Source organism: Ochotona princeps, chromosome 2, assembly GCF_030435755.1.
Source record: "Ochotona princeps isolate mOchPri1 chromosome 2, mOchPri1.hap1, whole genome shotgun sequence".
NCBI classification, from domain to species: Eukaryota; Metazoa; Chordata; class Mammalia; order Lagomorpha; family Ochotonidae; genus Ochotona; species Ochotona princeps.
The window spans coordinates 111,424,719-111,496,807 of record NC_080833.1 but is presented as its reverse complement, the minus strand read 5'-3'; the positions used below and the strand labels follow the sequence as shown (position 1 = coordinate 111,496,807).

At 42.3% G+C, this 72,089-nt stretch overlaps 1 protein-coding gene and 2 long non-coding RNA genes across 3 annotated transcripts; 2 read left to right on the top strand and 1 right to left on the bottom strand.

The window, feature by feature from the left end:
* Nucleotides 1–17,931: 17,931 nt before the first annotated feature.
* Nucleotides 17,932–21,472, bottom strand: LOC131479519 (uncharacterized). Its single transcript, XR_009244923.1, has 2 exons — nt 21,234–21,472; nt 17,932–18,605 (listed from the first exon to the last, which is right to left on the bottom strand). It is a non-coding gene; the product is annotated as an uncharacterized LOC131479519 (long non-coding RNA).
* A 17,814-nt stretch (nt 21,473–39,286) lies between these two features.
* On the top strand, nt 39,287–61,576 carry CD5L (CD5 molecule like). The gene is made up of 7 exons (XM_058655952.1): nt 39,287–39,411; nt 41,609–41,635; nt 45,850–46,173; nt 48,199–48,540; nt 49,052–49,372; nt 51,439–51,563; nt 61,367–61,576. The coding sequence occupies exons 1-7, from the start codon at nt 39,387–39,389 to the stop codon at nt 61,574–61,576; spliced, it is 1,374 nt and encodes a 457-aa protein (XP_058511935.1). The 5' UTR covers nt 39,287–39,386.
* Nucleotides 61,577–64,730: 3,154 nt separating this feature from the next.
* On the top strand, nt 64,731–68,028 carry LOC131479606 (uncharacterized). Its single transcript, XR_009245005.1, has 4 exons — nt 64,731–64,850; nt 65,360–65,574; nt 67,121–67,176; nt 67,861–68,028. It is a non-coding gene; the product is annotated as an uncharacterized LOC131479606 (long non-coding RNA).
* Nucleotides 68,029–72,089: the final 4,061 nt, after the last annotated feature.

The window sequence follows — 72,089 nt, the reverse complement described above, 5'->3', positions numbered from 1 at the left end:
ATGATTCAAAATGAACAAAGATCTAGCTGATTCACATACGATGGAGAGGAGATGAACCGACACCCCATATTTCAGTAGAATATGGAAAGCAAAAAACAACTCATAAAAATCATGTAGGCACATAGCTTACACACAGCCCAGCAACCTGGTTGGTGTCAAGGCAATGGCACAAGAGCGTGACATGTAAAACTCAGTAGGTCCTGACCCCATAAGGAGAATCAGAGATGAAGGAATTTCACCCAACAAGGGAGGACTTGGGACCTGCACTTTTGAATAGCCGGAAAGCATTGATATGCTTAATCATAGATCTAACATAAGCCAAGTTGGAAGCAGGCAGGAAAAACAGCATGCAAGGTATTGATCAGGTTACAATAAGACCATGAACAATTATAGCCAATGGGGGGGGGAGAAAGTAGGAAAATGAAGGCCATTGATCATCATAGGCACTAAATTTGAATTTCAAAGATACCACTTAAAATTATAAACTCGGGCCCTGTGGCGTGGCCTAGCGGCTAAAATCCTCGCCTTGCACGCACTGGGATCCCATATGGGCGCTGGTTCTAGTCCCGGCAGCTCCACTTCCCATCCAGCTCCCTGCTTGTGGTCTGGGAAAGCAGTCGAGGACGGCCGAAGGCCTTGGGACCCTGCACCCGCGTGGGAGACCCAGAAGAGGTTCCAGGTTCCCGGGTTCGGATCGGCGCAGCACCGGCCGTTGCGGCTCCCTTGGGGAGAGAATCATCGGACGGAAGATCTTCCTCTCTGTCTCTTCTCTCTGTATATCTGACTTTGTAATAAAATAAATAAATCTTTAAAAAAAATTATAAACTCTTGGGCAAGTGCTGTGGCACAGGGGGCTAAGTCATCACCCCTGCCAGCTGACATTTGATGCCCTGGTACCTGCTTTAATCCTGGATGCTTGCATCTGATCCCGCAGTCCCTTCATGACCCGAGGCCACAGGAGACGGCCTAAGCCATTGGACCCCGCTGTTTCCATAGGAGACGTCAGCCTGATGCAGCCTTGGTTGTTGGAGGCTTTTGGGAAGTGAATCAGCAGCGGACGCATCCTGTCCTCGCTCTCTGCCTTCCCCCCCTCTGCCTTTCAAATAAATAATTAAAATAAATTGATACACCCAATGCTAGATCTTTGATAAGTTTTGTTATAATGGCTCATAACACTGAAACAAAAAAACTGTTAAAAATTTAATGGTGGTGTGGATTAATACTAAACGTGGACTAAAATTATTATTATAATACTACAAGGGAAAACAGGAGGGAGGATTGGGAAGGGTGGAAGGCTGTAAGCCTATGGAACTCTATCATGAAAATAAAAATAAAAATTAAATTGACACAAAAGATTACCCTTTGGGGGCTGGCATCGTGGTGGGTGTGGGATTTAAGCCTCTGTGATGCAGGCATCCCATATGGGTCCTTTTGAGTCCTGAGTGCTCTGCTTGTGATCCAACTTCCTACTGATGTGTGTAGGAAAGCAGTGGAGGATAACCCACGTCTTTGGTGAGTGCATCCGCAGGAGATGATTGATAAGGGGTGGATCAGAAGGGGAAACCCAAAGGGCCTCTCTGGGACAGACAAGCACCTACCCACATGCACAGGAGTGAACAGGGCCATTCTCGGTCATAGCACCCACTGCTGCTCCCGAGAGCTGTGCTTGAAGGTGGGGCTGATTGGGGATCTTTGGGGTCATTGTGACTAGGCAACAGCAGCCACAGGTGAGTGTCGGGACTTAGGGCCACAGCAGCTGCCTGTGAATAGGAGAGCTGGGTCTGGGGGATAACCTGGAAGAGGACCTCAGAGTTCTCCTTGACTAGAGCACAGCAGCTGCTGATACAGGAAAGTGCTGGGTCTGAAGGTGGGCCAGGCCAGGCAACAACAGCTGCTGGTGAGAACTGGTCTTGGGGAGGTGGATCAGGTCACAGCACTTTCTGACTCTTGCTGTGCCACTCACTGTGAGATTAGTTTTTTTTTTAATTTATTCTTTTTGAAAATGGAGATTATCTTATCTAGCAGCATGTTATTTGACTTCACGGCATTGTAAATTTCAATTTTTCCTCCTGCTGTTGATTTTGTATTGCGATTTTTCATATAAGGGGATGTGCAGTAACTGTGTAATGGAGACGATCATATCCAGGTGTGAGGATACAATGCAGTGTGCATCTCTACTCCCAGACAAAGATGGACTCCCAATGAGACTGTTTACTGTATCTTGACAATAGGATGCTGGACTCTGTGGCATTGTCCATGCACAAAATATTGGACATATGACTGTGCATGAAGAACTAAGCTTAGCTCAGCGGCAAGTGCAGAAACCAGGGTGGAGCACAGATCATGCAGGATAAGCTGTCACACCTATGAGTTGGCATAGGCCTGGGATCGGAGCAGATTGAGCAGGGCCAGGTTCCAACATCTGCCAGTGATAATTAGGACAGGAAGCAGGCCAGATCAGGCCAGGCTATAGAATCCAAAAGCAAAGGCCAAGATAGGTGAGGGACTATGCCAAGCTGTGTCAGAGCAACCACTGGCACACGCAAGGACTTCCCTGCCTGCTCCTCAGGGCTTGAGGGACCCTGGGCTGCAGGTGAGTGCCCCAGCCCCTCAGTCTGCGTTCATCTATGTGATCTTGTTTCCTGCATTTCACACACAAAGCACTCACAATCCTGGCAGGAACCTGCATGCTCTGAGCAGCCTGGGGTGCAGAAAAGTCTCCTGAAGCCCAGAAGTTGCTGCATGATCTGGGTGTTCCTGCCATGTGCTTACAGCTGCACCCAAAGCTGGCAGCTGAGGTCCCAGTCTGGCAGGCCCAGGGCCACACAACCAAGCAGCTCCGTCAACATCTCAGGGTAATCTATCTGCAAGAAAGGGTGCGGTCTCCAGCCTCCACCTGAGATCATTCCCTAGGGCCTCTTTTCTGGGACCTACCTGGATCCTCTGGGCAGCAGGCCACACCAGCCACAAAGGCGATGCTCAGTGTGTATATATTTCCAGCCATGCATACCTGGCATCTGCTTCCTGCACAGAAGGTTCCATGCGACAGAGAACCAATGTCCAAACCATCGAACCACTGATTCTGTCTCCCAGGAGAGTGTCCAGATGTCCCCTTCCACCGTGATCCTGGGATCACCCCTTGGACAGCCAGGCTGGCCCAACACCAGCCCACCAGACAGGAGAGAGCAGTGCCCTGGACAAGGGTAAAACCAGGAGGTTCTCCCTGCCCTGGTGGTGCCCAGGCCCAGGCTGGGGCAAACACTGCAATTCTCTTTTGCTCTACGGGAAAATGTGTTTCCTGTTGTATTGTTCTCAGTATCACTCTCAGAAATAACCAAGCTGTAAAACACACCCATTAATCCCTGTTCTGGCTCCCCATTCCAGAGCAAGGAGGCTGAGAGAGGCAGGATGGGGCGGGAGAGGACTTGGGGGTGCAGACATGACCTGAAACCCTGAGTAGGCAAGATGGCTCAACTAGGCCAAGGCTGTTCAAACATCCTGGGTCCCTGACAGGTCTGAATCGCTCTGTGGCTCAGACATTTGATCCACAGGAAGCCCTTCCTTCCTGTCCAGCTCCTCTACTTAGGGTGTTTCTTTCCCTCTTTGATAAGTCACAATGGGAGGTAAAGTTTGCAGAGACTGGGGACCAGGTGAGGACCTCCCTAGCTGAATCCTCAGGGACAGCTGACAAGTAGCTCCCTTGTCTCCTCTGTCCCATGCAGGACAGCTCTTGGAGAAGACCAGGAAGGACCCAGGGCACTCATCCTGGCCCCTGGCATGGGGACTGACACAAGTGCATGGGCTCTTGGGAGAAAGGATGCTAAGGGGGTCAGGAGGCTGAGCAGCACCAGCCCAGGGAACCACAGGCTGGGTCAGCGCTGCACCCACCCTCCCTTGAGCTCCAAACACCCAAACCAGAACTTCTCCCTCCTCTCCTTAAGGACCTAGTATTATTCATGGATGACTCTTCATGCAACTGTGACTTACGCAGACGTCGGTATCCATGTGTGTCACCCATTTTCAGCAGCCAATGTCATGGGGTGCAGCCAGTTGATAGCTAGGACCTGCTTGCCAGGTTAATCTGCAGCACAGGCAGCCCCCTCCAATTTATTGACAGCGCAGAAGTGACACCTGAGCCTCCGCACATGGTCCTTCCTGTTCCCTACACCACACTATGTTAGGTTAATTAATTATAGGGAAACTTTGAGCTCCAGTAGCTCCTTTCTGCCTCCTGCCACTTAATGGTTTTGTACTGCTTGGAAATATTGTAATGTGCTGCTCTCCATTTCACTGGAGGATGAGAGCTTTAAGCCCTTGATTTGGCCTGGATGCACAGTGCTTCTGGCAGTGTAGTAGGAGCTGCTCTTGTCAAAGTTAGCCAATTAAAAACAAACACAAAAACAAACAAGCAAACAACCCCAAACTCCTCCTCACACCCTACACGAGTGTGTGATGTGATCTCTCTCACACTCTACAACATTGATGGCCAGGGTAGTTCACCCCTGTCACCACCTGAGCTCTAGGCTGTCCTGTGCCTCAAGGAGAAGATGCCCCTCCCAGCTGTTCCCAGCAGCACAGCCCTAGCTGCCCAAAGACTGGCCCTCCCTCCCCAGCTTTCCCTGCAGATCCCTGCAGCCCCAGGCTCCTCCTGACAGGCCCTAACAGCCATGTCTGCTTCTCAAAATTGATCATGTAATGTTGATAAAAATCAATGAATGAAAAACAGTGCAATCTGGGGCCCATGGCAATAGCATAGCTGTTAAAGTTCTTGCCTTGAACGTGCCGGGATCCCATATGAGCACAGGTTCTTATCCTAGTGGCCCTGCTTCCCATCCAGCTCCCTGCCTGTGACCTGGGAAAGCAGTCAAGGACAGCCCAAAGCCTTGAGACCATGCACCATGTCGGAGATCGGGAAGGAGCTCCTGGCTCCTGGCTCCTGGCTTTGGATTGGTTCAGCTTCAGCCATTGTGACTGCTTGGGGAGTGACCCATTGGATGGAAGATCTTCCTCTCTTTTTCTCTTCCTCTCTCTATATAGCTACCTTTCCAGTAAAAATAAACAAATCTTTAACAGAAAAAACACTACAAGTCCAATGTCATTGGCAACAAATTTTAATGGTAAAATCCAATGGTTAACAGCATTACAATTCTGGAAATGAGAGATATTTTCATAGCAGAAGAAATGTTTAGTGAATGTCAATTTCTACAAAGAGTTGGGTGGTTTTTGTTGTTTTATGGCTGAAGAAAATTTTGGAAAACATAAAATTTTGAGAAACCAGAATTATTTTCTTGGATCACAAGAAAACTTTGCTTACCATTAAATTTTCAAGAAAAAAAAAGACTTCTGTCATAATCGAAGAAAAGTTCCATGAAAGTTAAAACTAGGAAGAGTAGTTTCCATGTTTGAAACATTTTGATTAAGGTTAATTTTCTGGAACAGAAATCTCTATGTTTTATGTGGGTTTTTTTTTTTTTTTTGCTTGTTTCTTTTTTTTGTTTTTTTTTTTTTTTAAGCAGATGAAATTGGTTGACATTAACATTCTGAAAAAAAGTGTTTGTCACAGCCAAGGAACTGTTTGATTAGAGTTACAATTCTGGCGAGATGGTCTCAGACGTGGAGAAATTTCAGTAAAAGCAGACACGTATGCAGAGTTGTAGAAAGCTTTAGTAAAGTTTGAAATTCTAGAATGGAGAGTTGTTTTTGTCACACAATATGATTTTAATTCATGGTTAAATGCAGGGAGGGTGGGTCCTGTTGATGGCTGTAGAACATTCTGTCAAGGTTAAATTGCTGCAAAGGAGAGCTGTTGTCAGGCAGAAGATCATTTTCATGAACATTGAAATGAGGGGATGCAGAGTTTTCATGGGTGTAGGAAGTTTTGGTTTTAGTTGACATTCTAGAAAGGAATGTTAGTTTGTGTGGCAGAAGATAATGTAGCTTGACATTAAAAGTTTTCCAATGAGCCTTTGTTTTTTCATAGGTAAGGGATATTTTGATTAAGGTTAAACTTGCAGAGAGCAGTGTTCCTTTGACAGCAGAATAAATTGTTGATTAAGATGAAAAATCTGGAGAGAAATGTCCTCTTTCATAGCTCAAGAAAATTTGGATTACATTTAAAATACTGGTAAGGAGAGTTGTTCCTTTGTGGCAAAATAAAAGACGTTGGTTAGCATTAGCATTCATTTTGATGTGTGTTACAATTCTGGAGAGATGCTCTCAGAGCTGAAGAAATTTCAGTCAGCGTCAAAGTCTAGAAAGGAAAGTAGCTTTCAGTAGTATGACAATACTCGGTTAACATTGACAATCTGGGAAAGATAGTTGTGTTCCTAAAGCAGAAGAAAATTTTGACTGATGTTAATATTCTTGAAACAAGTGTCCCTTTTCAGGCTAAAGAAACTTCCAGAAAGGGGACTTGTTTTGTGAGCAAACAAAAAGTTTGATTCACCTTAAATTCTGGAAAGCAGTGTCCTTTGTTTTCTCATTGCAGAAGAACATGTTGCTTAAGAGTAAACTTATTACAAATAGAGAAAATTGGAAGGTTGTAGTAAAACTGGGGTTATGGTTGAAATTCTAGAAAGGGGAGTTATTTTTTGTCACACAATAAATTTTGATGAACATTAAAATGCTAGGAACGAGTGTCCTTTTCCATAGCTGAGGAGCCTTTTTTGTTAAGGTTAAACATTTTCATGGCAGAAGATACTTTGGATTAAGACCAAATTTCTGAAAAACAGGAGTTTTCATAACTGTGAGAAACTGGTTAAGGTTGCAAATCTAGAAAGCAGAATTGTTTTTCATGGGAGAAGACAATTATGATGAACATGAAAACTTTGTGAAGAGTGTCCTTTTTCAAAGATGAAGAACAGTAGAGTCAAGGTTAACCGTTGAGAAAGGAGAGTTATATTCTTGAAGACAATTTGGAGTCATTAAAATTCTGGAAAGCAGTTTTCATAGCTATAAGAAATTGGTAAAGATTGAAATTCTAGAATGGAGAGTTGTTTTTTTGGTCGCACAATATGATTTTAGTTCATGTTTAAATGCAGGGAGGGAGGGTCCTGTTGATGGCTGTAGAATATTCTGTCAAGGTTAAATTGCTGCAAAGGAGAGCTGTTGTCAGGCAGAAGATCATTTTCATGAACACTGAAATGAGGGGATGCAGAGTTTTCATAGGTGTAGGAAGTTTTGGTTTTAGTTGACATTCTAGAAAGGAATGTTAGTTTGTGTGGCAGAAGATAATGTAGATTGACATTAAAAATTTTCCAATGAGCTTTTGTTTTTTCATAGGTAAGAGATACTTTGATTAAGGTTAAACTTGCAGAGAGCAGTGTTCCTTTGACAGCAGAATAAATTGTTGATTAAGATGAAAAATCTGGAGAGAAATGTCCTCTTTCATAGCTCAAGAAAATTTGGATTACATTTAAAACACTGGTAAGGAGAGTTGTTCCTTTGTAGCAAAATAAAAGACATCGGTTAGCAATAGCATTCATTTTGATGTGTGTTACAATTCTGGAGAGATGCTCTCAGAGCTGAAGAAATTTCAGTCAACGTCAAAGTCTAGAAAGGAAAGTAGCTTTCAGTAGTAGACTATACTCGGTTAACATTGACAATCTGGGAAAGATAGTTGTGTTCCTAAAGCAGAAGAAAATTTTGACTGATGTTAATATTCTTGAAACAAGTGTCCCTTTTCAGGCTAAAGAAACTTCCAGAAAGGGGACTTGTTTTGTGAGCAAACAAAAAGTTTGATTCACCTTAAATTCTGGAAAGCAGTGTCCTTTGTTTTCTCATTGCAGATGAACATGTTGCTTAAGAGTAAACTTATTACAAATAGAGAAAATTGGAAGGTTGTAGTAAAACTGGGGTTATGGTTGAAATTGTAGAAAGGGGAGTTATTCTTTGTCACACAATAAATTTTGATGAACATTAAAATGCTAGGAACGAGTGTCCTTTTCCATAGCTGAGGAGCCTTTTTTGTTAAGGTTAAACATTTTCATGGCAGAAGATACTTTGGATTAAGACCAAATTTCTGAAAAACAGGAGTTTTCATAACTGTGAGAAACTGTGGTTAAGGTTGCAAATCTAGAAAGCAGAATTGTTTTTCATGGGAGAAGACAATTATGATGAACATGAAAACTTTGTGAAGAGTGTCCTTTTTCAAAGATGAAGAACAGTAGAGTCAAGGTTAATCGTTGAGAAAGGAGAGTTATATTCTTGAAGACAATTTGGAGTCATTAAAATTCTGGAAAGCAGTTTTCATAGCTATAAGAAATTGGTAAAGATTGAAATTCTAGAATGGAGAGTTGTTTTTTTTGGTCGCACAATAAGTTTTCATTAGGATTCAAGCATTGGACAGCAGTGTTGTTTCTGGAAGCTGAAGATCATTTTGGTGAGGTGAGACAGCTAGAAAGGAGAGTTGTTTTTACAGCAGAAGACAAACTGGATCATCATGAAGTTACTGCAAGGCAGACACGTTTGCAGAGCTGTAGAAAGGTTTAGTAAAGTTTGAAGTTCTAGAATGGAGAGTTGTTTTTGTCACACAATATGATTTTAGTTCATGTTTAAATGCAGGGAGGGAGGGTCCTGTTGATGGCTGTAGAACATTCTGTCAAGGTTACATTGCTGCAAAGGAGAGCTGTTGTCAGGCAGAAGATCATTTTCATGAACACTGAAATGAGGGGATGCAGAGTTTTCATGGGTGTAGGAAGTTTTGGTTTTAGTTGACATTCTAGAAAGGAATGTTAGTTTGTGTGGCAGAAGATAATGTAGCTTGACATTAAAAGTTTTCCAATGAGCCTTTGTTTTTTCATAGGTAAGGGATATTTTGATTAAGGTTAAACTTGCAGAGAGCAGTGTTCCTTTGACAGCAGAATAAATTGTTGATTAAGATGAAAAATCTGGAGAGAAATGTCCTCTTTCATAGCTCAAGAAAATTTGGATTACATTTAAAATACTGGTAAGGAGAGTTGTTCCCTTGTGGCAAAATGAAAGACGTTGGTTAGCATTAACATTCTGACAGCAGCTATTCTTTTCCAAGCACATTACCAGCAAATCCAAGTCTTAAGCTCAAATGGAATCAAAACATATCCAAGAAATGAACACAAAATATGAATAATCACAGGCATGGATGTCTGGTGGATTCTAAATTTGTCAGAGGAAGACAAATGCAGAATGAGAAGCTGGATATTCTCAGCTGGACACTTTCCAGGTTTCTGAATGACAGACCCGGTGATGTGACTCTCCAAAGGACAGATCTGTTGGTCTCCTGCCTAATTAACTGACAACAGAGGTGGACATACTGAATTTGTTGTCTACACACGGGATGTGATAGGAAGCACCAGGACTGTGTCTGTGCAATGTTCTTGGGTAGATGTTTCACCTGAAAGGAATCATGAAGAGCTACTCAACCACTGCAGAAAGCAGACCATGGAGTGAGAAAACTGACCTGTCATGGCCATCAATGGCACCAAAACAATAAGGAGGTGCATTTGTTTCAACAGGACTAAAGAAATGCATACTCCTCTAAGTCCAACATGGCTCTTCTCCTCTTTGTTTTGTTACCCTTGAAGAAGACATGCCAGGTCAGTTGTCCCTTTCAATGGTCTATCTTCTCCTGTTTTCAGGTAAGTTCCTCATGATTCCATCCAGGGTAAACATCTTCAACAAGAACACTGCCTGCTGCATCCTGGCTGCTCCTGGAGCATCCCATGTGGAGACAGTGCATATTCAGTTGGGCTGTTGTCACGTGGCAGCTGGTCTTGATGCTGCTTCTTTGCAGGATGGGGATGAGAGTAAGGACTCCCAACAGTCTGATCTCTGGGCCTTGGTCTGCTGAGGTGTTTATCCCAAGTGGAGGCTGATGGACTCTGATGTCTTTCCTCCAACCTGCCTGTGGGAATGGAAGTTACCAAGTATGGAAGGTGATATTGAAATTCATTCCTCAGTGTAGGATTTTTCCATTGTTCTGTGTTGCTGTTTTGTGAGTTTTTCTTCAAGTGTCAAAGCTCATTTGGACATACAAATCTGCAATATCCTTTCATCACTTCAGCGATCTTTGGTATCTGAGAGGGAGAAAGAGAAATGAAATGAGAATCTTGTTGCAGGTAGTACTGATAGATGAGCCTGGAGGCCTTGCTCAGTGGTGACAGAGGCCATGGGAGGAAGTGAGCTCTAGGGGAGAGGCTGACCTAAGGGACAGGGCCTCAAGCCTGCTGAAGGAGCTTGTGACACAGTTAGAGCAGACCCTCCCTGAATGTATACCTGAGTCTGGGTTAAGGAATGTACAGGTCTTACACACCTTCAACCTGCTAGTTGTGGGATTACCTACTCTCCTGCTGATTTGCTCTATGTGACACAAAGGGATGGTGATTCCTAATTCTCTCTGAGGGGTGTTGTTAACATTCATCTAGCACAATCACAAACCAACTGTTTCAGGAGAGAGGAGCCTTTGCAGAAACACAGCTGCATGGGCAAGCCATGGCTGAGAACCAAGATGTGGGAGTCAGCAGGGACTTTAGAGCCATCCAAGCTCCTATGCATCCTTTGAAACAAGGCGATGGGGCTGATATTAATCAGGGCCACATGCTGTGTTAATGGCAGCCCACTAATCGCACACAGACTGCAGTTCAGTTCCATAAACATTGGAGAAAGGATCTAATCTGAAGACCAAACCATGTTGTAGACAATATTGGGACACCCTCGCAAGGATGTTTGTGTGACTTTTACAGTAAAGTTTTAGGTTTCTTCCAAAGGTGCACAAGAAAAACAAACAAAAAACCCAAACAACACAAACTCAAATTGAATGAAGAGAGTAGCAATGGTAACCATGGCCCAGCAGAATCCCCTAAACCCTTGCAGATGATGCCACACCAGCCTGTGCATTGAGGCACTTCTAGGAATATTCTTTTTTTTTTTTTTTTTAAAGATTTATTTTATTTTTATTACAAAGTCAGATATACTGAGAGGAGGAGAGATAGAGAGGAAGCGGAGCTGCCGGGATTAGAACCAGCGGCCATATGGGATCAAGGCGAGGACCTCAGCCACTAGGCCACACTGCCGAGCCCCTAGGAATATTCTTAATAGCCAGAGCAAGGAATCTCTGAGGACAAATGGATTAATTGTGTTGTAATAGATTTAACCTACTCCATTTTGGCTTCTCTAAAATTTCCTTTGGGAGAGATGCCTGTAAAGGATTCACAAAAGTGACTCCAGTCTAAAGAAAGGAATAAAGAAATAACCACATTCAGGTACATCCTGAGTGTGAGTTTCAGTTTGTGATAATGTTTCACATCTCAGGGTGCTACGTAGATGAGAATGAGCACTAAGGTGCTGGGTGAGTCGTGGAGGTGCAACAGTGGGAGGAGGGCAGAGCTCAAAGTGCCAATAGGAGATGCAAACAAACAGGGCCTGGCACAGGGGCAGCCTCTGGGACACTGAGGTCAGACCAGACATAGGTCGCATCAGCTGTTGGAGGCAGCAGAGAGAAGAAAGAGTAATCTCAAGTAGAGAGTACTAAAGGTATTACTACCAGTGAATCTAAGAACAGATGTGATTACCTCTGCATCCTAGATTGGAATGACTGGTATCTGCGTGATGGTTTCCACTTCCTTGTTTGCAGCTCTCCTTTCATTAGCAGGTGGTCAGTGACTCAACACTCCTGGTTGCTGGTGTGTGAGCATTTATGAGCATCACCCTTAGGTTCAGTAGAAAGGGAGTGTACAACCACAACTCTGAAAAGAAAAACACAGCTCTCAGACCTAACAGTGTGCATGTCCTTTCTGAAGTGAGATTGTCCCACACCAGTCGGACAAAGGAGAAGGAAATCAGCCTTAGACGAGAAGGTGCAAAGGTGTGATGAAGTCAATGGGGAAACAGACATTTGTGTTGATTTTATCCATATTCATTCTAAGCATTGCTTTTCCTGTGATGCCTTTTTTAATTCTTATTATTCTTGTTTTATGTGTTAATATACTAAGGTTCTAATGGAGTATAATTATACACTGATCATATTAGAATGATTAACATTTTTGTCTCCTCTTTATTACTGTATGTGTATAGCCTTGAGCTGTAACAATGCCACCATATTTCCTCCATGCAAAGTGTTTGGATTCTCAATCATCAGTCATGTGACACCTTCCCCCTGGAATTCATGATGAGAGTAGGCTAAAGTGGAAAATGTCTAAAATTAACCAAACTAGTGGTCAAAGGTTGGTCACATCCATGCCTCCCACATCACACACTCATCAGAGATCCTGGCAGGGACAGGCCCCCTAGACTCTGAGGAATATTGATTGCATCCTCATAAAGAACATGTGACTTGAGGATTATCAGGCTGATGATGCAGAGAAGAATTCTCAATTCAGACACATGAGGTCATCATGAGGAGGGAAAAACCTTTTACCTGATGAATCCGATAGGACTTCACCTGGTGCTCACTGCTGACACTACAGAAATAAAGAAGAGCAAAATACAAAATCACAATTTGCTAGGTGGCACACCATAAATTTCCAGAGTGCAACAGGAGTAATGACCGGTGATTCTGAGAGCATCCACAGAACCCTTCAAGGTGTGATTGTGGCTGAAAATTTTGGAGCTCTGTCGTTTGTATCTCTTAAAGCATCTGAGTGACAGAGAGGGGCCGAGTGTCAACAGGCTCCTGTGTGGGTACAGATCCCAGAGGCACAGTGACTTCCTCTCCCCACATGAGGAGCAGGTGGCCATTTTATTTTGCCTGGTGACTTTCCCAGCAATGAAACACCTGCCAACAAGCCAAGGTGAACCATACAGAAGAAAACCATGCACCTCACTCAGCTCTTCACCTTCAGAGAAGGCAGTGACAGTGCGGGGCATGCCTAGGCCTGGTTAGGTCACTTAGGGCAAGATAGATGGAAACAACTCCAGACAGCACAGAGGATGTAGCTGGTGGAGGGAATGAAGCTGCTTTGGCCAGCAGTTTCTCTGTATCCTTCTGAAAGAATGTGATTGCTTCTGAACTCTCATGAGTTCTTCCCAGAACCTCTCACTTTTCACCCTCCCATGACTGCTCCTGTTCCCTGTTTGTTACCTGAGGGCCAGAAATTTCAGGGATCTTTGTTCTTGGTCTTTCTGATGTTATGAAAATCTAGAAACAAATCCAGAAAAAGTCACTCACACACCTGACAGTTCCAGTTCACCCTAGAGGAACACAGTGGCTGTGATCTGTGACCAGAGAGGACTCAACTCCTGTCTTTGAAGAAACTTACTCCTTGGCCATGTGGTCCTTCAGCACAATTGCCTGATGTGATAGATGACCACAGCTCCCTGCAGGGAGAGCTGGGCCAAGTGTTTCAAATGTGCACGAGCGTGCCAGGGGCAGCAATATTTCTCTAGCCACCCTCTCGGTTGCTGCTGCATCCTTTCTCCCTGCACAAGCCTGGTTTCTAGGCTCAGAACTCTAGGCCCCAACATGGCTAAGGGGAAGTCTATGCTGTTCCTGAGGAGATGAACAGCCCTGTCCCATGATGTCTCTGTCGAACTCTTCATTTCCCTCTGTTAATGTCCAAAGCCTGTGTCTGCTCAACCAGGGAGAATTATCTCCATGTATGAAGCTTAATGCAGAGTTCCGTGGCATCCAACATCTCACCCCAAGTGGACCTGATCTGTCCCTCCCGCAACCCCACTTGGAGTTAAAGTAAATTCACAAGTGCTTCTGGGTCGATTGCTATAGCTGCCATGCAGCACACTTTCAACGTTTGTAGAGATGACAGAACAGAAATCCAGGAAGGGAAAATGACTGAATGCCTTCTCTGAAGTCAATGTGAGCACAAATCTCAGCACCCTCATGGTTAGCCCAGGCTCCTTCCCTGCTAGGAAGCTCCTCCTGTCACAGCCTCCTGGGGAGACACTGGAGACTGTCATTAGGCAAACACTGCCTGGCCTAGCAAAGATGGAGTGGTTGATGTTCCACAGCCTCTGTCCTAGCAGGGTTTCCCTGCTTTAGTCTCACTGTACCTTGGCTGAGCTTGTGGGCACGGTGCTCTTCCAGATTATGTCCTTGAGACAGTGGATCCCGGAGGCCCTGGTTCTGGCAGCTCTCAGGGCTGTCCCATGTGAGCAGATCCTTGAGATGCTGGTGGAATAAGACAGAGGCATCTCTCCTTTCCTGTGGCTTCTGCTTTAATTGGCTCAGTTCTTTTACATGAGCTTGTATGAAAATATCGAATTCCCTAAGGTGGGATAGAAGGAGAGAGTCACAATTTGAAGTCAGTAGAGGACTGATTTCTAGGCCTTTGAGAGAATATAAGAACAATTCCTTGAAGTGTTTGAAACATGACTGTGTTTTACTGTTGACAAGGACACATCAAAATACTTGAATGTAGTATTACTACCATCAGCCTGTAGTCTCTGGTGATTCTGTAGTTTCTGGTGCATTTGACCTAATGCTATGCTAGGAACTCATGTCTGGGTCTTGTTACGTTCCCTCTGTGTCTCCATTGAAAAGAGAATCAGATAGAGTCACCAGATGTCTAACCACACAGGACAGAAGTCTAGGTGTCAGAAAAGAGGACATCCTGAAGGACAGGTTCAGACTAACTCTGTCAGGACCAGAGGACACAGGGCCTTGCAGAGAGGCCTTTGCCATGCCTGGTGGAATGAATGAGATAACCAGCACTTGTGTTTGTCCTTGCACCGCAAATGGGCTTCACTGCCCTTGAAGGTCTCAGCTGTGTCTTACCTGTCCAGGTCATTCGTGTGATGAGGTTTTACTCTCTCCTTCACTGTGCTCATCACCATCATTATCTGTGGGGTACATATAATCAGTCAGACAGGGAGTAGTTCTGCTCACTGATGACAAGCATGGCCGCCTCTCTGGGCACAGAGGGTGTTATTGTGGATGTGTATATTGAGGGAATCTCTGAGGAAGTCATCTCAGTGATTTCAATTTTTACCATTATATCCTGAATGAGTTTATGACCCTCCAGAGAAAGTGTCTTTGGCCTCCAGTGTCTCCGTCAGACTTTTCTTCTGAAAATAAGGGAAACGCTCACAAATGTCTGTAGTTCTCTTGATCACCAGATGCTGTCCAGTGTTCTGCTGGATGTCTGCATCTGCTCCTCCTCCAGCCACAGTGCTGGTGCCCAGGACCAGGCTCTGTATCCCAGCACAGCTCTGTCATGCAGCCACTCCCTTTCTCTCAGACAAATGGAGCCATCACCCAGTACACAAGCCTAGGCACCTTGTGGAGATCACAGGTCAGCCTCTAAGTCATAAATGGGAACCTTCTCTGCAGGGAACAGATTTCAGTGTGACCCTCTCGATAATGCTCCCGATTCCACTCCACACTGAGAGAGGCATCGTCCTTTGGAACGGACTGCAAAATATCCTGGTTTATAGTGCTGTAGCTACTAAGACTGATATTGCAAAACCCTTGTGATAGATCATAGATGAATAATCAGTAATGAGGGAAGAATAAATCTGACATTGACCAGTCTCAGTAAAGGCAGCATCAAGGACAGGACCTGCAAACTGTCACTGTTCATCCAGGGTTTCTATCACTCTAATCCACACATTCTTCATTTAAACTTTGACCTCTACTCCAGTGTGGCTGTCCTCAATCCTTCCATTCAGACAGTCTTGAACCAAATAGATGAGAGGGAAAAATGAGATCAAGTGTTCTTAGTGGAGGTGTGGAGTGTTCTGAAGGCTAGGAACCTTAGAACAGCTCACTGTCATCAAGTGCTGTGTCCAGCGTAACTGGACTATACTTACTGGAAAGCTGTCCTTTGGGCTTCTGCCCCTTGTCCAGTTGCTCCTGAAGACTGTGTCCTTGACCTCTATGAGCATCATCCTGAATAAGGATGTCCATGAGATGGTGATTGTGTGTGCAGGATGCACTTCTGCTTTCCTGGAACTCTTGGTGTTTCTGGATGAGATCTTGTTCCAGCTCATACACTAGAGCACCAGACTCCCTAAGATAGATGGAACATAGAACATTAGAGTGGAAATCTGGAAAACTGAGTGATAAGAAGGAGAGAGATTCTATGAACATGCTCTCAGGGAAGCCTCCAGATGGAAGTCTGGCATGTGTAGATTGATCTCTGTATACATTATATACAGACTCCTGCTACAAATAAAGCTAGTGGAGTCGTTAGCCTGTGGACACCTAGATACTAATTCTTCCTGAAATATTTTTGTCTATATTTTTTCCTAGGCTGTAGGTAAGTGCAGGCCCCAGTCTCCCAAGGATTAACTCCACAGCTTAGCTTGTTTCTCAGAGGGTAACAGGATGAGCAATTTTGGCCTGATACATCTAGCCACTGGCTTAACCGCAAGTTCCTGCTACCTATTTGTCAAGTTATCTGCCAAGGGATTGGATAAACACTGGGAGGAACTCAAGGGATTTAGGGTGGCCACTACTGGGAGGACCTCGAAGGATTTAGGTTGGCAACTTGACGACTGGATAAACACTGGGAGGAGCTAGGCAGAGTATAAAAGAAACCCTGGAGTTTCAATAAAGATCAATGTATCATCGATCGGCATTCGGTGTACTGCGTGTTGTCTTGTGTTGTCTCACTGCGTTGTCTTTTTTGTAACCCTAGTCCCTCCACTCAGCTCAGGGTACTTGGCGACGAGGGCGTTGCCAACAGGTAAGGCTAAGAGTGAAAAGATCAAGTTACTACTCTCCCTGATGTTAATGGCATGAGGGAGAAAACACAGCATGTGAAGGTCAAGAAACATAAACCATTAAACTTCATCAGTTCAGGGGTCTCTAAAAGTTTAAGCAAAACAGAGGTATCAATGACAACAAACGATTGTTGTTTCAAGCATTCCTTTGTGGGAGGCTGACAGTGCAAAGACATACTCCACATATCTGCTATTCCCTGCTGGACAGATGAGATTTACAAGTATGGCTTCAGTTGGCATTAACCGTCCATGAGGACCAGAGTTACCTCCGGAGCAGGGGCTCTGGCAATTCTTCATTCTCACAAAGTGTTTTTTTTTTTCTTTTTTCATTTTTCTGTAAATAACATCAAATAAAGCCAGTCACATTATAGAGAATTTGCATTGCTTATAATGAACACTAAGATACAATTATTCTGTGGTAACCCAAAGACATCATTGTGTCAGGATGTGTCCTGTGAGTGGTGAGTGGCATTGCTATCCTGAGCCACCCTGTTTATAGTCACTACTGGGAAACAGCAGCACATGCCCAGTGCATTGAATGAACTGGGGTCAACTTGCATTTTTTCCTGGCTTTTATAGAGAACTGGCCTACTGTTTATCACAGAGGTTGCTTTACCCTGAAACAGTAGATGGAGTGCTTTTTGTTGGTTAAATGTAAACTGATACTCAGACTAGACTGATGGGTGCCATGTATAAAAACACTCACATACACGAAACTTCAAAGACGACAAGTACACGTGATTGGAACCTTCTAGAACTTAATGTAGCCTTCCTCACTTTACATAGGCACTAAGAGTGTTGAGATCTGATACTCTTAGGACTATTAGCTGAGGCCATGTCAGTGTAGGCATAGTACCTGGACCTCAAACAAGGGATCTCAGGAACCAGATCCTTGACGTTTGTGACAGGAGTGGCACCTAACAGAACAGACACAGATTTTCAAAATACCATGTTTGGGACTCTCAGCAGGATAAGTTGAGGGGAGACAAGAAGAGCCATTGCACTTGGGTGAAGCAAGTGGCAGAATTTGCCAGGACTTTTCCTACCATGACCTACACTGGAGCCAACAGTGTGAGTGCAGGCAATACTGAAAACCAGCTTCATGCCTTTAATCCTCTCACTGGCTCTGCTGAAAACCTGAAACTCCATCTTAGAATTCCTTCAAACCAGGGTCTACCTGCAGACAGAGAGGCCATTAAAGAAGAGTGAGCATAAAGAATTCTGAGGCTGCCTAGGAGACTACTGGGAACCTTGTTTACTACATAGTGCCATACTCACTGGTCACAACAAAGTAACAATGTAGAGGTTGCAGATGTGACAAATCCACAAAGTGTTTGATGTTTTAGTCCAGGAATCTTAGGAACCTCTCACTCACAATGATGACATGCTCACTCCTGCACGGATTTGAAATTGGCACTTGTGCTGGAAGCTGGGAGCTTGGTGTTTAGCCCAGGGATGTTTTCACTCCAACAACCATCTTCCGGCCCTCCTGTTGTATATTCACACTGGATGGGTGCTGGCTGCTCCCACAGCTGGCCCTGCTCCTCCTGGGGGATAGAGGAAGTTGCACACAGTGACCTCCTTCTTGTGCATTCTCTCCTCTCTTCCCACCCTATATTGCCCTCATGTGACTGGAAACTGCAGCAACAGATGACAAGTCCCCTTTGGAGTGAGGTGTTCTATGATCTTGGCATCTGGGCACAGTTCAGTGTACACAGGGCCTGTGGTCATGTTACCTGGGCTCAGCTGCTGGTACAAGGCACTCTGACATCCTGCACATCTCGGCCAGTTGGTGTTGAAGGCTCTGGTCCTGGCAGTTGTTGCAGCCATGATGGGTGAGGAGGTTGGTGAGATGCTGTTGGAGGTGGTGGGCAGCGTGTCTCCCCTCTTGTGAGTTCTGCCTCAGCTGACTCAACTGTAGGTCCTGATCTTGTATGAGGATTTTGTATTCCCTAATGTGAAAGAGAGAGAGGGGGAGTTTATGTAAAACTAGATGAGACACAACCATAGATCACATGGCTTTGATTTTCGTATAAGACGATCACTAAGGTGCCCCACATGAATGTTAGTCTCAGTGTGTTGCCCTGCCTGTGGAAAACAGAAAAGGGAAGGTGAAACATAACCCCAACCTGGGGTCAGACTCTGCTGCAGTAAGATTCATGGGTGCTTTCTCATGTCTTTTATCTGTCACCGGAGCCAGGAGTCTTCTGACAGTTGCTTTAGTAGAAGTCCCTCCAGTTCTAACTTTAGCCATGGGCATGTCAATGTGAAAATACACATAGTGCTTTGTGCAGTAATGGGGCATTAAACCACAGCAGAAATGTGGCTTGACACAGCTGGTGCTTGTGATAAAAAAAAAAAAAAGGAAAGAAAGAAAAAAATAATAATATCGGACTCAAGATTGGGAATGTGAGAGGACGAGAGGTGTTGTTTTCCCTGGAAAGATGACAAATCTTGCTCAGCCGGATCATTAAGAGAGAAGGAGAGGATGACTCAACAATATTGTCAGAATCATTCCCACCCTCCTAACGAGTATTCACAATGCATGGACGCTGTCTTCTCCCCCAACAGTCCCTGTTCCTACTGCAGAAAGGAGGGAGTTGTCCACAGTGACCTCCTTCCTGTCATTCTCTCTTGTCTTCACACCCTCTGTGGCCCTAAGGTAACTGGTACTGGAGTCGTTGGAGAGAAGTCACTTTGGGAGTGGAGCATCTTATGACAATTGACCCTGAGTTGTTCCTTTCATTTGGGTACTCCATTGCATGAATATCCATTCACCATATCTTTAGAAGGGAAATGAGACTTGCAACAATTGTGTCCATCATGCTCTATGTCTTTGTATTTACTTGATAAATACTTGTGAGACATACGTGCCATGTAAACATCCACCCTTCTCTGGCCCAAATGAATTCTCAGCTCTGCCAGTTGCACTGCCCACCAGAGACATTCAGGCAGCTTGACCTGCTGCCTGCCCTTAGCTCAGCTTCTTGGTGATGGGTGGGCTTTCTGGCAGCTGCTCCTCCTTGCACTCTGGCTTCTGCCCTGGCACAGGCTCCATGATAACTTTGTACGGCTCCCATTCCGAGGAAACACAGACCATTCTGCCTCAGTAGACAGCTGCACAGGCCACTGAGATGGTTGTCTTCAGCAGAAGAGACCTGTCATCCATCCTGGGATGAACCTGGGTGTCCCCTCTGTGAGCAGACTTCCCTATCTAGTTCTCAGTTGCTCAGATATGTACAATTATGATGCTGACCATAGAGTAGATCAGCAAAGGAAAAGTTAGTCACATCATGAAGCCTGACAGGATGATAGAAATGGTGTTGGGCAGAGACAATCCATACCCAGTGGTGTGTCTTTGAGTCCTGAGTGACTTTACCAACCTTGTGGTCTGCCAGGCCAAACACCAAGCTTGGGCAGGAGTCTCCAGTTTATGTGGAAAACACCACGGGATGGCATAGGAGAAGGTTCTTGTGTGCTGGGATTGCAAAAGGAGTGCACCAAAGTCTCAGCAGTGAAGCATGAATCATTGTATACCAATGCAGAGTATAAATCTTAGACCACAAATACCGGAAACAAACAACTCTTTCACTAATATATTGCTTCATCACCTAAGAAAGTCCACTGTGAGTCTAATGCCATTCAAACACATGCACAGGAATTACATGTTGCTTCTGTATGACTTACTGGATTTACTCTGGGTCAGAGAGGTGGGTACTGCTCTATAGGATATTAAAAAAACAGTACACTGAGATTCAGAGAAGAATGAAACCTGGCCAGAGTTCTGGAGACCAGCCTAGCAGCCCTGCTCTCTATACACTGTATCATCACAATGAAGTCTTCGGTCATATATATTCTCTAAAATTTAATTCCTCATTTCTTGTGATTCTCCTGAGATGTGGAAAACTTTCCACTCCAGCATAGCTTATGTTTTCTCAGAACGCAACTCTTTCTTGCCCTTTTTCACCTGCTTCAATCTTTTCTATGAGACACATTTCTCCAGTTTACTTTTAAGAGAAAGCTGCATGAATGACACAAGCCTGCTCCTAGATAGAGATGCCACAATCTCCCTGTTGTTCAAGCCCTTGTTTCCTAGGACTCCTTTGTCCCCACTCTCAGGCTGGCTGATAGAGAAGGCAATCCGGCCTGAAACATGGCCTGAATAAAAGAAGCAAAGTTTCCTCGAGTAGGACTTCCCTCTCGAAGACTCAATGCCCACTCTTCTACTGTGTCCTCCAGGGTTAGTAACAGTGTCAGAGCAGAGCAGATGCTTTTGTGCTTTTACCCCTGAGGTCCTGTACAGATCATCACATTTCCATCAGTTTCACCAGCTCACTGATGTGCCAGATGAACCTCTGTAGACACAAACAAGATGGCCATGATGATATTATATGTCTGCAGGCTTTCCTGCAGCCCATGGAGGATCCCAGCACAAGACTCTTCCAACCTTTCACAAAATAAAATAAGCCATCCTGTACCGATACCAGGAATCAGTCACAGGGATTATAATCCAAGTCCCAATTCACACCTCATCTCATTCCTCAGAAGCAAAACAATCATCCATCCTCTCCAGAACTTACGGTATTTTTGTAGCTGTTTGGCCAGGGCATAGGCAGTAGCCTCAGATGTTAGAAACGTCTCTCTGAGATAGATCCTCCACCTGGTGTTGAGTGTTGGCCAGCTGGGAAAGACAAGTGCTGCTTTTCTAGGAGGTTCCTTTGGACCCTTGATCTGATGGAGTACTGGATGATCCTGCCATGCTGATGGTTGTGGCAGTCAGTAGATTCAGGGTCTGGACAGTAGAAAAACAAACACGTGATTGGTTAAAGCAGATGAAGTAAAGAACTGCCTCATTAAGTAATGTCATTCTTAACATGCTGTAGTATGCCTTGACCAGTATCCAACACTTAGGAGTTCTTAAACACACACAAACCAGGATAAAGTTGACAGAGCCCTGAGCTGATGGACCTACCATAAGAATGACTCCAGCAGAGTGAGGCAGCAGGGAGGTTCCAGGACCAGTAACTGTCTGGAGTTGCCATAACAGTATTAGAATGTGAAGGGTGTCATAGTCTCCGCTTTTCAGTTGGCTAAGGCTGGCTGATGCCTGTGATTTCCTGGTCCTGTCTGAAGTTCACTGCTGACACAGGGCATCCTGTTATCCTCCATTCTCACTAGTTGTGGACACTTGTGCTAATTCACTAACCCAATCCTTTCCTCAAACTTCATTGACATTCTGTGTGTGGCAGGATGAGTTTCTGAAAAAGCTTTTACTTTCTTCTCTCACTTTATCATTTATTGAATGCTAATCCATATCCTAATTCCTTTTCCCTTGTGTGAAAACATTTTTTTTTCCAAAAAAAATAGGTAGGGTGTTTGCATAGCAGTGAATCTATTTCCTAAGACACTTGTATCTGAAATCCAGTGCCAAGGATCAGGTCTCAACTTTATTCACAATTCCTGTTTTCTGCTGAGGCACACCAGAGACAGTTGTTGGTGATGACGTAATTTCCCTCCAATTGAGCTAGCTGTGTGGACCATATCACTTGAGTTTCTACTTCCTGTTTGGTCTTATCCGGAGTCATTTTGGGCCTTTGTGGAATATCATGTGGGTGATCAATGTGTCTTTCTGATTGTCTTTAAACCAAAAAAAAACACATAAAGCAATTTGAACTATTTTTATTTATGGAAAAGGCAGTTTTCTCTTGGGAGTTCCTGTCAGCAGTACCCCATGACCACCAAGTGTATGAGTTGGGCAGTGTTCCTCAGAAGCAGGAAAAACTACTGGAGACAGTCTGGTCAACTATATGTGTTTTTTGTAAGCAAGCAGAATCCTACATAGACTAAGCATAGGGGTCTGAAGGCAAGATGGAGATATAGGGTACGAACACGTTTAAACTGCTGGAGAATCATTAGTCAGGTTGCAGCACAGAGGGCTGACTCCAGGAAGTAATAGAGGACATTCTGACAGCAGAGGGGTACCTGGAGTCCTTTGCACTTGGGGAAGCAGCATAGAGAGAGAGCAGAGTTGCAGTGACCAGATAATGCAATAAGAGTCGGTAAGTGGCAATTGGAGCTCCAGTGGCAGCCACAGCTCCAGTGGCAGCCAGGTGGGAAAGGAGTTCACTGGGAGTTCAGGAGGTGAACACAGGTAAAGAAATGCTTGTCCCGCTGATTTGGTTGATCCGGCCATGAGCAAAGACAGAGCAGGAGGCTCCAATGTTTTTTGCAGGAACAGGGTGGATTTCACAACCCAGACACCCAGACGTGAACAATTGCTCAGGCCCCCTAGATAGTATTAGAAGCATACAAATAAAAACCACATTGAGGTTCCATCTAACTCCAGTGAGACTGGCATTCTCAGAACTCTACTAACAGCACCTGCTGATGTGGATGTGTGGTGAATGGCACCCTCCTTCACTGTTGGTGGGAGCATAGGTAGCACAACCAATATGAATTCAGAATGGCAAATGCTAATAACTCTGCAAATTGACCTGCTGTTTAACCTTGCTAATCCACTTTTGGTAATAAATCCAAAGAAATTGAAACCTATATTTATAGCAGCAGCATCCACAATATCAAAGATGTAGAGACAACTCAGATGCCTGTCAAAAGAGGAGTGGATAAAGATACTATGGCACATCTACTCTATGGAATACTACTCAGCCATTAAAAATAATGATTATCTACCATTCCAACCATATGTTTCCACCTATTTCAGGGAAATAAGTCAATTCCAAAAGGACAAATATCATATGTTCTCTATGATATTAGGCAAACTCCTTGCAACATATAAGATCAAGACCCCTTTTAATACTTTTGTGCTCTCAGGAGTTTTAATATCTTTTTTAATATTTTCATTTGTTCTAAAAAGTTCTTTTTTTCTCTGATTAAAATCTTCATTGTGTCATACGACGGCATCATTTTTCCCAAGAGACATCTGTGTTTCCTTTTACTTAAGCATGTGTTGGTTACTCAGTGGTGCATTATTTTTATCAGGGTGCTATAATTTGTTGTTGAATTTGTTGTTGCTGCTGTGATTGATGTGGCTGTTGTGAAATGATGTCAATCTGGAAAACAGTAATATTATTTCAACCCCAAACAGCCTGAATGTCATGCAATAAGATATTGTGAAGTAACCAATGAACCAACAATCAATATGAGTCAGATTGCTTATGATCTACATCAAAGAATTGTAAAACCTAATATACTTGTAAGGCCCTATGATACTTGGAAAGGGGGAGGGAGAGCAGAGAAATCTTACATCACCCTAGAAGGTGTGAGGAAGACGGGAAGTATAACCTATCAGGATCATAACTGGTAACTCATCAGCAACAGACTCGAATCAGCATTAGGCAATAGCAAAACTACAAAGGCATATAGGGGAATCAGGAGCGATCCTAACAACCTCTTAACAGGAGGTCATATGCACAGAGCAGGGGGGACCCCAGAGTGGAGCAGGCGGACAGGAGGAGGCTTGTATCCCAACCCTGACGACTCCCAGATCCTCACCAAGGACTATCAGTACGAGCACCGAGGACTACATCCCTACTGCCAAGGAGACCACGGGGAAATGGAGTGCCTTCGGAGGCCAAGAACTCTGAGGTCACCCACCCCCATTTGGATCTACCACATGGGATGGAAGAAGCCCAAGTCCTTCCTTACAGGATCCAAGGTCATCGGAACGACAACCAGGATCCCTGAGTGGTCCACAGAAACAGAAGAACAGTAAACTTCCTTTGGGACTAGGGAGAGGAGCTTTCTCTGGTCCTTGCCTGCTTCCAACTTTGGGTCCCCACCCTCTCCCGTAATGACCATCAGGATCGCTCCAGAAACCCTTCAAAACAAACAAACAAACAAACAAATAAACAAACTAGAATAGATAGCAGAGAATAGCAAGGAAAGCTTAGAAACAGACAGGAAACAGTCAGCGGGGACGCACTTATAACTCACTGAGTGGGACACAAAGATTAGTTACGCCTCACTGGGGTATGGAAGATTTCTCTGCACACCCCTCCTATAACTGTTCACCTAAACTGTCTTGTTATAGAGATAGACTACCCAAAAAAACAGCCAGGTTCAGAGAAACCATGCTATAACTGCTATATAAACTGCTAAATACTAAAACTAGAATAGACATGAGACAGCTGAATGGCAATCTATAGCCATTTTGAGGTGTATGGAACAGGGTTGAATATAAAACAAAATGGAAATGTCTATGAAGAGGTCACAGGTTGTGGTTAAGAACCTGCATTTTCCTATTAAAGTATTGGTTAATCAATACCATGTCAATTAATGCCATAATGTTGTAATTGGTTGTAAATATTATGTTGGGGCTTTTAATTGATTGGAATGATACTCTGCTGGCCCTACCTTCAGACTAGAGATGGTCTCACCAAGAAACCATTGAACTTACCAGGACAATAGGGTGCTGGACTGTATGCTTGGTAAATACCTCCAATGAAAGAATGTCAACTGAATTTGAACTGTGGAAATGCAATAAGGTGGAGCAATCCACCGTGGGGGGAGGGTTTGGGGTGGGGTGGGGGGATTCCCAGTGCATATAAAAATGTGCCACATAATGCAATGTAATTAATAAAAAATAAAAAATAAAAAAATCTTCATTGTGTCATAAGTTATATAGTAACATCATTTCCTTTGGAAAGGTCCTTGATTTTTTTTTTTCATTTCTTCAACAACACTTTAGTCATTCAGTTGTATGTTCTTTAACTTAATGGTATTGTAAATTTGTAATTTTCTTCCTGTTATTGATTTTGGTTTATGGCTTTTTATTTAAGTGAATTTATAGTAATTGTGTAATAGCAACTATCATATCCAGATATGAAGATACAATGCAGTATGCATCTCTACTCCCAAAGCAAAGATGGATTCCCAATGAAACTGTTAAATCTATCTTGAGAATAGGGTCCTGGACTCCCTGACATTGTCCATACCAACAATGTATGTCTACACGTACCAGAGTGATAGACTTTTGGCTGTTTAAGAAAAACTTTACTATTGTAATAATATAGTATATACATTACCTGAGCAGAGATTTGGAAAGAATAAGGGAAATATCGGAACCTATATAAATGCGTCATAAAATAATTTGTAAGAGGTAAGAGAGAGGAGAGAAAGAGAATCTTCCAGCCACTGCTTGACTACCTAGATGGCTGTGATGGTCAGCAGTGGGCCAAGCAGAGGGACTGACATTTGGACCATTTTCTGCTACCTTTTAGGCCAGTAGCAGGTGACCGGATTGGAACAGTGTAGCCAGGATGTGAACAGGAGCACCTATGGGATGCTGACATTGCAGGCAGTGGCTTTACCCTCTTTACCACAGGTACAGTCTCAGTGAGCCCGTATCAACACATTGAGCCTGGTCCAACTTTGTGCTCTCTGTGCTTTCACCCTACATCTTTGGTAAGCCTTCCTACCCACATTATCCAGATTTATGCCTATAGAAATCAAAAGAACAGTACTTCTGCAGAGGCAAGTGACCCTTCACACTGATCATGCTTTGTGCCTCATCTTCAGTAGCGTGCTGGGATGCAAGTCTAGTTATGGGTCTAGAAGCTAAGAAGATTGGTTGTGAAGAGTTGGAGAACTAGTAAGTATTGTGTTCTATGTCATCTGTCTTTACAGTTGGGCTAATTTTTTCCCCTTTCATCTAGAATGTTTCTACTTACGCATATCAAGTACTAATTTCATAGCTTTCCTATCTATTTTCCCTGCACCAGAGAGGAGACCTTTATAGTTTATTCAAGCAATACGGGTCAATCTCTTCAGTTGGAGGTATAGAGACCATTATCACTGCTCTTAGGAAGGCTTCCTTTGTGTGCGCGCACACACACACACACACACACACACACAAATGACTCATCAAAATACCAGACCTCAATGTCCCTAGCAGCATCAGGATCTCCCACATATTGCCAACTCAGCTTACTCCCCTGTATCTGTTCAGAGCCTGTCCTTTAACCAGATATTCTGAAAGGCTTTTAATCTTGTGATATAATTTAGTCATTCACACCAGAAGACTTTGCAACTGATTTTCTTCAATCTCAACTCCAAGCCTGCTGGACATGTAGGTCACTGAACTCGCTTGTGATAAATCCAACTACTTGGGGAAACAAGATAGTCTAGCATGCCCTCAGTCCCAATTTTCTGAAACAGCTAACTAGACTTGAAACTGGTGATCACTCCTGATACCAGTCATCGCTGCCCAGGGGCATAAGACTACATTGTTCAAAACTGTAATGATCTCTCTATGCACATGTTGAGTATATTTTCTATGGCCAGAAATGACTCAGAGAAACATTAAAATAAGAATTTAAAATACAAAAAATGTATAATCAATCTAAAATTGCGAATAAGATTATCTCATTTCCTTATAAGCATAAAAATATATGGAGATATAAAAGGAAGGCGAATGATATGAGAACTTTTTCCTTAGCTTTTAAGCAGTGAAATTGACTTTGGACAATACATTATGATAAGCTAACTGTGATGAATAAACCACCCTGACTTTTGAGAAGTTTGATATAAATTATGTTTACTTATCACTCCTATCACATGCCGTAAGGTTTGGGATAAGACTCGGATCTGGATGGATTTCAAGTTGTTGAAAGATCCAGACCCTTTTCACCTTCCACCTCTGCCCAGTCCCCTCCAGCCAGCCCATGGACAGAGAGGGCGGAGTATGAACAAAGCAAATATCGCTAACTCTCTTGATGTGGAATTGTCACAAATCATCTGCAGTGTGAACATCTGATACATGACAAGTCCTTGTGTGGAATGGTGTCAATTCCATCCACTTCTCTGAGGACTGATTCTTTTCAAAGGCCCTCATTGTTTCATCCTTTCACACAGTTTTGGAAACCTTCTCTTTCTTCAGTGTTTCACATCTGCTGTTAAGACCTGGTCCTCTAGGAAGATATACTCTATCCTCAGGTGGTGACTCAGGGAATCACAGCTTTACCCCCTGACTTTTGGTCACGTGTTGAACTTTCCTCCTCCCAACTTCCTCCCATGTCAGTGTACCCTTCCTCCCACTTACTGCCTTGCTGAAACTCTTGGATCATCCTGAGAGAATTAGTCATGGACCAAAGACTTGTGTCATTCCAAGATAGAAACACAAACAGACTCAGAAGAAGGAAAGCAAAATAGATGTTGGATGAAAAGACATGACATTAGGGTTGGATTGTTAGACATATGAGAGTCACAAGTGCAAGACAGGAAAATTGGCTTCAGGTTCACAGGTTGGAGTAGGAAGCAGACAGGGAGAATTGGCATCCAGGGCAGAGGGCATTATTGTGTTTGTGGACAGCTTCTACCTCCTAATCTTGTCTAAAATGCCATCACAGAGAAGTGGGTAACGTGCTTCTCCATTAGCAGGAAGAACGCATCACAAGAAAGAGACTGAGATCTAATTTATTAGACAGTGTAAGGTAGTCATAGTGTTAGCTGAGCCTCAGAGCCTGAAGCTTTTTGTTTTTACAATGGACTTTTGATTCTCTCCTTAGTGTCTTCCTGTCTTGTCTCACCCTATAGGCCTCTAAATGTTAGCTTCATAAAATGAAAATGACATTTTCTAGTTGACATCAGATACCATGTTAGGCCTCCCCAGCCTCATTCTGGGTCTGTTTTTGAATTTTGCCAGTAACCAATACACTTTTCTGTAGATACAATAAGATGTATTTATGAGTTTCCTCCTGTTCAATGCCAGTCATGTTGGTAGGCTATGTAAAGATGGACAACAAAGGTGTGTTACTGGAGTATTCAGAGGAACAGGCATTCTTTGTGGTCAGGAAAAAGTCTAGGACCACAGGACACCGATCTGCTACTGAGAAAATAGTTTGCTTTCACCAAGAAGAGTGCTATGTGATTTGACACTTGAGAAAAAAGTAGAAAAAAGACTCCACAGATTCACTTAAATTCTCAGTTTCCCCAATTTCTATGAAATTGTCCAGTCACATTTGCTCTCCAGTGCTTTTCTCGTTGCTCTTCTTTGTTTACAGATGTAGATCTTGCCTCAGTAATGGTCACACCTCTGGTTACAGTGACAGACCTGTGGCTTCCAGGTTGCCTGAAGGGAAGCAGGCAAGGCCAGAATCAGCCCACAGTGTGGGTTAGGAGTAGAGCATAACTCAACGGAAGGCTCGTCTTCTCCACATCTCTAGGCGCATGTGCAGGTACTTGAACTTGCCAGCTGTAACGTCAGCACAGCATCCATGCTATTGATGTGTCAGGGAGTTGTGGCTAAGTTTTGAGACCCAGGGGGAGCCTAGTAGAAACAATCAGGAGGTACACAGGGGCCGGTGGAGGCCAAGACAAGCCTCAAGAAGACCAAGATACTAATCTGTAAAAAAAGAAGAGGAAAATGCAGTTAGGATGGTGATAGGTCAAAAGGGAGACATTCTGTTCAAGCTGTGATCAGCTAAAAAAGAAGACCAGAGCCAAATGTAGGAAAGAGATCCAAACTCTACAGATATCCCACCCTGTAAGAGCTGATTAAACTCGGGGCAATTTCCCAGGGACTTTTAAAAATCAACTCCCATGGGAGTCACAGAAAGTATTCATGCACATTCACATGTCATAGTCACAACAATATTTGAGGTAAATGAGATAGCTGTCTCTGTTTTACAGATGAAACACTGGGTTCACAGCAGTTAGATGACTCCGTTTGTATAGCTTCCAAGTAACAGCAGCAGAATTCAAACAGAATCTTTTGTCCTGAAAGCTGTCAGTTTCTTCTCCCTACATTTCCTGCCCATTCTTAGTTTTAACTTAGGTTCAGGGTTAGTTGTTTGATGAAGGAGCTTTATGCAGCCAAATCCCCATGTTTAGTACAACCAGGCATCAGGCCACTAATTCTCTGGAGTGAGCCTCCCAGGAGCTGCAAGTGCATTTCCTGGCCTAAACCAAAACAGTGATTCTTGTTTCACTCCCCTGAAGATACTCTGGGCTGCTATCCTGGCTTCCATGGTAACATTGTCATGCACATTGTTAAAGGGTTCTCAATCATAGATCCATTCCTACATTTAACACGCATATGATCAGATTTGTTGAGAGGACTGACTTTGAGGCACAGGAGTGTTGACTAAGGTCAAGGAGCAATCTAGTTTTCTGCTTCGTCCTTCTCTAAGGTGTCACCCTATCAAGATATTTGCTTTGCTATCACAATTAATTTCCCTTTTAAAAGCAGAACCTGAATGTAGATTAAGCAAGAGTACATGTGTTGGACTAAGTATTTGTTTAATACAAGGCAGAAGTGAAAAATGATCAACCAGCAAAAAAGGACTATTAATGCTCGTCAACAAAACTACCAAAAGAAGGTTTTAAAATTTACTGTTTATGAGTGATGTGGAACATCTTTTGATTTCATTATTTATAGTCCTTGACTATTTTCTTGATAAAATGTGGACTTTTTGCTTTTCTTGTGGCTTTTTTAATTTATTGTGGCATTAAGCCTTTTAGCATAATTTAAATAAATATATATATATATATTATATATATATAATCTTTAAATAAATAAATGATATTACCAAGCTAGGTTAAGCACCTTGCTGAGAGACACATGTCTAATCAGTGACTGAGTTGGAATTGGAGCCAGGGTCTGCAAGCCCATGCTCTCAGCCTCTGTGCTATGTTGCCTCTGTTTAACTGTGGCTCCAGGAAGGCACAGCTAAGTCCCCAGGACTTTGCACACCAGAGACATAAGGACAGCAGGGATGGGTTTAATGCCAGCACAATGTGGAGTGCCATAACTGGTGCAGGGAGGGCAGTTGCATTTCCTGTATTTTCTCCCTGTAGATGCCACTCCCGTGGCTGTCAACACCTGTCATCCTGCTTCTTGGATCCTTCCTTACCAGTGCCTGAGGAATAGGCGACTGTCAGGACTTCATCACACACCTGAGGGTGGCCAGTGCCCAGATGTCATTTTGCGAGTTCAGCCACCACAAGACCCCTCAGACTGGCGGGGTTGACGCTGGAATTTTAAGATACATCCAGGACTCCACTCTTGTCAGTGATTAGATTTTTTGTGATAAATAATACTGGCTTATAAAATCATTATTAGTGGTTACCCAATGATAGGTGATACAGCATCATGGATAGAGAAGTAACTGAAGGTCGTGGTCATAAGACAACCTGTTCCGTCTTCAGTCTTCTCTCAAGAATAGTTCCAAAGTGTTTTCAGTAGTTCCCAAACATGGTTAGTGTTTTCTTCTCAGGAATCTCATGGAACCATTATTCCAAAAACTTCAAGATTGTTTTTTTAGCTTCCTAAACACAGGGTTTGAATCTATTCTTCATGTGACATGATTTTGAGCTCCTTCTTTATCCTGGTCATTGTACAGGAGGGAGATGAGCAAAGAAACGAGAGCAACAGAAGGGACTCAGCACAAGTGTTTATGGTATTTTTTGCATAGGGAAAATAACAACTGAGCCTATCAAATTACTTCATCCTGGATGAATTCCTTGTAGAACGTCCAGGAGATTCCTGGGCATCCTAACATTTGTTTCAGAATATTAGGCCTTCTCCACCTGTGGGCTCCGCTCCACCTAGTCCCAAAACCCATCCTCTACAGCACAGATGAACATTAAGAAACTTGACTTATTCCCAAGAAGAATGATTGGAATGAGTCTCCCTGGACTAATAGTAAAGTCCATTAGTGCAATGGATCTGATCCCACTAGCCCTTTGAGTCTTTTTTTGATGATACAGATCCCAGCTTGACAGAAGACTAATTTTTTAGGCAATGTTCTTTCTGGGGACCTCACTGCCCCTCTTCCTCAGGCCATACCACACAAGGTGGACACAGCGAACACAAAACGAGCCGAGAGTTGGCATTTCCAGTGGATTCACAAGCTCAATGACATTTTTTGGCTGTTGGTAAAATATTGAATCTGTGCAACTTATTACATTGTGTGGACTAGGATTGTAGCGGAGAATGATTCAGCTGGTTTTCTGTTCTCATAAAATCCACTAACAACTGACATACTTAATTTTGGTCAGAGGAACTTCATGTTATTGCCAACCCAGCTGGACATGGGGATTTGCCCTTCCTGGGAGTACCTGGCAGCATGCCTTCTGGAGTTCGATCTGTTTCAAATATTTACATCCTTCAGACAATCACATACTTCCTTACAGTTTTGGGATTCCCCAGCCTGTGCCTTACCCCTCATCTTCCTGTTCTGAATAACCCTGTTACCAGAAACCTCTTCTTCACTTACTTAACTGTTCAGCATCAGCAGCCTCCACCTTCATTCTCTTCCGGGTCTCTGGTTTAGCCTCGTTGTCATCCAGAACTGCTCCTCCAAAACTTTTAATGCTTCTCCAATTTCTTATCAACTTCCCATAGCTTGAACTTTTTAATATCTCCCCTGCCCCCAATCCCTTCCTCATTAGGATCCTCTTTCCCACAATGCATTTCTGTTTTCGCTTTTAATCAGCCTGTTTTATGATGGTACTAAGCTTGTGCACCACTGGAGTTAACCCCTTAGCTGAAACCTCTGGCGTCATGAGCTTCTCATACTCACCCACTCACTGAAGACACTTACTAATGCCACTTACAAATGCATAGTTTTCAACTCAAGCTGAAAGAGAGAAGTTTTACTTGTCTTTACTCAGAGTCTCTATTGCTTTTAGTGACTAACTCGGATCTTAACCATGTTTCATAAGCTTCCAACTGCAGACAACCTCTCTGGCTCACTTTGAATAATATATCTTTGACTTTACCCCCTAAACATTGCGACTCTCAGGTGCCACCTCCCACTTCTTCTTTTTTTCTAATTTAGAAAAGTTTATTTCTGTAAAGAGAACAGATCTCATGTGTTTTATACATACGATTTCAGCACTTACCATAAGCATGCAGCATTCTTTACACCCTCCCTTCTTTCTCCCTCCTTCCTCCTTCCTTTCTTCTTTTTACTTTTTGTGCTGACATATTTTTAGCTTACTTCACAGTCATGAATTTATCCTCCACTAAATAATTTAATGATGGAAAGTATGAAGGTCACTTTTTCACAGGAATACAGACAGATCATAAATGGAATCAAATTTCAAGGTAAAAATAAGAAAATTTAAAAAAAAAACTCAAAGATAATTTGAATGTTTATTGGACAAGTTTGGCAAGAGGCACAAAGGGAGTTCAAGCTCTGTGTGACCAGGAGTCACTGGAGAAATAGCCTTGTGACTTTTCTGTATCTTGCCTACCATTTTACTTTCATATATTTTTCTCTCAAAGGATTGGAGACATTTTTTTATGTTAAAAGTAGAGACATTTTTTATTTGCACATTTATTCAATATTTTCTGAATACTTAATGGGTGTTAGGTATTGTGCTACATGTTATAGATGAAAGGACAACTAAGAAATCTGTTTTTGAACACTTAAGTTGTTTTACCAAAATGTCCAGAAAACGTTTTATTTCTCCTTTCATAAACACCACTCATGCATTTGTCCTTGTTCATAACTTATATTCTAGGGGAAGTAAAGCAATGCACAAGAACCAGGAGTCATCCAAGCATTGGCTCTTTTTCATTTTATAAGCAGGCAATATGGATGTGCCAGCTCAGAGTTGTATTTTATCGTATTTTCTATCTTTAACTTCTTTTTAAACTGAGAGGTGAAATCATATGTATTTTGGTATAATATGATTTTTTTTTTTATTGGAAAGTTAGATTTACAGAGAGAAGGAGATACAGAGAAAAAGGTCTTCTATCTGCTGGTTCACTCTCCAGATGGCTACAACGGCCAGAGCTGAGCTGATCTGAAGCCAGGAGTCAGGAGCTTCTTCTGGGTCTCCTGCACAGGTGCAGGGTCCCAAGGCTTTGGGCTGTCCTCGACTGCCTTCCCAGGCCACAGGCAGGGAGTTAGAAGGGAAGTGGAGCAGCTGGGATTAGAACCAGTGCCTACATGGGATCCTGGCACATGCAAGGTGAGGACTTTAGCCACCAGGCTATCATGCCAGGCCCAAGATGATTTTTTTTGTCTTTTGCTTTTTATTTTATTAATATATTTTTTACTTATGATACAGTTTTGTAGGTATAGTGTTTTTTTCCTTGTTCCCTCATCATCTTCCCCCACAGAAACCCTACCCCCTTGACATTATTTCCCAAATGATTACAGCAGTATAGCACTATAATGCCTTATTAATAGTTACAAGATCAACTTTCTGTTATTTAAATGTATCAAGCAAAAATCACATTGAGGTTCTATTAACTCCATTGAGATTGGCCTACATTCAGAACTCAGCTAACAACATCAGCTACGTGGATATAGAGAGAATGGTACCCTATTTCACTGTTGGTGAGAATGTAGGCTAGTGCAGCTGCTATGGAAGTCAGTATGAAGCTGCTAAGACAAATGAAAATTAATCTACCACATGACCCAGCTATCCCATTTCTGTATAATGAATAATAATAATAATAAATAATTTTAAAAGCAAATAACATATATAGCTTAAATAAAATAGTGCATGGAAAAATGTGTGTTACCTTTTAATTACATCCACAAACTTTTGGAAATGTCCTCACATAATGTCATTATGGAGACAACTGAAAATTGATCTACTATATGACCCATCTATCCCACTTTTGGGAATATATCCTAAGGAAATGAGATCTGCATATGAGAAATTGACCTATAATCCTATATTTGCAGCAGCACAATCTACAATAGTGAAGACATATATTCATCTAGAGGAACTGTATAATGGAGAATAGCATAATGGGAAGTGAAGATACATTGTAGTATGTATCTCTGCTTCTGAATTAAAAATGAACTGTCAATGAAACTGTTAAATATATCTTGACAACTGAATGTTGGACTTTCTACCATTGTCCATAGCTGCAATGCCATGATACACTTAAATAGAAGAATAATGAACTTGTGACTATTGTTGAAGGACTATACTATTGTAACAATATGGGGGGAAACAGTGAGGGAGAGGGCAAATTGGAGGGAGGAAAAGGAAAGCCCTGAGCCTAAGGAATTATATTATGAAAAATACAAAAAAGAAATAAAAAATGTGCCTTGACACTTTAGGCATAGGTAGAAGTAGAAAATCTACCATTATGTTGTGTGGGTATATTTACATGGTTCAAAATGGGAGTCCTGTTTTCATTCAGGGGGAGATGCATGCTGCAATGTAGCTTTAGCTCCCAGTGTGGTGTTCACTACATTACTCATCTGAGACAGTATGTGTATGTTCTTGATTATCTACATCCATTAATTTTGTAGTTTGTCTAAAGTCTGTCTTATATCGGAGAGAACATATGTCATTGTTTTGGGGACTTGTTTATTTCACTAGCATCATGGTCTCCAGTTGGGACCATTTTATTGCAAAGAGTAGGATTTCAGTCTTTTTTATGACTGAGTAGTATTCCAAAGAGTACATATACCTCACTTTCTTTATTCATCCATCTGTTGGTGGACATCTGGTTTGTTTTTATGTCTTCATTATTGTCGACTGCACTTCCATAAACACATTGAACATTGTTCTGTTGCATTCAGATTTCATTTTCTTAAATGTTTCCAAGAGTGGGTTGGTTGGGTTGTAAGGTAAATCGATGCTGTTGTCTGAACACTTGCCATACTGACTCCCATAGTGGCTGCACTAGTCAACACCAATGAATTAGGGTACCTTTTCCCCCACATCCTCAACCAACAACCCAGCAGTTGTTTTTGGTTGATTTCTGTGTGCATGCTATTCTTATTCGAGTTAGGTGGAACTTCAATGTGTTTTTTATTTGCGTTTCTATAATTACTAGAAAGCCTGATGCCTTTTCATATGTCTATTAGCCATTTGAATTTTGTTTTTGAAAAGTGTCTACTCATGTCCTTTGTCCATTTCTTGACAGGGTTGATTGTTTTGCAGTTGTTGAGTTTCTGAAGCTCTTTGTAGATCTTGGATGTTAGTCCCTTAGCTGTTATGTAGTGTGTAAAGATTTTCTCCCACTGTGTTGGTTGCCTTTTCCCATGATGTCTTAACATATGCACTGTAGAATTGCTAAACCAAGCTTATTTTAGATTTAATATGTTGATTTTTAATTAGTTTTTAATTAGTTTAAATAGACTCATTGTGAATTTGTAGATACATTTCTTTCTTACAATTTTTTTTAAAAAAGATTTATGTAAAAGGCAGAGTTACAGAAAGAGAGGAAGACACAGACAGATAGCTCTTCCACCTGGTGGTTCACTCCTCAAATGGCTGCAATGACCAAAACTGGGGTGGTCTGGAGCCAGATGCCAGGACCCAAGAGATTTTCCAGATTTCCCATGTGAGTGCAGAGGCCCAAGCACTTGGGCCGTATTCCACTGCTTTCCCAGGCACATTAGAAGGGAGCTGTACCAGAAATGGAACAGTTGGGACACAAACCACTGCCCATTGTGGTTTCACCCCTTATGCCACAATGCGAACCTCATCTAGATATAAACCTAAGAACATGATAATATTCCCTTTCTCCCTCCCTCCTCTCCTTTATTTCCCGTCCTCTAATTCTCTTCCTTTCTATTTTTAGTTTTTGAGGTAACATATTTTAAAATTACATTACAGCAAAAAAGCTTATTCTGGAGCTGGCAGAACAGCTCAGTTGGCTTGTCCTTAGCCTGCAAGTGCTCGCATCCCATATAGATGCCACTTGGGACTCTACCTGCACTGGGAACTTGGAAGAAACTCCTGCTTTGGATTGGTTCAGCTCAGGCCACTGTGGTCATGGGGAGTGAACCAGTGGATGGATGATCTTTCTCTCTTTCCTTTCTGTAAAACTGTCTTTCCAATAAAAATAAATAAATCTTTAAAAAGGCTCAATCCTTAGCCAAATAGAAATTTAATGAGTGAAAAGCAAAACCAAAATTGCTAGTTTGGGTGGAATAAAAGCAATAGCTAGGAATGACAACTGAATGGAAAAATTACCATTTCACTTAGATACGGTAAATTTTAAAGTAATCGCAGATCATTAAAACTATGGTAGTATAACATTCTTGGCCATTGGTTTGGCAAGGTTACAAAAATTATAAAACTATATTTACAGACATTTCTTTTCTTTTTGTTTGTTTTTAAAATTTTGCCTCCTACATATTAAGGAGAACATACAGTATTTGCCTTCCTGTGTCTGGTTTATTTCATTCAGTACCATGTTGTGTCCATTTTGATGCAAATGGTAGGATTTCATTTTTTTTATAGTTGAATGATATCTATTGTATATATTTGCCACATTTTCTTTATCCATTCATCTGATGGTGGACACCTTGTATGATTCCAAACGTGGGCTATTGTGAACAGTGCTACCATAAACGTGGTGAGGCAGGTATCTCTTCTGTAGATTATACTCAAGTCCTTTGGGTATATACTCAATAGTGGGATAATGAATCATATGGTAAGACTATTTCTAGTTTTCAAAGAAATTTCCTCATTGTTTTCTATAATGGTGGCACGAATTTACATTTTCAGCTAGGGTGTGTTAGCATTCCCCTTTCTCCATATCCTCCCAGCATTCGTTATTCTCTGTGTTTTGGATATTAGTCATTCTGACAGGTGTGAAGTGATATCTGATTGTAGTTTTGACTTACATTTCGCTAATGACTGGTGATGTTGAGCATGTGTTCATATGTTTGTTCTTGTTCAAGTCCACTGCTCTCTGGACTGCTACAGTTCTCTCTTTTTCTGTGTTCTTGACCCTTTCAGTGGTGCTCCTGCATTCAGTTTCTCCTGCACTCTGTTTCAGACTCATGCTTTAAATGCACATCTCATCTCTTTGTGACTTATGTTGTTCAATGAAATAATGTCCTTTCTAAATGAGAAACCTTCCACTCCAACTTTCATATTCTTGGCTGTTAATAAAATAACATATGGAGATAAAAACTTTTGTCTCTCTTTTCTCTCCTTTTCTTTCACTCTACTTTTCATAAGACAAAAAGAAATGGATGCATATTTCATAGTTCGTGGAAAACGGAATTAAAAGTTAATGTACATTCTCTACGAACATTCTGAAACATGTATGTATGTTTCTGAATCATGAGGACTGTGCTCTCTACTTGTCTACCCACAGATCACACAAAGGATTTTCTCCTCCAAATGTAGAGTTTGTTAAGGGATAGAGGTAAAAGTATTGGATCTTGGATTTTTATCTGCTTATCTAATCAAATTTTATCAGTATTAGAGCTGTGGGGTTTTTTTTGCATCTTTTTTTGAAATATTTGTTATTACATCATTTCAGAATCTTTATAGAGAAATATGCAAAAAATTAAAATTAGAAATTCGTACATAATTGACTTTACAGGCGTCAATGAGAAATTATTCCTGGACACTAACAAGCAAGCTGCAATGTAGTTACTCCTATCTATGTGTAGTTCCTATAATGGATCATACTGCTTCTATCTGTACATGTGTAGCAAAATCTTTCCCTGTTCTGATTCTGTACGCTACTCATCCTTTAGCGTCTTCTCAAATACCATCACTTTTATGATGATTTTTTTTTTCTGATTAGCCTAACTAGAAGTGACTATTTCCTCTAAAGCATCCTTGAAGTTGATTATACCTTTCTCCTTTAAAGTAGTTCTTGTATGTTGTTGAAATTACAGTACCATATTCTTTTAGAGGACCATGCCATTCCTAATGCACCCATGTCTTCTATTCACCCATCACATTTCTTGGCCCTCAAAGCTAACAAAAGCTTTTTCTTTAATATATAATGAGGCAACGAAAAAAATAGGTCTATGAAAATATTAAAAATGAATGATTAGCATAAAACAGGCTGTGTGCTGAGATGGAATATTACAAAGAAGCTAAGATGTCTTACTATAGAATTGAAATATTGCTCTGCCTGAAATATCAAGGCTTGTGTTAGCATCTGAAGTTTTGTTCTTGGTTAATATGGAATTGAATAGCTCTTGAAGAATAGCTATCTATGCTTATTAACACAGCAAAGCAGAAGGGCCTGGGAGTACTGAAGGTCACATTGCTCAATCTCTGTCCATCAAATTTTATACGAGAAAACCATGTGATTTCAGCAATCACGATGCTAATCACTGCCAAGAGTCTGTTGCCACTGAGCTTCCAAAGATGGGAATACTCCAGCACAAACCTAAAGGAGAATGTCTTGTGTTAGAGTTTTCAACATTTACACTAGATTAAACCAGTAATAAGTCCAGCCCTATATATGCAGATTGGCAAATTGACCATGGATTATGGCTTGTGAGGTATGCCTCCCAGGGTATCTCTATATATGTTCTATGGCCTCTACCATCTATTATTTGCTAGCATTTTTGTCTGGATTAAAGTAATCGAGATTGGTTTCTTGATTAAGCCTTGATGATTAACCATTGATGATTAAGCATTGCCTAACCTAGGGACAGATGGTCACATTTTCACTCCAGCCTTTCCTAGTGGGATCTCTTCCCCAGTTTAGACCGTGAAGAGCAAAGGATAGATGTATTGAGGTTTGTAGAAGGACCAGCTTTTTTGTTGTTGTTATTTTGGGTGTTCTTTCTTTTCTTTTTCAACATGTTCCTGCCAATTCTATCCACTTCCTCTGGAATGTGCTGAATTCAGCAGGCCAGGCTTTATTAATTCTATCCCCTGGGTCCATTGGTCATCTGCTAGTGCTTCTGCTACACACAGGAGCTGCCTCCCTCCCTTCTCTTAATACTTGCAGCCCAAAGTGAGTACTTCTTGAGGGCCTCTTTCCAGCCTTACATTTCCGTGCACCATCCTCGCCTGCCTGGACTATGGCTCTGCTGTTCTTGATCCTTGGTGAGTAACTTGGCTCCTACTGGCTTAGGCTTCAGAGTTTTTGGAACTTGGTTTAGCAGAATTTCTTCTTCCCTGCCTATCCAAAACAGATTTTGGCATCATTCAAGTATGGACTTCTTCCCTATTACATCTGGAAACTTCTTTATACTCCAAAAAGCTACTTAATCCATACCAAATCCATAATCAACGTTGATGACTAGATTTTTTCTATTTTTCTGTATTTGTGTGGATGGACAGGTTCGTGACAATTTATTTCATTTCCCCTTTCATACAAATATTATTAAATGTACCATTAAAATATAAATTTATGAGCTCAAAACAGTGGCACAAAGCAATGAAATGAAGTAGAGTACCAAGGCAATCAAATTTTAGTGATCATTATCTGTTTTCCTCAGAAAAGTCTTTCTGTATAAGATTTCCCAGTTTTCTTTTGTCCGTGTTAATCTAGAGGGTACCCTAATTATTTGGGAGATTTTCTAGCCCAAATCTCTCGATTTTTGGCTTTTTGGCATTTTTTAGTTGTCTGAATATTTTAGGTCACAATATTTCTCTGAAATCTTATAAAAAGACTATGATCCTCAGAGGTTTGCTAGAGTTTCTCGTTGGGAATCTAACTATGTCATCTGAGTTCCTACCCTAACCTAGCACATCCATGTTTAATGTTTTGGTGATACATGCCTTGCTGACGCTGACACTTGTCTCTCAGTGTTGGCATTTCTGTATTCTTTTGAAGGTGCTGGCCACATTTCGAACATCTCTATGTCCCATGTGGTACCTTGAAGCCCTAATGACTGTACCACTGAGTCCCTGAGCTTCATCTGCAGTACCATTTCCTTCATGAAGCCTTCCTGGTCTGTGTAACCTATAATTGTTCATTCTACTACACAGCTTGCAGATCATTTACTGCCTGTATCACTTTTTGCACATTTGTATAGGGCATAGCACTTTCATCTTTTTTCATATGCATACTAGTTTTATATTCTTTAATATACACATGGGGGAATTCTTTAACAATTCATATATGTGAAATGTAACCTTGAGTTTGGGACAATTGAAAATAAGATCTCACAGAGTCTGAATGCGACCACGTTACGAAAATTAAGAACATGAGAATATTGACAAGTTATTTGGAAATCAAGGAAAGAAAAAATATTCTTGACATAAACCATTGTAATACTTGGCACTATCTCAAAATTCCTAACCTTGAAATGAAAGAACCTACATTTCTTCAGAAAAATTAAGTCAGATGAAGGTAATAGGAACATCCTACATTTGAACATGCCTAAGGTTCAGGAACTGGCAATGATTATGGGGCTCAGGACTTGCTACGAACCAGGAGGTAGCTTAATGGACACAGCAATCCAACCACACACAGACCTGGTAGGGAGGAAACTTCAAATTTTGAAGATGTAGTGGTAATTAAACCTAGATGTTTATGAGTAAATCCAGAGCAACTTTCTGACTTTTGATTTAAACCAGGGCTCAGTAAACTACAATCTAACAAGTGAGAATTATTCAACAATTTTATTTATCCTATTTTTACATGATCACATTTTTACATGAAAGGAAAAATGAAAGTAATAGTAGCATTTCATAGCATATTAAAATTACATGAAATGCAACTTTCAGAGTCTGTTTATAAGATTAAGTGGAACACAGTCATGCTCATTTGTCTATGTGTATATAACTGATCTCATGCCACTACAATAGAATTGAGCAGTTCTCACAGGCACCATACAGCCCACAAAATCTACATTATTTATTGGCTAGTCCTGTACAAACTAGTCTAAATGTATTGCTAGTGAACACAGACAAATCCTGACACTTTGATCTACTCTGACTTCACCGTGGTATTTTTACCTCCCCCCAGGGCATCATCACTTTTTAGGCAGTAATAACTAATCTAAATGACTAGCCCAGAAAGCCAAATCTATGCTTGGGATTAAGCTATCACTACATACAAAGGGAACAGGCTGAGCCAACTAAATATGATAGAATTGGAATCTGGCTCCTCGATAGTGTCCCTGTATTCTTTGAGGACAATCACCCCAGAAGAATAAAGTCACAACAGGGCTGAATTTGGTGGCTCCCCGTCTTCTCACAAAATTTGGCAAGGTGTATCTAAGATTTTTGTTCTTTGAACAAAATGTGGATCATTGACTCCATGGCCTCACTCACTCTCTTCTTTCTTCTCCAGCTATATACACAGGATCTGGCCTCTCAGGTAAGATGGTTTGGGATTTCTTAGAGGGAGACAAATTTCCTTTCTGATTTTCACCCCACCCAGCTTTGCAGTCTTATGTGGGCAGGTTTCCTTGTCCAGAATTTAGAAAGGTTTAGGAATGGTTTATTCTGCCAGGGAACAAGAGATGTGTCTCCACTTGAACTATACTGCCCAAGAAAATCCATCAGCATCCAGATAAGGAAAGCTTCGTTTCAAGCACAAAAAGCACTTCATCCTCTTATGTCTGTCAAATGAGCCTGTTGTCCTTTTGAACACCAGAACGTCCATGTCTCCATGCAGCCTCAACAGCACCTTTGTTTGAATAAGACATTCATTTACCACTATACACTACTAGTGGAATGTCAGTCTCCCTTGGTTATTACTTGGGCTTCCTTTGAGCAATGCAATAATTGTGTACCTAAGGAGAGTCTAGGTGAGATGAGGCCCATGGTGACGCAAACCCTAGGAGGTTATTTGTGAATTAGTAGTTTCTTTCACTGTCTCCTGGTCGTCTTTTCACCTGATCTTGAAGTGGTCCCTAAAGAGGAGCATCTACAAACTACTGTTAGTGTAAAGGTTTCTATACCCCAAGGAATCTGATTTTTTTTTAAATGGTTTACTTTAGATCTTGCATTAACACACAATACTTGCACATATTTTACAGTGTAACTTTTCAACACATATGCACTTCTTAAAATGAACACACCAGGAAATTGCTCTTCCTGTTCCATTATTTTTGGTTATGTTTGAAGGTTACTAGCTATTCTCTTATACTTTAATTTTTTACTTTCTTTTTAGTGTTGTTTATATAATTTAGAGGCATACATACCCATGTGGGCATCCAATTGGGATGGGGAGGGTCGAGGTAATGAGGAAGATAATGGGTAAGATGAATGTTCCACTTCTTACCTTTTTTTCCTCCTGTGTTTACTAGGCGGGAAGAAAAAGGGGCCATTCCTTGCTGCCAAACTACATCACCTATTAAACATACCCTCAGTGGCCCATTACTCCAACATATCCCCTGAACTCCTTCCCCTAGCAATCTGCAACCCGCCCCCCACTCCCTCCACTCCCCACCCAACTACATGCCTGGGTCTAGGGTGGCATGTCCTGGTCCAACTTCTCCTGCCTTCTGCCATGTTGTACTGCATGGTGTGATGGCACACAGAGTTCTCCATATATATATATTTTTAAGAATAGACAACTATGCTGGCACACTGATGTAGTTTGGCATTAGCCCAAAGCAGAATACCAACCAACTATTAGTTGCTTTTATCCCAGCAGTGTAGTGCTTGCCTAGGTACAAGACACTTGGTTGTTGCCTATAGCTGGGTCGTCTATTTCTTTACGTAGGATATTGCACATCTCCGTAAGTCATAGTCACCCACACTGTGGTACAAAACACCAGAACTTGGTACATTCACCCCATTGTGTTTCAGGACCTTTTGTCCAAAGTGCTATCCTTTCCTCTCACTGCTTTTCCCCGCTTTCTGTAATCTGGTTTTTCAGATTGACATTAGAGACATGATTACTGTTTACAGCATTTGTATAGACTTCGGAGGAATGGCGGGAGATTTTCTACTTGCAGTTTGTTTTGTTATTTACCTAAAGGACTGTTAAGCCTGTGATTGTGAAGTGAATGGAAAGTATTCCGTTGTCAAAAATTAAAGAAAGAAGGAGCAGGACGGGTGGAACACACAAGCAAGAGAGAGGGTAGTGTAGGAAGTATCACTAAGTTTCTAAACCAGTATTGTGAAATACTTGATATTTATTCACTTTATACAAGTAAAATGATTTAAAATATAAAAAAAATTACTACTTCTGGAAGCCCAATCACTTGATCTCTTCCCTCTGTCTCTAGGATTGTCCTTATTGCCGGTGCAGGAGCACAGCAGTTTATTTTACAACCTCTCCAACCTAGAAGGTTGCTCCTTCACCCTGTACCCTCCTTTCCCTGGGGTCCTTCCCTCAAACTCATTCACAAAGGTACTGCCCAGGACACAGCTGTCCCCAGGAGCCCTTCTATTGTTCTCACTGACTTTCAGCAGTGTCTACCCTCTGTACCCTCAAACTAAATTATTTACTCCCTTTTTTCTTTTTATTTCATTTTATGACACAGTTTCATAGGTTCTGGGACTCCCACAACCCCTCCCCATTCCTTCCCCCATGTTGGATTCCTCCACATTGTTGTTCGCTTTGTTTCTTATTTCATCTTTCCCAGGAAGTTTACATGTGTTCTCCATAGAAAATGAAAATTCGTCAAAAGTGAGAATTTTGTAACCCAGAGTGAAATAAAATATTCAGGTCATGATTCTGATAGTTCAGTGTTCCTGGAGTACTCAGTGATGTTCATTCAAACTCTAACCTTGAATCCAATGTCCCAAATGCTATTCCTGAGCAATTCCTCTTAAATTATATTTATGCTTCGATGTACAGACTTCAAACTCAGTCTTGCAAAATGGAAATGGAGTTTCTATGGCTACATTTTATTCATTTATTATTATTTTTTATTGGAAAGTCAGATGTAGAGACAGAAGGAAAGACAGAAAGAAAGACCTTTGATCTGTTGGTTTGCTCCCCAGAGGCTGCAGCAGCCAGAGCTAAGCTGTTCTGAAACCAGGAGCCGGGAGTTTCCTCTGGGTCTCACATGTGGATGCAGGGTCCCAAGGCTTTGGACCATCCTCTACTGCTTTGCAAGGCCACAAGCAGGGAGCTGGAAGGGAAGCAGAACTAGTAGGATACAAGCCAGCACCCATATGGGATCCTGGCAGTTGCAAGGTGAGGATTTAGCCACTAGGCCATTGTGCTTGGCCCTGTAGTTAAATTTTTTTCCTACCTCTATCCCCTGTTCTTTGTATTGTCTCCCTCAAAACAATGAAGAAGGATAGAACAACAAATTCAACATAAATTTCTCATTTTATTTGAAACCAGGCAGATCAAAGTTTTCTCACCCATCTCTGCACTGATTTCAATTCGGGAAATTTTTGCAGAGTTAAGACAAAACATAGAGTGAAAAATTGTGTTCCTCAGTAGTTATGTTATATTCATGCGGTCAACTGGGTCATTCTTGTGGCCTCCATGTTGACCTCTGTTACGCTGTTCATGTCCCAGTACACTGTCGACTCCTAGTTCAAATGCGGCTTTCCCCAGTGAACAGAAGATCTCTGCTAACTATTCTTAGACATGACAAATTGGTGTTTTGTTGTTGTTGTTATTAGACTCTGTGGCTAAAATTAACTTGGGAAGATTGCCTCACTCCCTTTAAAAGAAAGTTCTTGAGAACAAAAGTCATGTCTTGCTCATCAACATTCTCTAGTTCAGAAAAGCACAGCACCCAAAGCACAGTATGTTCTCCACAAATGCTTATTATATAGTGAGTTCTTCCTGGTCTCTCCTCTGTTTCCATATCTTGGTTGAAGAAAGAAAAGGTCTCATGGTATTTCCTTTCCCCAGAATTCTAGCCAGAGGGTAAACACAAGTTCTTAAGTCCAGAGAGCTTACATGGAGTCTTTTTGGTACCCCTCTTTCACTCATGTCCCCTACAACATGGAAAATTACTGGGACTCTGAGACTTTGAAGCTCCCATTCTTTTACATGTCTTCTAAACTGGGTGCTTAGACAAGGGATGGTGTCACAAAAGTATCATGGATGGGTAGAAATGGATCCTTTTAGTGGAATAGTGTTCAGCCCAAATTGTATGCTGTGCTGCTATGGAAAAAGAATCATAAAGAAAAAATAAAAAAGCAAATGGTAGATTTTTTTCTCTTCTATTGTGGTCTAAGACTTCCATTATGGGATAGTATAGTCACAGAATCCTTGCTTCCTTGAAAGCCATTCTCCTCATCTGTGAAATAATGGGGTGGACTTGGTGACCTCTGTTGGTCCTTCTGAATAGTAGAATAATCTGAATATCCTGCTTAGATCCTTAATTTACATTTTTCACTGAATCTTCAAATTGCAAATGCTAGAAGTCATTGGTAGGTAATAGGAAGTGGAGTTTCTTGGTAGGGTACAATTAAGAATATAAGATAATCAAAACTAGAAATGCTGTCCTAATGTTCCTCTCCTTCTCCTTCCTTTCTGACTCTTCCTTTTTAGTGTCTCACCTCTTCACAACTTTTGTCAGTGGTGGGATAGTCTCAAATTGACTGAATATTTGCCTAAGCAGTTTGTGCTCTTCCTAGATATCAAGCTAACATTCTATCTCTTTACAGAATCTCAAACTGGAGTGCGGCTGGTGAGAGGCCCCCACCGTTGTGAAGGGCGAGTGGAGATAGAACGGATGGGCCACTGGGGCACTGTGTGTGATGACGGCTGGGACATGAAGGACGTGGGTGTACTATGCCGGGAGCTAGGCTGTGGACCTGCCAAGGGAACTCCCAGTGGCTACTTATATAAACCATCAGCAGGAAATGAGCAAAGGGTCCTCACTCAACTGGTCAATTGCACTGGAATGGAAAAGATGCTGTCTGAGTGCGAGCAAGATGAAGATGTTTTTGATTGCTCACACGAAGAGGATGCTGGGGCATTATGTGAGAGTGAGTACAGCAGAGCTCAAGGACCATGTGCTAGCTGCCCATCACCCACATGATTTGTCTTGGTCTTTATCCTTAGCACTGGCCCCTCATCTTCCTCATATCTGATAGCTTCTCAATTGTGAGCAGTGGGGATAAATTATATCCACACCCAGAATTGTGATTTCTATTTCAATGAACTAATGTTTTCTCTTAGTTTCCTTCTATAGAAGAACCTACTTATCTTATTTACATCTACATAAACATGTAAAGATCCAGCAGCCACTAACCCTTGTTGATTGAAGTGCCTTGTTCTGAAGCTGGTGGTAGTTATTACAGAAATGAGCTTGAGAAGTGCTGTTTTTGATTGCTTTCATTTTCAAGGAATCTTTTTTTCCATCCAGAGAGGTGGTTGGGAAGTACTCATAGCAAATCAGAGTAACCTCATTAGGTGATAAATAGATAGGTCTGTATTAATTTCTCTACCTTCTGTTATTTGCTTTCCATATATGAATAATCTCCGCATGTATATTTTCTCCTCCATTAAATCATGAGTTTTCTGAGATCTTGTTTTTTTCTTTGCCAGCTCACAGAATTTGTTTCCAATGAAATAATCACTTTTATGATCAGGCCCTAAAATGTCGTTGTAATGAGGTTTCTTTAGCAAGTTCTTGTTTAAATTATCATTTATTTGATGAGTGAAGTTTTTAACTTGCTCTGCTGTGTGAAATTTGAAAAAAGTGATGGTTTTCCAAGCTGGAATAATAAATGTCACTGTGAAGTTTTAAAAAAAAGAAAGAAAGAAAGAATCACCTTTAAAAAAAGATTTATTTTTTGTTGGAAAGTTGGATTTACAGAGAGAAGGAGAGACTGAGAGAAAGATATTCCATTCACTGGTTCAGTCCCCAAGTGGCCACAACAGCCAGAGCTGAGCGATCCGAAGCCAGGAGCCAGGAGCTTCTTTTGGGTCTTCCATACGAGTGCAGGATCCCAAGACTTTGGGCCATCCTTGACTGCTTTCTCAGGCCACAAGCAGGGAGCTGGTTGGGAAGTGGAGCAGCTGGTACATGAACCGGCATCCGTATGAGATCCCAGTGCATGCAAGGCGAGGACTTTAACCACTAGGCATTGTTCTGGGCCTTAAATAATCACTTTGTGTGCCTAAACTGAAACCTCATATTTGATTCTTACATTGGGAGCTGCAAGTAATGTCTGGGATACCTATTTGAAATTGCCAATGCTAAATTAGAAGATTTTTGCTATTGGTACAACTTGTTGTTGCTACTGTTTTTAAAACTTGGATATAGGCATTTAGCCTGATGGTTAAAATACCGGTTAAGTTGTCCACATTTCACATCAGAGTGCAAGCTTCTTGGGCCAGATCATACTCCTGCTGTTCCTGATTCCAGCTTCCTACTAATGTGGAACCTAAGAGGCAGCAGCCGTGGCCCAAGTGATTGGATTCTTCAACCCATATGGGAGACCTGCGTTGAGTTCCTGGATCACAAGTTTTGTCCAACCAGCATAGGCATTCAGGGACTGAAACAGTAAATGGGACTTCTCTCCCTCTCTGTCTAACTTTCAAAAGAAGAATGTATTTTTGGTGGGGGGACTGGCTCACTGGCAGAGTAAAGTTGATCCTATACCTATTAACCCTGGGAGCACTTTTTACTCTTCACAGAATAATACAGTTTGTGAACTGTAATGAACCTACTCTACTGTGCAACACTAGAATTTACTACTTTTATCTGTTTTGGTATCCAGACCTCCCACTATCCCCTGACCTTCCTGTCCAGATTGACTTTGTTTTTTCACTCTGGTATGTGAGAGAGAACATGTGGCATCTGTCTTTTTATATCTGCCTTACATCACTTAACATAATGACCTCCAGTCTTTCACTCTTCATGTAAGTGTTTATCAGGCAGCCTTAAGCTCGCTCTTACACGTCATCCTAAACCTCCAAATCTGACAGATGTGTACTAGGATCCTGGCCTTTGATAATGCCATGTTCTTATACGGGGAGAACATTTACTCTTTCTTTCTTCCCAGACCCAGACATCCCTTTATCTCCAGTCCCAGAGAGTGTACGGCTTGTTGATGGCCCTGGACGTTGTAAGGGGCGAGTGGAGATACAATACCAGGGAAAATGGAACACTGTGTGCAAAACAGGCTGGAATCTCAAATCTGCGAAAGTGGTGTGCCGGCAGCTGGGGTGTGGCAGAGCCATAAATACACAAAAACCTTGCGACAAGTCTACCCAGGGCAAAGGACCGATCTGGCAAAGTCGGATATCTTGCCTAGGACAAGAAGTAGTCCTTCAAGACTGCCAGTCCAGGCCTTGGGAGAAGAACAATTGCACTCATGCTGAGGATACATGGGTGGACTGTGAAGGTAATGTCTACATATCCAGAGACAATGTTCATTCACACATTGACTTACACGGATTCCCATTCAAACAGCATTACAGTGAACTGCTAAAACATACAACTGTAGCAAGTTTATTTAATTGTGCTTATCACTAATTATCTTATTTGTAGATTTTTATGCTCTATGCCTTTCTGAGAATGTTTTGAATAATATTATGCACTACATTGACATGAATTGCTGTTATATTGAATTCTGTCTGATATAGCATATCATTTCATGCACCTTTTAAGCTCTTACATTTTTAACTAGTAGATGTCATAAATATTAACTTTATAAAGTAGATGAGTCAGTGTGAAGATTCAGATAGAAAAATGGACCTGGTACACAGGATTTGAACCTAGCATAGGGCTTCTCAATTACACAAACATGTACAGTCTCACTTGTGCTGGTTGAGTTTGGGTGAGGATGCAGATGATCTTAATTTTCCCCCTTTTCTTTTTCTTTCAACCTCCCAATTCCTTTAATAACCCTGCAGATCCCCTTGAATGGAAACTTGTGGGAGGACACAGCCGTTGCTCTGGAAGGCTACAGGTGCTACACCACGGAATGTGGGGCTCAGTGTGTGATGATGGTTGGGGAGAACAGGAGGACCAGGTAGTGTGCAAACAGATGGGCTGTGGGAAGCCCGTCTCTCCATCCATGAAAGAACGAAAAATCTTTGGCCCTGGAGTTGGACGCATCTGGCTGGACGATGTTGATTGTTCAGGGAATGAACAGTCCCTGGAACTGTGCCGGCACAGGTTTTGGGGACGACATGACTGCACCCATGAGGAAGATGTGGCTGTGATCTGCTCAGGTAAGTCCTATGCATGGAATTCATGAGGACTCTAAAGACAAAGATGTGACAAACTTGTCATTATCCACTCCATGCGTATTTCTAGGAACATCATAGGAGAAATTCTAGCATATCAGTGGGGTTGAAGAGTGGGAGGGATATCAGGGCCAATGAGGCAAGGAATAAAAATTAAAATATACAGTTCATAAATATGAGAACAAAAATAATTTAAGCATTATTATCAGTACCCTGAGTATCTTCAGGGGAGTGAAACAAGAATCACTGTTTTGGTTTAGGCCAGGAAATGCACTTGCAGCTCCTGGGAGGCTCACTCCAGAGAATTAGTGGCCTGATGCCTGGTTGTACTAAACATGGGGATTTGGCTGCATAAAGCTCCTTCATCAAACAACTAACCCTGAACCTAAGTTAAAACTAAGAATGGGCAGGAAATGTAGGGAGAAGAAACTGACAGCTTTCAGGACAAAAGATTCTGTTTGAATTCTGCTGCTGTTACTTGGAAGCTATACAAACGGAGTCATCTAACTGCTGTGAACCCAGTGTTTCATCTGTAAAACAGAGACAGCTATCTCATTTACCTCAAATATTGTTGTGACTATATGACATGTGAATGTGCATGAATACTTTCTGTGACTCCCATGGGAGTTGATTTTTAAAAGTCCCTGGGAAATTGCCCCGAGTTTAATCAGCTCTTACAGAGTGGGATATCTGTAGAGTTTGAATCTCTTTCCTACATTTGGCTCTGGTCTTCTTCTTTAGCTGATCGCAGCTTGAACAGAATGTCTCCCTTTTGACCTATCACCATCCTAACTGCATTTTCCTCTTCTTTTTTTACAGATTAGTATCTTGGTCTTCTTGAGGCTTGTCTTGGCCTCCACCGGCCCCTGTGTACCTCCTGATTGTTTCTACTAGGCTCTCCCTGGGTCTCAAAACTTAGCCACAACTCCCTGACACATCAATAGCATGGATGCTGTGCTGACGTTACAGCTGGCAAGTTCAAGTACCTGCACATGCGCCTAGAGATGTGGAGAAGACGAGCCTTCCGTTGAGTTATGCTCTACTCCTAACCCACACTGTGGGCTGATTCTGGCCTTGCCTGCTTCCCTTCAGGCAACCTGGAAGCCACAGGTCTGTCACTGTAACCAGAGGTGTGACCATTACTGAGGCAAGATCTACATCTGTAAACAAAGAAGAGCAACGAGAAAAGCACTGGAGAGCAAATGTGACTGGACAATTTCATAGAAATTGGGGAAACTGAGAATTTAAGTGAATCCGTGGAGTCTTTTTTCTACTTCTTTCTCAAGTGTCAAATCACATAGCACTCTTCTTGGTGAAAGCAAACCATTTTCTCAGTAGCAGATCGGTGTCCTGTGGTCCTAGACTTTTTCCTGACCACAAAGAATGCCTGTTCCTCTGAATACTCCAGTAACACACCTTTGTTGTCCATCTTTACATAGCCTACCAACATGACTGGCATTGAACAGGAGGAAACTCATAAATACATCTTATTGTATCTACAGAAAAGTGTATTGGTTACTGGCAAAATTAAAAACAGACCCAGAATGAGGCTGGGGAGGCCTAACATGGTATCTGATGTCAACTAGAAAATGTCATTTTCATTTTATGAAGCTAACATTTAGAGGCCTATAGGGTGAGACAAGACAGGAAGACACTAAGGAGAGAATCAAAAGTCCATTGTAAAAACAAAAAGCTTCAGGCTCTGAGGCTCAGCTAACACTATGACTACCTTACACTGTCTAATAAATTAGATCTCAGTCTCTTTCTTGTGATGCGTTCTTCCTGCTAATGGAGAAGCACGTTACCCACTTCTCTGTGATGGCATTTTAGACAAGATTAGGAGGTAGAAGCTGTCCACAAACACAATAATGCCCTCTGCCCTGGATGCCAATTCTCCCTGTCTGCTTCCTACTCCAACCTGTGAACCTGAAGCCAATTTTCCTGTCTTGCACTTGTGACTCTCATATGTCTGACAATCCAACCCTAATGTCATGTCTTTTCATCCAACATCTATTTTGCTTTCCTTCTTCTGAGTCTGTTTGTGTTTCTAGCTTGGAATGACACAAGTCTTTGGTCCATGACTAATTCTCTCAGGATGATCCAAGAGTTTCAGCAAGGCAGTAAGTGGGAGGAAGTTGGGAGGAGGAAAGTTCAACACGTGACCAAAAGTCAGGGGGTAAAGCTGTGATTCCCTGAGTCACCACCTGAGGATAGGGTGTATCTTCCTAGAGGACCAGGTCTTAACAGCAGATGTGAAACACTGAAGAAAGAGAAGGTTTCCAAAACTGTGTGATAGGATGAAATAATGAGGGCCTTTGAAAAGAATCATTCCCCAGAGAAGTGGATGAATTGACACCATTCCACACAAGGACTTGTCATGTATCAGATGTTCACACCGCAGATGATTTGTGACAATTCCACATCAAGAGAGTTAGCGATATTTGCTTTGTTCATACTCCGCCCTCTCTGTCCATGGGCTGGCTGGAGGGGACTGGGCAGAGGTGGAAGGTGAAAAGGGTCTGATCTTTCAACAACTTGAAATCCATCCAGATCCGAGTCTTATCCCAAACCTTACGGCATGTGATAGGAGTGATAAGTAAACATAAGTTATATCAAACTTCTCAAAAGTCAGGGTGGTTTATTCATCACAGTTACCTTATCATAATGTATTGTTCAAAGTCAATTTCACTGCTTAAAAGCTAAGGAAAAAGTTCTCATATCAGTAGTCTTCCTTTTATATCTCCATATATTTTTATGCTTATAAGGAAATGAGATAATCTTATTCACAATTTTAGATTGATTATACATTTTTTGTATTTTAAATTCTTATTTTAATGTTTCTCTGAGTCATTTATGGCCATAGAAAATATACTCAACATGTGCATAGAGAGATCATTACAGTTTTGAACAATGTAGTCTTATGCCCCCTGGCCAGCGATGACTGGTATCAGGAGTGATCACCCGTTTCAAGTCTAGTTAGCTCTTTCAGAAAATTGGGACTGAGGGCATGCTAGACTATCTTGTTTCCCCAAGTAGTTGGATTTATCACAAGTGAGTTCAGTGACCTACATGTCCAGGAGGCTTGGAGTTGAGATTGAAGAAAATCAGTTGCAAAGTCTTCTGGTGTGAATGACTAAATTACATCACAGGGTTATCAGCTTGCAGAATATCTGGCTAAAGGACAGGCTCTGAATGGATACAGGGAGTAAGCTGAATTGGCAATATGTGGGAGATCCTGATGCTGCTAGGGACATTGAGGTCTGGTATTTTGATGAGTCATTTGTGTGTGTGTGTGTGTGTGTGTGTGTGTGTGCGCGCACACAAAGGAAGCCTTCCTAAGAGCAGTGATAATGGTCTCTATACCTCCAACTGAAGAGATTGACCCGTATTGCTTGAATAAACTATAAAGGTCTCCTCTCTGGTGCAGGGAAAATAGATAGGAAAGCTATGAAATTAGTACTTGATATGCATAAGTAGAAACATTCTAGATGAAAGGGGAAAAAATTAGCCCAACTGTAAAGACAGATGACATAGAACACAACCAAACTCTTCACAACCAATCTTCTTAGCTTCTAGACCCATAACTAGACTTGCATCCCAGCACGCTACTGAAGATGAGGCACAAAGCATGATCAGTGTGAAGGATCACTTGCCTCTGCAAGAAGTACTGTTCTTTTGATTTCTATAGGCATAAATCTGGATAATGTGGGTAGGAAGGCTTACCAAAGATGTAGGGTGAAAGTACAGAGAGCACAAAGTTGGACCAGGCTCAATGTGTTGATACGGGCTCACTGAGACTGTACCTGTGGTAAAGAGGGTAAAGCCACTGCCTGCAATCTCAGCATCCCATAGGTGCTCCTGTTCACATCCTGGCTACACTGTTCCAATCCAGTCACCTGCTACTGGCCTAAAAGGTAGCAGAAAATGGTCCAAATGTCAGTCCCTCTGCTTGGCCCACTGCTGACCATCACAGCCATCTAGGTAGTCAAGCAGTGGCTGGAAGATTCTCTTTCTCTCCTCTCTCTTACCTCTTACAAATTATTTTATGACGCATTTATATAGGTTCCGATATTTCCCTTATTCTTTCCAAATCTCTGCTCAGGTAATGTATATACTATATTATTACAATAGTAAAGTTTTTCTTAAACAGCCAAAAGTCTATCACTCTGGTACGTGTAGACATACATTGTTGGTATGGACGATGTCAGGGAGTCCAGGACCCTATTCTCAAGATAGATTTAACAGTTTCATTGGGAATCCATCTTTGCTTTGGGAGTAGAGATGCATACTGCATTGTATCTTCATATCTGGATATGACAGTTGCTATTACACAATTACTATAAATTCACTTAAATAAAAAGCCATAAACCAAAATCAATAACAGGAAGAAAATTACAAATTTACAATACCATTAAGTTAAAGAACATACAACTGAATGACTAAAGTGTTGTTGAAGAAATGAAAAAAAAAAATCAAGGACCTTTCCAAAGGAAATGATGTTACTATATAACTTATGACACAATGAAGATTTTTTTATTTTTTATTTTTTATTAATTACATTGCATTATGTGGCACATTTTTTTTTTATTTTAAATTCATTAATTACATTGTATTATGTGACACAGTTTCATAGGTACTGGGATTCTCCCCACCCCTCCCCAAACCCTCCCACCATGGTGGATTCCTCCACCTTGTTGCATAACCACAGTTCAAGTTCAGTTGAGATTCCCCCATTGCAAGCATATACCAAACATAGAGTCCAGCATCTTATTGTCCAGATAAGTTCAACGGCTTCTTAGGTATACACTCTCTGGTCTGAAGACAGAGCCAGCAGACTATCATCCCGATCAATTAAAAGCTCCAACATACCATCAGCAAAAATTTACATCACCATGGAATTAATTGACATAGTAACTAGTAACCAATATGGTAAAAGTGAATGCGATTTCTTATCCACCTTCTGTGACCACCTCATTGACATTTCAATTTAGGTTTATACACAACATATAACATTCATAACATAACTTGTTATACATAACATCGTGTCATCTTAAATTAAGGCAAACATGTGGTATTTAACCTTTTGGGATTGGCTCATTTCCCTTAGCATTATGGTTTCCAGTTTGGCCCATTTGGCCACAAAGAACTGCATTTTGTTTTGTTTAATAGCTGAGTAGTATTCCATGGAGTAGATGAACCATAGCTTTCTTATCCAATCCTCTGTTGATGGGCATTTTGGTTGCTTCCATGTCTTTGCAATTACTGATTGTGCTGCTATGAGCATAGGAGTGCATGTTGGTTTCTCATAAAACAAGTGTTCTGGATATATTCCTAGGAGTGCTATTGCCGGGTCATACGGTATGTTGTATTTGAGTTGTTTGAATGTTCTCCATACTGATTTCCATAGAGGCTGTACCAGCCTGCAGCCCCACCAGCAGTGGAGTAGGGTTCCCTTTTCCCCGCAACCTCGTGTGGCACATTTTTATATGCACTGGGAATCCCCCCACCCCACCCCAAACCCTCCCCCAACGGTGGATTGCTCCACCTTATTGCATTTCCACAGTTCAAATTCAGTTGACATTCTTTCATTGGAGGTATTTACCAAGCATACAGTCCAGCACCCTATTGTCCTGGTAAGTTCAATGGTTTCTTGGTGAGACCATCTCTAGTCTGAAGGTAGGGCCAGCAGAGTATCATCCCAATCAATTAAAAGCCCCAACATAATATTTACAACCAATTACAACATTATGGCATTAATTGACATGGTATTGATTAACCAATATTTTAATAGGAAAATGCAGGTTCTTAACCACAACCTGTGACCTCTTCATAGACATTTCCATTTTGTTTTATATTCAACCCTGTTCCATACACCTCAAAATGGCTATAGATTGCCATTCAGCTGTCTCATGTCTATTCTAGTTTTAGTATTTAGCAGTTTATATAGCAGTTATAGGATGGTTTCTCTGAACCTGGCTGTTTTTTTGGGTAGTCTATCTCTATAACAAGACAGTTTAGGTGAACAGTTATAGGAGGGGTGTGCAGAGAAATCTTCCATACCCCAGTGAGGCGTAACTAATCTTTGTGTCCCACCCAGTGAGTTATAAGTGCGTCCCCGCTGACTGTTTCCTGTCTGTTTCTAAGCTTTCCTTGCTATTCTCTGCTATCTATTCTAGTTTGTTTATTTGTTTGTTTGTTTGTTTGTTTTGAGGGGTTTCTGGAGCGATCCTGATGGTCATTACGGGAGAGGGTGGGGACCCAAAGTTGGAAGCAGGCAAGGACCAGAGAAAGCTCCTCTCCCTAGTCCCAAAGGAAGTTTACTGTTCTTCTGTTTCTGTGGACCACTCAGGGATCCTGGTTGTCGTTCCGATGACCTTGGATCCTGTGAGGAAGGACTTGGGCTTCTTCCATCCCATGTGGTAGATCCAAATGGGGGTGGGTGACCTCAGAGTTCTTGGCCTCCGAAGGCACTCCATTTCCCCGTGGTCTCCTTGGCAGTAGGGATGTAGTCCTCGGTGCTCGTACTGATAGTCCTTGGTGAGGATCTGGGAGTCGTCAGGGTTGGCATACAAGCCTCCTCCTGTCCGCCTGCTCCACTCTAGGGTCCCCCCTGCTCTGTGCATATGACCTCCTGTTAAGAGGTTGTTAGGATCGCTCCTGATTCCCCTATATGCCTTTGTAGTTTTGCTATTGCCTAATGCTGATTCGAGTCTGTTGCTGATGAGTTACCAGTTATGATCCTGATAGGTTATACTTCCCGTCTTCCTCACACCTTCTAGGGTGATGTAAGATTTCTCTGCTCTCCCTCCCCCTTTCCAAGTATCATAGGGCCTTACAAGTATATTAGGTTTTACAATTCTTTGATGTAGATCATAAGCAATCTGACTCATATTGATTGTTGGTTCATTGGTTACTTCACAATATCTTATTGCATGACATTCAGGCTGTTTGGGGTTGAAATAATATTACTGTTTTCCAGATTGACATCATTTCACAACAGCCACATCAATCACAGCAGCAACAACAAATTCAACAACAAATTATAGCACCCTGATAAAAATAATGCACCACTGAGTAACCAACACATGCTTAAGTAAAAGGAAACACAGATGTCTCTTGGGAAAAATGATGCTGTCGTATGACACAATGAAGATTTTAATCAGAGAAATAAAGAATTTTTTAGAACAAATGAAAATATAAAAAAAAGATATTAAAACTCCTGAGAGCACAAAAGTATTGAAAGGGGTTTTGATCTTATATGTTGCAAGGAGTTTGCCTAATATCATAGAGAACATATGATATTTGTCCTTTTGGAATTGACTTATTTCCCTGAGGACAACGATCTCTAGGTGGAAACATATGGTTGGAATGGTAAATAATCATTATTTTTAATGGCTGAGTAGTATTCCATAGAGTAGATGTGCCATAGTATCTTTATCCACTCCTCTTTTGACAGGCATCTGAGTTGTCTCTACATCTTTGATATTGTGGATGCTGCTGCTATAAATATAGGTTTCAATTTCTTTGGATTTATTACCAAAAGTGGATTAGCAAGGTTAAACAGCAGGTCAATTTGCAGAGTTATTAGCATTTGCCATTCTGAATTCATATTGGTTGTGCTACCTATGCTCCCACCAACAGTGAAGGAGGGTGCCATTCACCACACATCCACATCAGCAGGTGCTGTTAGTAGAGTTCTGAGAATGCCAGTCTCACTGGAGTTAGATGGAACCTCAATGTGGTTTTTATTTGTATGCTTCTAATACTATCTAGGGGGCCTGAGCAATTGTTCACGTCTGGGTGTCTGGGTTGTGAAATCCACCCTGTTCCTGCAAAAAACATTGGAGCCTCCTGCTCTGTCTTTGCTCATGGCCGGATCAACCAAATCAGCGGGACAAGCATTTCTTTACCTGTGTTCACCTCCTGAACTCCCAGTGAACTCCTTTCCCACCTGGCTGCCACTGGAGCTGTGGCTGCCACTGGAGCTCCAATTGCCACTTACCGACTCTTATTGCATTATCTGGTCACTGCAACTCTGCTCTCTCTCTATGCTGCTTCCCCAAGTGCAAAGGACTCCAGGTACCCCTCTGCTGTCAGAATGTCCTCTATTACTTCCTGGAGTCAGCCCTCTGTGCTGCAACCTGACTAATGATTCTCCAGCAGTTTAAACGTGCTCGTACCCTATATCTCCATCTTGCCTTCAGACCCCTATGCTTAGTCTATGTAGGATTCTGCTTGCTTACAAAAAACACATATAGTTGACCAGACTGTCTCCAGTAGTTTTTCCTGCTTCTGAGGAACACTGCCCAACTCATACACTTGGTGGTCATGGGGTACTGCTGACAGGAACTCCCAAGAGAAAACTGCCTTTTCCATAAATAAAAATAGTTCAAATTGCTTTATGTGGTTTTTTTTTTGGTTTAAAGACAATCAGAAAGACACATTGATCACCCACATGATATTCCACAAAGGCCCAAAATGACTCCGGATAAGACCAAACAGGAAGTAGAAACTCAAGTGATATGGTCCACACAGCTAGCTCAATTGGAGGGAAATTATGTCATCACCAACAACTGTCTCTGGTGTGCCTCAGCAGAAAACAGGAATTGTGAATAAAGTTGAGACTTGATCCTTGGCACTGGATTTCAGATACAAGTGTCTTAGGAAATAGATTCACTGCTATGCAAACACCCTATTTTTTTTGGAAAAAAAAATGTTTTCACACAAGGGAAAAGGAATTAGGATATGGATTAGCATTCAATAAATGATAAAGTGAGAGAAGAAAGTAAAAGCTTTTTCAGAAACTCATCCTGCCACACACAGAATGTCAATGAAGTTTGAGGAAAGGATTGGGTTAGTGAATTAGCACAAGTGTCCACAACTAGTGAGAATGGAGGATAACAGGATGCCCTGTGTCAGCAGTGAACTTCAGACAGGACCAGGAAATCACAGGCATCAGCCGGCCTTAGCCAACTGAAAAGCGGAGACTATGACACCCTCCACATTCTAATACTGTTATGGCAACTCCAGACAGTTACTGGTCCTGCAACCTCCCTGCTGCCTCACTCTGCTGGAGTCATTCTTATGGTAGGTCCATCAGCTCAGGGCTCTGTCAACTTTATCCTGGTTTGTGTGTGTTTAAGAACTCCTAAGTGTTGGATACTGGTCAAGGCATACTACAGCATGTTAAGAATGACATTACTTAATGAGGCAGTTCTTTACTTCATCTGTTTTCACCAATCACGTGTTTGTTTTTCTACTGTCCAGACCCTGGATCTACTGATTGCCACAACCATCAGCATGGTAGGATCATCCAGTACTCCATCAGATCAAGGGTCCAAGGGAACCTCCTAGAAAAACAGCACTTGTCTTTCCCAGCTGGCCAACACTCAACACCAGGTGGAGGATCTATCTCAGAGAGACGTTTCTAACATCTGAGGCTACTGCCTATGCCCTGGCCAAACAGCTACAAAAATATGTAAGTTCTGGAGAGGATGGGTGATTGTTTTGCTTCTGAGGAATGAGATGAGGTGTGAATTGGGACTTGGATTATAATCCCTGTGACTGATCCCTGGTATCGGTACAGGATGGCTTATTTTATTTTGTGAAAGGTTGGAAGAGTCTTGTGCTGGGATCCTCCATGGGCTGCAGGAAAGCCTGCAGACATATAATATCATCATGGCCATCTTGTTTGTGTCTACAGAGGTTCATCTGGCACATCAGTGAGCTGGTGAAACTGATGGAAATGTGATGATCTGTACAGGATCTCAGGGGTAAAAGCACAAAAGCATCTGCTCTGCTCTGACACTGTTACTCCCTGGAGGACACAGTAGAAGAGTGGGCATTGAGTCTGCGAGAGGGAAGTCCTACTCAAGGAAACTTTGCTTCTTTTATTCAGGCCATGTTTCAGGCTGGATTGCCTTCTCTATCAGCCAGCCTGAGAGTGGGGACAAAGGAGTCCTAGGAAACAAGGGCTTGAACAACAGGGAGATTGTGGCATCTCTATCCAGGAGCAGGCTTGTGTCATTCATGCAGCTTTCTCTTAAAAGTAAACTGGAGAAATGTGTCTCATAGAAAAGATTGAAGCAGGTGAAAAAGGGCAAGAAAGAGTTGCGTTCTGAGAAAACATAAGCTATGCTGGAGTGGTAAGTTTTCCACATCTCAGGAGAATCACAAGAAATGAGGAATTAAATTTTAGAGAATATATATGACCGAAGACTTCATTGTGATGATACAGTGTATAGAGAGCAGGGCTGCTGAGCTGGTCTCCAGAACTCTGGCCAGGTTTCATTCTTCTCTGAATCTCAGTGTACTGTTTTTTTAATATCCTATAGAGCAGTACCCACCTCTCTGACCCAGAGTAAATCCAGTAAGTCATACAGAAGCAACACGTAATTCCTGTGCATGTGTTTGAATAATATGAGACTCACAGTGGACTTTCTTAGGTGATGAAGCAATATATTAGTGAAAGAGTTGTTTGTTTCCGGTATTTGTGGTCTAAGATTTATACTCTGCATTGGTATACAATGATTCATGCTTTACTGCTGAGACTTTGGTGCACTTCTCTTGCAATGCCAGCACACAAGAACCTTCTCCTATGCCATCCCGTGGTGTTTTCCACATAAACTGGAGACTCCTGCCCAAGCTTGGTGTTTGGCTTGGCAGACCACAAGCTTGGTAAAGTGACTCAGGTCTCAAAGACACACCACTGGGTATGGATTGTCTCTGCACGACACCATTTCTATCATCCTGTCAGGCTTCGTGATGTGACGAACTTTTCCTTTGCTGATCTACTCTATGGTCAGCGTCATAATTGTACATATCTGAGCAAGTGAGAACTAGATATGAAAGTCTGCTCACAGAGGGGACACATACCTGCCATGTAAACATCCACCCTTCTCCTGGCCCAAAGAAATTCTCAGCTCTGCCAGTTGCACTGCCCACCAGAGACATTCATGCAGCTTGACCTGCTGCCTGCCCTTACCTCAGCTTCTTGGTGATGGGTGGGTTTTCTGGCAGCTGCTCCTCCTTGCACTCTGGCTTCTGTCCTGGCACGTATGTCTCACAAGTATTTATCAAGTAAATACAAAGACATAGAGCATGATGGACACAATTGTTGCAAGTCTCATTTCCCTTCTACAAGATATGGTGAATGGATATTCATGCAATGGAGTACCCAAATGAAAAGGAACAACTCACGGTCATTTATCATAAGATGCTCCACTCCCAAAGTGACTTCTCTCCAAAGGCTCCAGTACCGGTTACCTTAGGGCCATAGAGGGTGTGAAGACAAGGGAGAATGACAGGAAGGAGGTCACTGTGGACAACTCCCTCCTTTCTGCAGTAGGAACAGGGACTGTTGGGGGAGAAGACAGCGTCCATGCAGTGTGAATACTCGGAAGGAGGGTGGGAATGATTCTGACAATATTGTTGAGTCATCCTCTCCTTCTCTCTTAATGATCCGGCTGAGCAAGATTTGTCATCTTTCCAGGGAAAACAACACCTCTCGTCCTCTCACATTCCCAATCTTGAGTCCGATATTATTATTATTTTTTTCTTTCTTTCCTTTTTTTTTTGTTTTATCATGAGCACCAGCTGTGTCAAGCCACATTTCTGCTGTGGTTCAATGCCCCATTACTGCACAAAGCACTATGTGTATTTTCATATTGACATGCCCATGGCTAAAGTTAGAACTGGAGGGACTTCTACTAAAGCAACTGTCAGAAGACTCCTGGCTCCGGTGACAGATAAAAGACATGAGAAAGCACCCATGATTCTTACTGCAGCAGAGTCTGACCCCAGGGTGGGGTTATGTTTCACCTTCCCTTTTCTGTTTTCCACAGGCAGGGCAACACACTGAGACTAACATTCATGTGGGGCACCTTAGTGATCGTCTTAAACGAAAATCAAAGCCATGTGATCTATGGTTCTGTCTCATCTAGTTTTACATAAACTCCCCCTCTCTCTCTTTCACATTAGGGAATACAAAATCCTCACACAAGATCAGGACCTACAGTTGAGTCAGCTGAGGCAGAACTCACAAGAGGGGAGACACGCTGCCCACCACCTCCAACAGCATCTCACCAACCTCCTCACCCATCATGGCTGCAACAACTGCCAGGACCAGAGCCTTCAACACCAACTGGCCGAGATGTGCAGGATGTCAGAGTGCCTTGTACCAGCAGCTGAGCCCAGGTAACATGACCACAGTCCCTGTGTACACTGAACTGTGCCCAGATGCCAAGATCATAGAACACCTCACTCCAAAGGGGACTTGTCATCTGTTGCTGCAGTTTCCAGTCACATGAGGGCAATATAGGGTGGGAAGAGAGGAGAGAATGCACAAGAAGGAGGTCACTGTGTGCAACTTCCTCTATCCCCCAGGAGGAGCAGGGCCAGCTGTGGGAGCAGCCAGCACCCATCCAGTGTGAATATACAACAGGAGGGCCGGAAGATGGTTGTTGGAGTGAAAACATCCCTGGGCTAAACACCAAGCTCCCAGCTTCCAGCACAAGTACCAATTTCAAATCCGTGCAGGAGTGAGCATGTCATCATTGTGAGTGAGAGGTTCCTAAGATTCCTGGACTAAAACATCAAACACATTGTGGATTTGTCACATCTGCAACCCATGCATTGTTACTTCATTGTGACCAGTGAGTATTGCACTATGCAGTAAACAAGGTTCCTGGTAGTCTCCTAGGCAGCCTCAGAATTCTTTATGCTCACTCTTCTTTAATGGCCTCTCTGTCTGCAGGTAGATCCTGTAAACCCACCCTGGTTTGAAGGAAATTCTAAGATGGAGTTTCAGGTTTTCAGCAGAGCCAGTGGGAGGGTTAAAGGCATGAAGCTGGTTTTCAGTGTTGCCTGCACTCACACTGTTGGCTCCAGTGTAGGTCATGGTAGGAAGAGTCCTGGCAAATTCTGCCACTTGCTTCACCCAAGTGCAGTGGCTCTTCTTGTCTCCCCTCAACTTATCCTGCTGAGAGTCCCAAACATGGTATTTTGAAAATCTGTGTCTGTTCTGTTAGGTGCCACTCCTGTCACAAACGTCAAGGATCTGGTTCCTGAGATCCCTTGTTTGAGGTCCAGGCACTATGCCTACACTGACATGGCCTCAGCTGATAGTCCTAAGAGTATCAGATCTCAACACTCTTAGTGCCTATGTAAAGTGAGGAAGGCTACATTAAGTTCTAGAAGGCTCCAATCACGTGTACTTGTCGTCTTTGAAGTTTCGTGTATGTGAGAGTTTTTATACATGGCACCCATCAGTCTGAGTATCAGTTTACATTTAACCAACAAAAAGCACTCCATCTACTGTTTCAGGGTGAAGCAATATCTGTAGTAAACAATAGGCTAGTTCTCTATGAAAGCCAGGAAAAAATGCAAGTTGACCCCAGTTCATTCAATGCACTGGGCATGTGCTGCTGTTTCCCAGTAGTGACTATAAACAGGGTGGCTCAGGATAGCAATGCCACTCACCACTCACAGGACACATCCTGAAACAATGATGTCTTTGCGTTACCACATAATAATTGTATCTTGGTGTTCATTATAAGCAATGCAAATTCTCTATAATGTGACTGGCTTTATTTGATGTTATTTACAGAAAAATGAAAAAAGAAAAAAAAACCCACTTTGTGAGAATGAAGAATTGCCAGAACCCCTGCTCCGGAGGTAACTCTGGTCCTCATGGACGGTTAATGCCAACTGAAGCCATACTTGTGAATCTCATCTGTCCAGCAGGGAATAGCAGATGTGTGGAGTACATCTTTCCACTGTCAACTTCCCACAGAGGAATGCTTGAAACAACAATCTTTTGTTGTCATTGATATCTCTGTTTTGCTTAAAACTTATAGAGACCCCTGAACTGATGAGGTTTAAGGGTTTATGTTTCTTGACCTTCACACACTGTATTTTCTCCCTCATGCCATTAACATCAGGGAGGGTAGTAACTTGATCTTTTCATTCTTGGCCTTACTTTACAGCCTAGGAAGGAATATAGGCACAAATATTTCAGGAAGAATTAGTATCGAGGTGTCCACAGGCTAACGACTCCACTAGCTTTATTTGTAGCAGGAGTCTGTATATAATGTATACAGAGATCAATCTACACATGCCAGACTTCCATCTGGAGGCTTCCCTGAGAGCATGTTCATAGAATCTCTCTCCTTCTTATCACTCAGTTTTCCAGATTTCTATTCTAATGTTCTATGTTCCATCTATCTTAGGGAGTCTGGTGCTCTAGTGTATGAGCTGGAACAAGATCTCATCCAGAAACACCAAGAGTTCCAGGAAAGCAGAAGTGCATCCTGCACACACAATCACCATCTCATGGACATCCTTATTCAGGATGATGCTCATAGAGGTCAAGGACACAGTCTTCAGGAGCAACTGGACAAGGGGCAGAAGCCCAAAGGACAGCTTTCCAGTAAGTATAGTCCAAATACGCTGGACACAGCACTTAATGACAGTGAGCTGTTCTAAGGTTCCTAGCCTTCAGAACACTCCACACCTCCACTAGGAACACTTGATCTCATTTTTTCCTCTCATCTATTTGGTTCAAGACTGTCTGAATGGAAGGATTGAGGACAGCCACACTGGAGTAGAGGTCAAAGTTTAAATGAAGAATGTATGGATTAGAGTGATAGAAACCCTGGATGAACAGTGACAGTTTGCAGGTCCTGTCCTTGATGCTGCCTTTACTGAGACTGGTCAATGTCAGATTTATTCTTCCCTCATTACTGATTATTCATCTATGATCTATCACAAGGGGTTTTGCAATATCAGTCTTAGTAGCTACAGCACTATAAACCAGGATATTTTGCAGTCCGTTCCAAAGGACGATGCCTCTCTCAGTGTGGAGTGGAATCGGGAGCATTATCGAGAGGGTCACACTGAAATCTGTTCCCTGCAGAGAAGGTTCCCATTTATGACTTAGAGGCTGACCTGTGATCTCCACAAGGTGCCTAGGCTTGTGTACTGGGTGATGGCTCCATTTGTCTGAGAGAAAGGGAGTGGCTGCATGACAGAGCTGTGCTGGGATACAGAGCCTGGTCCTGGGCACCAGCACTGTGGCTGGAGGAGGAGCAGATGCAGACATCCAGCAGAACACTGGACAGCATCTGGTGATCAAGAGAACTACAGACATTTGTGAGCGTTTCCCTTATTTTCAGAAGAAAAGTCTGACGGAGACACTGGAGGCCAAAGACACTTTCTCTGGAGGGTCATAAACTCATTCAGGATATAATGGTAAAAATTGAAATCACTGAGATGACTTCCTCAGAGATTCCCTCAATATACACATCCACAATAACACCCTCTGTGCCCAGAGAGGCGGCCATGCTTGTCATCAGTGAGCAGAACTACTCCCTGTCTGACTGATTATATGTACCCCACAGATAATGATGGTGATGAGCACAGTGAAGGAGAGAGTAAAACCTCATCACACGAATGACCTGGACAGGTAAGACACAGCTGAGACCTTCAAGGGCAGTGAAGCCCATTTGCGGTGCAAGGACAAACACAAGTGCTGGTTATCTCATTCATTCCACCAGGCATGGCAAAGGCCTCTCTGCAAGGCCCTGTGTCCTCTGGTCCTGACAGAGTTAGTCTGAACCTGTCCTTCAGGATGTCCTCTTTTCTGACACCTAGACTTCTGTCCTGTGTGGTTAGACATCTGGTGACTCTATCTGATTCTCTTTTCAATGGAGACACAGAGGGAACGTAACAAGACCCAGACATGAGTTCCTAGCATAGCATTAGGTCAAATGCACCAGAAACTACAGAATCACCAGAGACTACAGGCTGATGGTAGTAATACTACATTCAAGTATTTTGATGTGTCCTTGTCAACAGTAAAACACAGTCATGTTTCAAACACTTCAAGGAATTGTTCTTATATTCTCTCAAAGGCCTAGAAATCAGTCCTCTACTGACTTCAAATTGTGACTCTCTCCTTCTATCCCACCTTAGGGAATTCGATATTTTCATACAAGCTCACATAAAAGAACTGAGCCAATTAAAGCAGAAGCCACAGGAAAGGAGAGATGCCTCTGTCTTATTCCACCAGCATCTCAAGGATCTGCTCACATGGGACAGCCCTGAGAGCTGCCAGAACCAGGGCCTCCGGGATCCACTGTCTCAAGGACATAATTTGGCAGAGCACCGTGCCTACAAGCTCAGCCAAGGTACAGTGAGACTAAAGCAGGGAAACCCTGCTAGGACAGAGGCTGTGGAACATCAACCACTCCATCTTTGCTAGGCCAGGCAGTGTTTGCATAATGACAGTCTCCAGTGTCTCCCCAGGAGGCTGTGACAGGAGGAGCTTCCTAGCAGGGAAGGAGCCTGGGCTAACCATGAGGGTGCTGAGATTTGTGCTCACACTCACTTCAGAGAAGGCATTCAGTCATTTTCCCTTCCTGGATTTCTGTTCTGTCATCTCTACAAACATTGAAAGTGTGCTGCATGACAGCTATAGCAATCGACCCAGAAGCACTTGTGAATTTACTTTAACTCCAAGTGGGGTTGCGGGAGGGACAGATCAGGTCCACTTGGGGTGAGATGTTGGATGCCACGGAACTCTGCATTAAGCTTCATACATGGAGATAATTCTTTCAGGTTGAGCAGACACAGGCTTTGGACATTAACAGAGGGAAATGAAGAGTTCGACAGAGACATCATGGGACAGGGCTGTTCATCTCCTCAGGAACAGCATAGACTTCCCCTTAGCCATGTTGGGGCCTAGAGTTCTGAGCCTAGAAACCAGGCTTGTGCAGGGAGAAAGGATGCAGCAGCAACCGAGAGGGTGGCTAGAGAAATATTGCTGCCCCTGGCATGCTCGTGCACATTTGAAACACTTGGCCCAGCTCTCCCAGCAGGGAGCTGTGGTCATCTATCACATCAGGCAATTGTGCTGAAGGACCACATGGCCAAGGAGTAAGTTTCTTCAGAGACAGGAGTTGAGTCCTCTCTGGTCACAGATCACAGCCACTGTGTTCCTCTAGGTTGAACTGGAACTGTCAGGTGTGTGAGTGACTTTTTCTGAATTTGTTTCTAGATTTTCATAACATCAGAAAGACCAAGAACAAAGATCCCTGAAATTTCTGGCCCTCAGGTAACAAACAGGGAACAGGAGCAGTCATGGGAGGGTGAAAAGTGAGAGGTTCTGGGAAGAACTCATGAGAGTTCAGAAGCAATCACATTCTTTCAGAAGGATACAGAGAAACTGCTGGCCAAAGCAGCTTCATTCCCTCCACCAGCTACATCCTCTGTGCTGTCTGGAGTTGTTTCCATCTATCTTGCCCTAAGTGACCTAACCAGGCCTAGGCATGCCCCGCACTGTCACTGCCTTCTCTGAAGGTGAAGAGCTGAGTGAGGTGCATGGTTTTCTTCTGTATGGTTCACCTTGGCTTGTTGGCAGGTGTTTCATTGCTGGGAAAGTCACCAGGCAAAATAAAATGGCCACCTGCTCCTCATGTGGGGAGAGGAAGTCACTGTGCCTCTGGGATCTGTACCCACACAGGAGCCTGTTGACACTCGGCCCCTCCCTGTCATTCAGATGCTTTAAGAGATACAAACGACAGAGCTCCAAAATTTTCAGCCACAATCACACCTTGAAGGGTTCTGTGGATGCTCTCAGAATCACCGGTCATTACTCCTGTTGCACTCTGGAAATTTATGGTGTGCCACCTAGCAAATTGTGATTTTGTATTTTGCTCTTCTTTATTTCTGTAGTGTCAGTAGTGAGCACCAGGTGAAGAAAGCAAATGAAGTCCTATTGTATTCATCAGGTAAAAGGTTTTTCCCTCCTCATGATGACCTCATGTGTCTGAATTGAGAATTCTTCTCTGCATCATCAGCCTGATAATCCTCAAGTCACATGTTCTTTTTGAGGATGCAATCAATATTCCTCAGAGTCTAGGGGCCTGTCCCTGCCAGGGTCTCTGATGAGTGTGTGATGTGGGAGGCATGGATGTGACCAGCCTTTGACCACCAGTTTGGTTAATTTTAGACATTTTCCACTTTAGCCTACTCTCATCATGAATTCCAGGGGGAAGGTGTCACATGACTGATGATTGAGAATCCAAACACTTTGCATGGAGGAAATATGGTGGCATTGTTACAGCTCAAGGCTATACACATACAGTAATAAAGAGGAGACAAAAATGTTAATCATTCTAATATGATCAGTGCATATTTGAAAATATGTCACTATACTCCATTAGAACCTTAGTATATTAACACATAAAGCAAGAATAATAAGAATTTAAAAAGGCATCACAGGAAAAGCAATGCTTAGAATGAATATGGATAAAATCAACACAAATGTCTGTTTCCCCATTGACTTCATCACACCTTTGCACCTTCTCGTCTAAGGCTGATTTCCTTCTCCTTTGTCCGACTGGTGTGGGACAATCTCACTTGAGAAAGGACATGCACACTGTTAGGTCTGAGAGCTGTGTTTTTCTTTTCAGAGTTGTGGTTGTACACTCCCTTTCTACTGAGCCTAAGGGTGATGCTCATAAATGCTCACACACCAGCAACCAGGAGTGTTGAGTCACTGACCACCTGCTAATGAAAGGAGAGCTGCAAACAAGGAAGTGGAAACCATCACGCAGATACCGGGCATTCCAATCTAGGATGCAGAGGTAATCACATCTGTTCTTAGATTCACTGGTAGTAATACCTTTAGTACTCTCTACTTGAGATTACTCTTCCTTCTCTCTGCTGCCTCCAACAGCTGATGCAACCTATGTCTGGTCTGACCTCAGTGTCCCAGAGGCTGCCCCTGTGCCAGGCCCTGTTTGTTTGCATCTCCTATGGACACTTTGAGCTCTGCCCTCCTCCCACTGTTGCACCTCCACGACTCACCCAGCACCCTAGGGCTCATTCTCATCTACGTAGCACCCTGAGATGTGAAACATGATCACAAACTGAAACTCACACTCAGGATGTACCTGAATGTGGTTATTTCTTTATTCCTTTCTTTAGACTGGCGTCACTTTTGTGAATCCTTTACAGGCATCTCTCCCAAAGGAAATTTCAGAGAAGCCAAAATGGAGTAGGTTGAATCTGTTCCTACACAATTAATCCATTTGTCCTCAGAGATTCCTTGCTCTGGCTATTAAGAATATTCCTAGAAGTGCCTCAATGCACAGGCTGGTGTGGCATCATCTGCAAGGGTTTAGGGGATTCTGCTGGGCCATGGTTACCATTGCTACTCTCTTCATTCAATTTGAGTTTGTGTTGTTTGGGTTTTTTGTTTGTTTGTCTTGTGCACCTTTGGAAGAAACCTAAAACTTTAATGTAAAAGTCACACAAACATCCTTGCGAGGGTGTCCCAATATTGTCTACAACATGGTTTGGTCTTCAGATTAGATCCTTTCTCCAGTGTTTACGGAACTGAAGTGCAGTCTGTGTGCGATTAGTGGGCTGCCATTAACACAGCATGTGGCCCTGATTAATATCAGCCCCATCGCCTTGTTTCAAAGGATGCATAGGAGCTTGGATGGCTCTAAAGTCCCTGCTGACTCCCACATCTTGGTTCTCAGCCATGGCTTGCCCATGCGGCTGTGTTTCTGCAAAGGCTCCTCTCTCCTGAAACAGTTGGTTTGTGATTGTGCTAGATGAATGTTAACAGCACCCCTCAGAGAGAATTAGGAATCACCATCCCTTTGTGTCACATAGAGCAAATCAGCAGGAGAGTAGGTGATCCCACAACTAGCAGGTTGAAGGTGTGTAAGACCTGTACATTCCTTAACCCAGACTCAGGTATAGATTCAGGGAGGGTCTGCTCTAACTGTGTCACAAGCTCCTTCAGCAGGCTTGAGGCCCTGTCCCTCAAGTCATCCTCTCCCCTAGAGCTCACTTCCTCCCATGGCCTCTGTCACCACTGAGCAAGGCCTCCAGGCTCATCTATCAGTACTACCTGCAACAAGATTCTCATTTCATTTCTCTTTCTCCCTCTCAGATACCAAAGATCGCTGAAGTGATGAAAGGATATTGCAGATTTGTATGTCCAAATGAGCTTTGACACTTGAAGAAAAACTCACAAAACAGCAACACAGAACAATGGAAAAATCCTACACTGAGGAATGAATTTCAATATCACCTTCCATACTTGGTAACTTCCATTCCCACAGGCAGGTTGGAGGAAAGACATCAGAGTCCATCAGCCTCCACTTGGGATAAACACCTCAGCAGACCAAGGCCCAGAGATCAGATTGTTGGGAGTCCTTACTCTCATCCCCATCCTGCAAAGAAGCAGCATCAAGACCAGCTGCCACGTGACAACAGCCCAACTGAATATGCACTGTCTCCACATGGGATGCTCCAGGAGCAGCCAGGATGCAGCAGGCAGTGTTCTTGTTGAAGATGTTTACCCTGGATGGAATCATGAGGAACTTACCTGAAAACAGGAGAAGATAGACCATTGAAAGGGACAACTGACCTGGCATGTCTTCTTCAAGGGTAACAAAACAAAGAGGAGAAGAGCCATGTTGGACTTAGAGGAGTATGCATTTCTTCAATCCTGTTGAAACAAATGCACCTCCTTATTGTTTTGGTGCCATTGATGGCCATGACAGGTCAGTTTTCTCACTCCATGGTCTATTTTCTGCAGTTGTTGAGTAGCTCTTCATGATTCCTTTCAGGTGAAACATCTACCCAAGAACATTGCACAGACACAGTCCCGGTGCTTCCTATCACATCCCATGTGTAGACAACAAATTCAGTATGTCCACCTCTGTTGTCAGTTAATTAGGCAGGAGACCAACAGATCTGTCCTTTGGAGAGTCACATCACCGGGTCTGTCATTCAGAAACCTGGAAAGTGTCCAGTTGAGAATATCCAGCTTCTCATTCTGCATTTGTCTTCCTCTGACAAATTTAGAATCCACCAGACATCCATGCCTGTGATTATTCATATTTTGTGTTCATTTCTTGGATATGTTTTGATTCCATTTGAGCTTAAGACTTGGATTTGCTGGTAATGTGCTTGGAAAAGAATAGCTGCTGTCAGAATGTTAATGCTAACCAACGTCTTTCATTTTGCCACAAAGGAACAACTCTCCTTACCAGTATTTTAAATGTAATCCAAATTTTCTTGAGCTATGAAAGAGGACATTTCTCTCCAGATTTTTCATCTTAATCAACAATTTATTCTGCTGTCAAAGGAACACTGCTCTCTGCAAGTTTAACCTTAATCAAAATATCCCTTACCTATGAAAAAACAAAGGCTCATTGGAAAACTTTTAATGTCAATCTACATTATCTTCTGCCACACAAGCTAACATTCCTTTCTAGAATGTCAACTAAAACCAAAACTTCCTACACCCATGAAAACTCTGCATCCCCTCATTTCAGTGTTCATGAAAATGATCTTCTGCCTGACAACAGCTCTCCTTTGCAGCAATTTAACCTTGACAGAATGTTCTACAGCCATCAACAGGACCCTCCCTCCCTGCATTTAAACATGAACTAAAATCATATTGTGTGACAAAAACAACTCTCCATTCTAGAATTTCAAACTTTACTAAACCTTTCTACAGCTCTGCAAACGTGTCTGCCTTGCAGTAACTTCATGATGATCCAGTTTGTCTTCTGCTGTAAAAACAACTCTCCTTTCTAGCTGTCTCACCTCACCAAAATGATCTTCAGCTTCCAGAAACAACACTGCTGTCCAATGCTTGAATCCTAATGAAAACTTATTGTGCGACCAAAAAATACAACTCTCCATTCTAGAATTTCAATCTTTACCAATTTCTTATAGCTATGAAAACTGCTTTCCAGAATTTTAATGACTCCAAATTGTCTTCAAGAATATAACTCTCCTTTCTCAACGGTTAACCTTGACTCTACTGTTCTTCATCTTTGAAAAAGGACACTCTTCACAAAGTTTTCATGTTCATCATAATTGTCTTCTCCCATGAAAAACAATTCTGCTTTCTAGATTTGCAACCTTAACCACAGTTTACCACAGTTATGAAAACTCCTGTTTTTCAGAAATTTGGTCTTAATCCAAAGTATCTTCTGCCATGAAGATGTTTCACCTTAACAAAAAAGGCTCCTCAGCTATGGAAAAGGACACTCGTTCCTAGCATTTTAATGTTCATCAAAATTTATTGTGTGACAAAAAATAACTCCCCTTTCTAGAATTTCAACCATAACCCCAGTTTTACTACAACCTTCCAATTTTCTCTATTTGTAATAAGTTTACCCTTAAGCAACATGTTCTTCTGCAATGAGAAAACAAAGGACACTGCTTTCCAGAATTTAAGGTGAATCAAACTTTTTGTTTGCTCACAAAACAAGTCCCCTTTCTGAAAGTTTCTTTAGCCTGAAAAGGGACACGTGTTTCAAGAATATTAACATCAATCAAAATTTACTTCTGCTTTAGGAACACAACTATCTTTCCCAGATTGTCAATGTTAACCGAGTATTGTCATACTACTGAAAGCTACTTTCCTTTCTAGACTTTGACGCTGACTGAAATTTCTTCAGCTCTGAGAGCATCTCTCCAGAATTGTAACACACATCAAAATGAATGCTAATGCTAACTGATGTCTTTTATTTTGCCACAAAGGAACATCTCTTCTTACCAGTATTTTAAATGTAATCCAAATTTTCTTGAGCTATGAAAGAGGACATTTCTCTCCAGATTTTTCATCTTAATCAACAATTTATTCTGCTGTCAAAGGAACACT

What these genes read in the sequence shown, in the direction of transcription:
- CD5L (XM_058655952.1), top strand. Translation starts at nt 39,387, where the DNA reads ATGGCTCTGCTGTTCTTGATCCTTG. An exon ending in TGTGGCTGTGATCTGCTCAG is followed by an intron (nt 49,373 to 51,438) that starts GTAAGTCCTATG and finishes TTGTGTTTCTAG; the next exon opens with CTTGGAATGACACAAGTCTT. An exon ending in ACGTGACCAAAAGTCAGGGG is followed by an intron (nt 51,564 to 61,366) that starts GTAAAGCTGTGA and finishes CTTTCACATTAG; the next exon opens with GGAATACAAAATCCTCACAC.